This window comes from Euleptes europaea, chromosome 6, assembly GCF_029931775.1.
Source record: "Euleptes europaea isolate rEulEur1 chromosome 6, rEulEur1.hap1, whole genome shotgun sequence".
Classification (NCBI taxonomy): domain Eukaryota; kingdom Metazoa; phylum Chordata; class Lepidosauria; order Squamata; family Sphaerodactylidae; genus Euleptes; species Euleptes europaea.
The window spans coordinates 91980547-92041494 of NC_079317.1; the positions used below are offsets into that span (position 1 = coordinate 91980547).

At 43.1% G+C, this 60948-nt stretch overlaps 2 protein-coding genes across 3 annotated transcripts; both read right to left on the reverse strand.

The window, feature by feature from the left end:
* Nucleotides 1–3321: 3321 nt before the first annotated feature.
* On the reverse strand, nt 3322–20307 carry MRPL23 (mitochondrial ribosomal protein L23). The gene is made up of 4 exons (XM_056852147.1): nt 20189–20307; nt 16510–16592; nt 13386–13459; nt 3322–3486 (listed from the first exon to the last, which is right to left on the reverse strand). Exons 1-4 carry the CDS (start codon nt 20191–20193, stop codon nt 3322–3324), a joined length of 327 nt encoding a protein of 108 aa, XP_056708125.1. The 5' UTR covers nt 20194–20307.
* Nucleotides 20308–31072: 10765 nt separating this feature from the next.
* On the reverse strand, nt 31073–44750 carry TNNT3 (troponin T3, fast skeletal type). Of its 2 annotated transcripts, none has more exons than XM_056852145.1 (8): nt 44691–44750; nt 44342–44458; nt 43624–43701; nt 43293–43406; nt 41420–41529; nt 40142–40232; nt 36238–36278; nt 31073–31476 (listed from the first exon to the last, which is right to left on the reverse strand). In XM_056852145.1, exons 1-8 carry the CDS (start codon nt 44733–44735, stop codon nt 31428–31430), a joined length of 645 nt encoding a protein of 214 aa, XP_056708123.1. In that variant the 5' UTR covers nt 44736–44750; the 3' UTR covers nt 31073–31427. The 2 variants fall into 2 exon arrangements, with proteins under 2 accessions (XP_056708123.1, XP_056708122.1); XM_056852144.1 differs by lacking the exon at nt 36238–36278 and adding an exon at nt 38622–38662.
* Nucleotides 44751–60948: the final 16198 nt, after the last annotated feature.

A 60948-nucleotide genomic window follows, 5' to 3' on the forward strand; every position in this document is an offset into this window, starting at 1 on the left:
AGACAAATGTGGTTTTGGGGTGTAACAATGGGGCATATCATCTAAATCGCAAGATGTCATAGTCCCACTGTACACTGCATTGGTTAGGCTGCACCTGGAGTAGTGTGGACCGAATGGACCGAATGGAGCGGGTACAAAGGAGAACAGCAGCGATGGTCAGACACTTGGAGACCAAGCCTTACAAGGACTTGGGAATGTTCAGTCTGGAAAAGAGGAGGTTGAAGGGGGGACATGATTGCTCTCTTTAAGTACTAGAAAGGCTGTCATTTAGAGGAAGCCAGGAAACTGTTCCAGCATGGTGTGGTGGTTAAGAGTGGTGGTTTGGAGCAGTGGACTCTGATCCGGAGAACCGGGTTTGATTCCCCACAACTCCACATCAGCAGCAGAGGCTAATTTGGTGAACTGGATTTGTTTCCCCACTCCTACACCTGAAGCCTGCTGGATGACCTTGGGCAAGTTACAGTTCTATTAAGAGCTCTCTCAGCCTCACCTACCACACAGGGTGTCTGTTGTGGGGAGGGGAAGGGAAGGTGACTGTAAGCTGGTTTGATTCTCCCTTAAGTGGTAGAGAAAGTCGGCATATAAAAACCAACTCTTCTTCTGTTGGCAGCAAAGGATAGGACTCGCAATAATGGGTTTAAATTATAGGAGGAAAGGTACCGGATGGATATTAGGGGAAAAAAATTACTCTAAGAGTAGTTCAGCAGTGGCATTGGCTGCCCAGGGAAGAGGTGAGCTCTCCCTCATTGGAAGTCTTCAAGCAGCAGCTGGACAAACACCTTCCAGGGATGCTTTAGGCTGATCCTGCATTGAGCAGGGGGTGGGACTAGACAGCCTGTATGGACCCTTCCAGCTCTATGATTCTATGAACAGGGAAGGCTGAAGGCATGGGGGCTGCCAGGAAGAGGGGAAAATAAAAGGAAATACGGTGGGGAGGACGATACAGGGGAAAGTTAGGTGCCGTTTGCAAGTCCTTGTGGCTTCCCCACCACACAACTGGGCCTGGCTCAGTAGCCTGTATGATGCAACTGGGCCATGGTTTTCTCAGGTAGAACGCTACCAAGGAGGAAAGGAGGGAAAGCTAAAGTCAGGTGAACAGATAAATGTGGGTTGGCTGGTGTTTGGGAAGGTGGGGAAGAAAGCAGCGAAAGAGGAGAGGCTACAGGAGCTTTCAGTGAAGGGAAAGAGGAAATAGTGGGGAAGAGGGAATATGAGATGCCCCCTGCAAATCCTTGTGGGTCCCCTGTTTTAACTGATATAAAATGAAGCCAAAGTAGGCCACTACTTGCCTTGAATATGGTCAGAAGCTGATAGCAGAAGAATCTGTAGGCAATCATTTTTTCCTTTCCTAAAAGCCTTGATCAAAGGAGTCAGTAAAGACGAAATGTGGGTGGGGTTATGACGTATTAGAGCTTGTGCAAACTAGACATATATCAGGATTCTCATATGCAAACTGAATTTGTTGAAACCAGCTTGGACAGATGAAGAACAATGAATTGCTTGCTAATTTTGGTGTCAACACAAACATTTTGAAGGGAGAAGGTATTTATTGTAAGAATGATTAAAGATGACTTCAGTTGGGAGTCTTTAGTTCTGCAAACTTGGTTATCTGTAGACATGAACACATGAAGCTGCCTTATACTGAATCAGACCCTTGGTCCATCAAAGTCAGTATTGTCTACTCAGACCGGCAGCGGCTCTCCAGGGTCTCAGGTAGAGGTCTTTCACATCACCTCCTTGCCTGATCCCTTTAACTGGAGATGCCAGGGATTGAACCAGGGACCTTCTGCATGCCAAACAGATGCTCTACCACTGAGCCATGACCCCTCCCCAAGCAAGCTTGTCTCACTGTTTATCTCCCATGTAGCCTGACTGTGGCTATATAACCACTGTGGCTATCCCATCCTCCACAGGCTAGTGTAGGCTGTGAATACAACTCACAGGAGTCACCAATGCTTAAATCAATTACATTGCTTGAGTCAACCCTGGCACCAGCCATTTGGTTGGTGGTTAGGATGCAGCTCTGGGGCTGAAGACACTGGAAGATATTAATTTGAAGAAGAGTTGGTTTTTATATGCCGACTTTCTCTGCCTCTTAAGGAAGACTCAAACCGGCTTACAATCACCTTCTCTTCCCTTCCCCTCCCCACAACAGGCACCTTGTGAGGAAGGTGGAGCTGAGAGAGTATGACTAGCCCAAGGTCACCCAACTGGCGTCATGTGTAGGAGTGGGGAAACAAATATAGTTCACCAGATTAGCATCCACCACTCATGTGAAGGAATGGGGAATCAAACCCAGTTCTCCAGATCAGACTCCACCACTCTGAACCACCGCTCTTAACCACTATACCACGCTGCCTTGACCAGTCCATTTTCCTCTTGTTTTGCTACATACTAAACAGAATTTGCAAAACTACCTATGTTTATTGAAACACCCTGGTGGATTGAGTAGCTGGATAGGCCTCCGGAATAACCAGCCACAGACCACTACATCTGATCTAGGATTTCCTCAACAGCACTGAAGCTAAGCTTCCGCAAAGATGGCTGCTTATGTTGTGCTGCCTTGATTGAAAACTGACAAATGTTCAAGAGTAAAATGGAAATCAGGCCCAAGTATAAACAAGGGGGAGCGGGAGACTCTCCAAACAAGATTCATGGCAAAGACCAACACTCCAGAGGTACTCATCTTCACTTCCAGGGAAAAAAAAGGGAAATAAGATATAAATTCTTGAGAATCTCTCCAGATAAACTCAAACGAACTGCACTGAAAGAGGCTTGGCAAAGCAATCACGTTTATTGAATCTAGTCTGATTGGATTAGGTACATGTTGAAACTTTAGAACCTCTCCTTCACGGTGTCAGAATGCATTTGTGCAGCAGCATCCTCAGAACATACCTCCATTCTGTCCTGTCCTGGGGAAAGTGTAATTCCAAAAGAAGCAAAACGCCCAAACTGTTATTCTGCCTGCTAGCTTTGACAGGTCACTGTGACTCATATAGGCCTTTGAAGCATTACAGGTGCTGGCTAGCTCAGCCCCCTTATAGATGCTACTTCCAAATCCTCCAATGAATGACATTCCAATAAGCTACTTACATCAGGAAGAGGCGACTGGCTCATGTGATACATCTTTCCATACTAAAAAAAAAACAAGCCGGAAAGTTCTTTTCCCTTCCGTTCTTTTAAACAATCTCTTGCAGGAAAATGGTACCAGCAAGATATTTACAACAGCTTTTTCTTCTTTAAGTTCACGCACAAAACGAAACCAGTGCGGGTGGCAGTTCCGCCAAGTTACCCAAATGAAAAAAGAGCAGGTCGAGTTCATCAAAGTCCAAACCAGCTTGGAACTCCTGATCGCCTGGGGTCCTCTTTCTGCTTCTGTGCCTCATCCTCCATGAATTTCTTCTGGATATCCTCAAGAGAGCCCGGCTCGATGGGTTTGGGTCTCTCAGGAAACAAATCTGGAAACTGAAAAGTTTGTCCCGCACCCTAAAGACACAAAACAGATGTCCGGTTACATATTTTATCAGTAGCTGCAGCACTCTTTAGACAAGCCATGGTAAGGTTCAACTGGTCAACAGTCAACCTCTAACAGACTGCCAAGCACTGTCTGAACCTAACTTCTCATATGTTATGAACTACACAGAAGGCAGGCACACGCGGACAATTCTACCACTAAAATATGACAGAATACTTTGGTGTGCAAGGAATACATGGTTCAACAGGCAAATCCACAGTTATCTGGTAAACCTGATCATGCCCCCAAGTACTCTGATAATTTCACATAGAGAAAACATATTTACAAAAAAATATATTTCTCTATTGCAGCAGGTATGAGTGCACATATTCATCAGATAGTCCTTGATGGCCTCATAAGGTTTAAAGGTAAAAGGTAAAGGTTCCCTGTGCAAGCACCGGGTCATTCCTGACCCATGGGGTGATGTCACATCCCGACATTTACTAGGCAGACTATGTTTACGGGGTGGTTTGCCAGTGCCTTCCCCAGTCATCTTCCCTTTACCCCCAGCAAGCTGGGTACTCATTTTCCCAACCTCGGAAGGATGGAAGGCTGGGTCAACCTTGAGCCGGCTACCTGCGACTGACTTCCATTGGGATCAAACTCAGGTCGTGAGCAGAGCTTGGACTGCAATACTGCAGCTTCCCACTCTGCGCCACGGGGCTCCTATATCTGATAATGTTTAGCCCGCTCTTTTTTCTTAGCCGAACTCACAGAGTCAAGGAAAACTTTAAGAGTACTGGACTTCAGATTAACTATGTGCAGCGGTGTAAGACTGCTGTAAGACAGTACTTTATTTATTTATTGGACATAGCCCGCCCTACTCGGCAGATGCCGGGCTCAGGGCAGCTCACAAAATAATAGATATACAATAAAATGTCATATCCATGTAAAAGCAATTAGTTAAAACGGCCCTCTAAGATAATAAAATATAACATCAGATATTCCGATGGTGCTTGGCTTGCAATATCAGGCCACAGTAGGACCTGTGGTAGCTCAAATAAAATGCAGTGACCGCAAATGGAATGGAAACTTTCCAGGCCAGGTGGAGTCGGATAGGGAGGCCAGCATTAATAAAGAAACCACAGCGAGCCTCAACCATAAGCCTAGCAGAATAGTTCTAATTTGCAGGCCCCACGGAACTCCATAAGGTCCCACAGGGCCCTGGTCTCATATACTTGAACATGTAGTCCCTGTGTCTCCCCCTGCTATACATCATTTAGTAGTTTCATGAAGGATAAGAGAAATGACACAGTGGCTTGCAAGGATAGAAGGGGGCCAGAGACAAACTAGAGACTCTGGGGTGTGAGAGGGGGTAGCGGCTGGAAAATGTATATGCACATTTTCAACACTCTATAATTAATTCTCTTCTCCTACTTAAAACAGTTGTTAAAAAGAAGAGTTGGTTTTTATACCCCGATTTTCTCTACCTTTTTTAAAGGAGACTCAGACCGGCTTGCAATCGCCGTCCCTTCCTCTCCCCACAACAGACACCTTGTGAGGTAGGTGGGGCTGAGAGAGTTCCGGGAGAACTGTGACCAGCCCAAGATCACCCAGCAGGTTTCATGTGTAGGAGCGGGGAAACAAATCTAGTTCATCGGATTAAAACCCACCACTCATGTGGAGGAGAGGGGAACCAAACCCAGTTTCCAGATTAGAGCCCGCCGCTCTTAACCACTATGCCACGCTGGAGATCTACCTTTGAAGAGCGTCACCGAACGCCCACCTCTGTGATCCCTTCAACTCTGTACTTGCTAGGTTTAGTTCCCGCAACGGTTAAAATAAACAGAGTGCTCAATGAGTCGCCAACAATGGGTATCCAGTGCCTCACTGTCTGCTGCATAACCGAACGAGGAAACGATTCACTGGGCAAAATTGTATCATGCAAGCCCACGTGATCTACGAAATTCATGTCATTCCTGAAATGCAGCATTAAATTTACATCGATCATTTTCCATAATGAAGGAAGTCCGTGCCAGCGCAGACCACCGCCACAGACTCAACGTCTCCCATTCGGTAAACAACCATCCGTTGACCTTTTAGCTTTTACTTAACAGCAGAAACCTATTATTCTCGGACAGCATTCTATTCCGTTGACATTATCTTTTTTTTTATTTTTCCATATTGTTTGCAGCGCTGACAACCTCGTTAAAATCAACCCTGTCTGCCTTCCATGCGCTTCAAGTCGAATACAATAAAAACTATCAGACAATAACATGGCATAAGAAAGATGTTATAAAAATAATGTCTGGAGCTATTTTGAAACTGTTTTCCAAAATACCTTCACAGCTTCAGCCCACCCCTAAAGAACTGGGTGTAGAAAACAAAAGATATAAAACTCTGAAGACCCGAGCGTTTTTGCTGCCATCCAACAAATCAAATTTTGCTTTGCAACCTAACCTGCGTTTTGCTAATGACATAAATGCCTGAATCCTTGGCACAGGTCGCGGTCGACAGTGACGCCATGTGATTGCTCCAGAGCGCATTATTTATTTACTTGGAACATTTCAATGCTACTTTTTCAGAGTCGGGCTCAAGGGGTGATTACAATTAAAAACTACAGTATGAAAAAACAAACCATCGGATATAAGCAGCATAAAAACCATAAAACAGAGCAGACCATTAGGTAAGGCAAAACCCCTAATTAAAAGCCTGGATAAAAAGATGCGTAAAAATAAAGCGGCGTAGGCACCAGGTTAGTCTCATATGGGAGGGCATTCCAAAGGCAGAAAACTCCATGTCTCTAGTCACAGCTTGCCTCACCTCTGAAGGTAGGGGCACAGAGCGTCTGAGAGGTAGATCTTATCTGGAGGGCTGGATAGTATGGGAGGAGAAGGTCCTTCAGGTGCCCTGGCCCCAAGCCATCTAGGGCCTTAAAGGTAAGAAACAGCACTCTGAATTGTGTCTGGAAACAGATGAGTAGCCGGTGCAGATCTTTCAGCATAGGGACGATACAATCCTTGTAACCAACCCCTGACAGTAGGGTGACAATGACATTTTGATCCAACTTAAGTTTCCACACCATCTTCAAGGCAGCCCCACACAGAACATGTTGTAGCAATCTAACTTGGATGTGATCAGAGCTTGGATCCCTGCGGCCAGATAACGCATTTTGAGGAACGGCTGTAGCTGGTGAACCAACCAGAGCCAATAAGATGCATTACATGCCATAGAGGAGACCTGAGCCTCCTACTGTAGGCCAGGATCTAATAGCATCCCCAAGCTACAAACCTGTTCCTTCAAGGGGAAAACAACCTCCTCTCCCCACAACAGACACCCTGTGAGGTAGGGGGGGTCTGAGAGAGCTCTAAGACAGCTGTGACTAGCCCAAGGTGACCCAGCTGGCTTCATGTGGAGCAGTGGGGAAACCAACCCGGTTCACCAGATTAGCATCCGCCGGTCATGTGGAGGAGTAGGGAATCAAACCCGGTTCTCCAGATTAGAGTCCACTGCTCCACACCAACGCTCTTAACCACTACACCATGCTGGTTCTCAAGGTCAAGGTATGACCTGCTGTATACATAGGTGCCAGAATGTTCTGGGACAGCCCCACTGTTGTCATGTTAGCCATGAAGTCCTGAGCTGCTCCTGTTTGGGCAGCCTTGGCATGAGCAATGAAGTCCCCAAGGACAACAAACCTCAATGCCAAGTCCAAGATTGCCTCTGACAGCTCAGACAGGGATACTGTTGGCCAGTGGGGTGAGTGGTATACCAAGAGAATCTCTATTCTGTCCCAAGTCCCCAGCATCAGGTAAGTAAAAAAAGGTAAAGGTCCCCTGTGCAAGCACCGGGTTATTCCTGACCCATGGGGTGACGTCACATCCCGATGTTTCCTAGGCAGACTTTGTTTATGGGGTGGTTTGCCAGTTCCTTCCCTGGTCATCTGCCCTTTACCCCCAGCAAGCTGGGTCCTCATCTGACCGACCTCGGAAGGATGGAAGGCTGAGTCAACCTTGAGCCGGCTACCTGGAACCAACTTCCGTCGGGATCGAACTCAGGTCGTGAGCAGAGCTTTTGACTGCAGTACTGCAGTTTAACACTCTGTGCCACGGGGCTCCTTCAGCAACAGATACACACTCAAAATTGGGGCTCTGGCCACTGGCCTTGCATGGTATTGCAGTTTTAGCTTTTTAGAGAAGTACCCTCTCAGCTCTTTATGAGGGTGTTCCCGGTTCTCATTTCAAGGCTGGTCAAAAATCAAATATCGAGCAAAAGTCAATTTGGAACCTTTTAATATATTTTTTTTTAAATCACTGCAGACAAGTTGGCTCTTTCCACCTCTTGTTTTGCCGAGAAATGCTGATCTTGGCTGGCAGCCAGATAAGATTTGAAACGGCCAAGGCATTACATTGCACTTTCCGAACGGAGAGCCTTATAAATCCTCAACAACAATACTGTGCAGTAATTTTGCACCGGTCAAATTCTGAAGTGATGAAAGCTTTATGAAAAATAGTCACACTGCATGTTCGGTAGCTGCTCATCAAAAGTATGCATCTTCACCATTTTGTAACTTTTAACTATACCCAAAGGGATAATTAGACATAAAGAGCTATAAGAGGATCTTGTACTTCTAGGCATTGAAGGTTGTGGAGGCTTTTTATGCAATGCAAGCCAGATCTGAATGACTGCCATATTTAGAACTCTTTGTTTTGTTTTTTAAAGGTTCACAAATGAAAGCTGTCTCTAAGTAATAGACACAGGCATTGCTACTAATTTCAGTTAGGGTATTCGGACTCACGCCCTGACCTGGATGGCCCAGGCTAGCCTGATCCCGTCAGATCTCAGAAGCTAAGCAGGGTCAGCCCTGGTTAGTATTTGGATGGGAGACCACCAAGGAATACCAGGGTTGCTGTGCACAGGAAGGCACTGGCAAACCACCTCTGTTAGTCTCTTGCCATGAAAACCCCAAAAGGGGTCACCATAAGTCGCTGCAACTTGACAGCACTTTACACACACACACACACACATTAGGACTCACACCCTACATAACATGCTCTTGACCAGGCAAGTTCAGGTTTAATGTGGTCTCATAGACTTGCAATTAGGGGAGGGACTGTGGCTCAGTGGTAGAGCATCCGCTTGGCACACAGAAGGTCCCAGGTTCAATCCCCGGCATCTCTAGTTAAAGGGACCAGGCAAGTAGGTGATGTGAAAGACCCTTGCCTGAGGCCTGGAAAGCGGCTGCTGGTCTGAGAAGACAATACTGACATTGATGGACCAAGGGTCTGATTCAGTAGAAGGCAGCTTCATGTGTTTACTTTTCGAGAGGAGGGCAGCTGTGTTCCATGCCAACAAAACCTTCCAAAGGCCTGGTATCACTTTACTATAATCTAGCTTCAAAGTTATGAAAGATGAGTACTAGGTCTGAACGGGCGGGGGGGAGAGTCTAAGCCTTCTCACTAAGTGAAGCTGTTGCCTGGTATTCTTGTCCACTGCATCTGGAAGTTCAAACTGAGACAAAAAGAGATCATCAACCACCACCCCTGCCCTGAGGTACTGACAACTATAAAAAAAAAACCTCTGTTATCAACCGAGCGGAGTCGTTGGATACAACCCATTGTTACTGTGCTAAACTTTCTTCACTGATGACCCACAGAGCAGCACTTAGCGTCCTGGTTGAAGTTGAGATCTGTCCTCTCACTTGTTTAACAATGCAAGATAAAGATTCTGTGCAGGAATCGTGTGTTAAACTCTCACTCTAAATATGCTGAACGTGCAAACAAAGGAAAGCCCTTTTGTTTATTCGAAAAGCGGAGAAGTTGACTGCTGTCCTCCAGAATTGGGGCTAGATGGGCTAGTTGGAATGCCAACAGTTAAAAAGGAAGACTTGAGCTGCTACTACATAGTCTCAGTCCAGCAATGATAAAAGTCAGTTCAGTTTAGCAACCTAGCGAATTCATTTGAGTGGCCATCCTGTATCTTAGCCTTATTTATGATTATCGAGGTCAAGGTCATGCACAAGGAGCGGCCAACTCTTTAAAAGCCCCCAAAGCACTGCCATGGCCTGTAGCACTTACTTTTTCAGAACGATGAACGGATGTCACGTTACAGATGTGAAAAATTAGCATTAAAAAGATTACTCTGGGTTGTTCTCAAATACTGCTGAAGTTGAAACAATACTTCAGAGAGTGCTAACACAGCTGGATCTGCTTTTCATTTTAAGCCTGCTTACAGAAAGTCCAATTAAAATACAAATAAGAGGCCAGACACTGCCATCGATGCTTACGTCTACCGACTGCAAGAGTATACGCGTCGCATAAAAACAGGTTTGTTTTCCGGGTTGCACGTAAGGAACACCGCACAGGTACAATTACCTCAATGTGGACAAAGATTTATATGCTTCTCCCAGGGGCTCAAGTGCATGCCAGGAACCAGCTCAGAGAAAGAGAAATCAATGGTTCACGTGACCAAATACAGTACAGCAATTTGCTCAGCCATGACTACCTCCAACAGAGGAGGCAAGCTGCAAAATCAGGAAGCACATAAATCTCCAGGAAGCATAGAGAACAAGCACGGTACAGCGATTAGAGTGTCTAACTAGGATCTGGGAGACCCTGGTTCGAATCCCCCCACTCCGCCATAGAAACTCGCTGGGTGACCTGGGGCTAGTGACAGACTTGCAGCCTAGCCTACCTCTCAGGGTTGTTGTGAGGATAAAATGAAGAAGAGGAGTAGGGGTCTTCTGGGCATGGAATAGGGGTCACTGGGGGTGTTGGGGGGGGAGGTAGTTGCGAATTTCCTGCATTGTGCAGGGGGTTGGACTAGATGACCCTGGTGGTCCCTTTCAACTCTATGATTCTATGAAGGAGAGGAGAATGATGTAACCCACTTTTGGGTCCCCACTGGGCAGAAAGGCAGGGTATAAATGAATCAATTAAAAAAAATAGATTCCACACACAGCAGGCATGTTGAATACTGCCTGGAATTCACAGAATATACATGCCAGAAGAAAGATGTGTAGGGGCAGGAGAGCTACGAGATGTGAGGAATTACCCCCACCCATCGCATGATACTAGCCACTGAGTAATCTTGCCGTCTGCCCACCCCGTTCAAGAGATCTGGCAACAGCCCAAGTGGTAAGTGCATCTGCGGCTCCTTCAGAGGGGACCGCTGACAAGTGAAAATTTCCAGGGCAGAGAGCAGAGGGGGTTCTGAAAGCACCAGAGTTACTTTCCTGCGGATAAATAACTCAGTTCTAGCTTGTGAGGCATAAAGGGCAGGCGGTAGTTCTGTACGGTAAGTAATTTTACAATATGTTTTCTCTCTCGGGGGGGGGGGAAGAGAGAGCACACTGAGAACAGCCTGAAACTATGGAAGGTGATATTGACCACAACTGAGGTCACTGCAAAGGGAGACAAATACCACCTGCACTGAAAACCTCATCTGCCAAGTCTGGGCTGGAGAGAAGAAAGGTATGCAGGGGGGGAAGACAATATGGTCCTTATGCATACAAGTCAGCTCTCTATTCTCACCCACAAAGCTCTGTTATACGATGTCTAACATCAGCCTTTTCATCTTCCAGCACTGGAATACAATGATTAATGTGTGTATATTAGATTGCATAAGTTGGCCTGGAAAATGGAAGCTGATGACTTCCAGAGTAGGGAAATGTCACTCCTACTTTCAAGTCAAAACAATTTCTCTCGGATAGGTAAAGGAAGCCAGCGAGTGAAGAAAACAGTACAAGAAAGAATAATGCTGCCACCTACTGACTCTTCAAGGGGGCTACCACAAACGCCGTCCAAAGCAAGAGTTCCCTCACAGTATTACTTGGAAGGGACAAACATATTTGTTGGAGCCTTAGGTTTGTTTTCAAAGGGTGAATCAGAGGCTGGACCGAGGTAAAAGCAAGGGGAAATTGAGATAATATCAAAGCTGGCCTCCCTGCCCACCACTATTTCGGCTTTTTGACTTCTATTCCATTTGAGTGATTCCTTGGTGGGGCCCTGACTGATTTCCCCCGGCTCACTATGGCTCCAGTTTGTTATTAATGTGTGCCAACTTGTTTTAACAGGTCTTATTGATTTCAGTTTTATTGATTTTAATCTACATCGTATCGAATTTTTACGCTGTGACGTTGGATTTTCTCCAATGGCTGTTAGCCGCTCTGAGCCCGGCTTTGGCCGGGAAGAGAGCGAGGTAGAAATCTAATAAAATAAACATCTGCCTAATTCAGCGGCACCTGGTTGGCCACTGTGTGAACAGACTGCTGGACTTGATGGGCCTTCGTCTGATCCAGCATGGCTTGTCTCATGTTCCTATGTTCAGGAGTTCTTTCTTGTCTATTTCACACTGGAATAACTATGCGGTACCAAAAAGACCCTGCATCCGTAGCCCCTTCTCACTTAACCAAAACTATATCTTATTATAAAATAGACATTTCCATTCTTTGAATGGTTCTTGTCCATAACAGGTCTACACTATTAATATCATTATTTTTTTGGTAAGCGGTTAGCTTCACTAAAATATACATCTCTTTTATTTTTGACAGCCAATCATGAATCTTAGGGGAGGTTTTCTGGTTCCACTGCCTAGCAAAGACCATTCTAGCTGCAGTTAACATATGTAATGCTACTATCCGTTGGTCTCTCGGTATTTCGGGAAGATAGTTCAACAATAAGGTTTCTGGCTTAAATGGAATTTGTTTCCTCAACCCAATTGGCATAATTTTTACAACCTGTTCCCAAAAGATTGCCCTTTTGCAACACCACCACATATGAAAAAAAAATCTGCATTGTCTTCATTACAGAACCAACATCTGCTGGTACCTGTCTTATAGATCTTTGCCATCCTTAAAGGTGGTAGACAATCACTTCTGAAACCAGCACAGTACCCCTTGTTATGCAAAACAAGTTCAAGCGGCATTTTTCTTCCCACATCATTCATGAGCATAATTTTATGTAATGCTGAATTACAGATAATTCAGCTAGATAAAATAATAGGAACATCACAAGATTAGCAACTGATTCATTTTTAAGCAGAAGCAGTGTTTTTAATAATGTAGTTATTGATCCAAAGGCTTCCAGGTTTAGAGCAACCAAACGTTATGTGTTGCTTATTACAATAAAACTGTTAAGAAGCCACCAAGAAACAAAGCAGAGAAGAACAAACCAGTTAAGAATGGGCGAAAACGCATGGACGCTTTAGCCTCCTTTATTCCGTTTCAGCCAGGATTCAGCCAGGATCAAACGCATGCGTTTTGCCGAACGTGCGTTCAATCCTGGCTGAATCCTGGCTGAAACAGGTAATAAAGGAGGTTAAAGAGACCATGCGTTTTCGCCCAATGAGTAAGAAAATTTCCCAGTTTTAATAAATAAAATAAATCAGTATGTCAGTTATTTCTATTTTAGACACTGACTGCCACTACTTTACTTCCACGTATCATTGTTTTGTACAGATTTAGTGCCCAAATGTTAACTTTTTACTGTACCTGAATATAGGTCTTTTTTTATTATTATTGCTGGTTTTATGGGGATTGAACTACAGTTCTTTTTAAAAAGGGTACAAATCTTGAGAACAAATGATTACATAGTTCCAGAACACTTCCCGGTGAGCCCTTATACTATGGAATGAATATGCTAATACGGAGAAGGCAGATAGGCATCTCCCCACATAAAACCACACACTCAAAGAAGTACTGGCAGCTGGCTGATCGCTTTAGCACATACTGTAACTGAAAATGCTTGTGTCCTGTTATCTCAGTGGCAGCAAAACACCACACGAAAATGGCTCTACAAATCTACATGGTGGCTTCCCCACGATACCATGTGGCAAGGAAGCCCCATTCCTGGCAAAATGACTATCACTAGTTAAATAAATATCCACTGCAATACCCTTCCATTCCCAGCTTCAAACAAATACACGTACTCACCAACTGTACATATGCAACCTTGAAATCGGGCTTCTTGATACGTCTGTTTTTGTGGTCCCTCTGCTTCATGGAACCTGTGAAGAAAACAATGTTTTCCTATGAGCAAATGATTTCCTCTTTTCAGTATATCATCTTTCATAGATATGTAGACTTACACATGATTTTTCTATTAGTTTTCATGTGGGGGAAGTTAGTTTTGCCATTACAGAAGAAATATTTGCATGTTACGTAGACATGGTCCTACAATTACAACCCCCCCCCCAATTGGATGTACGGCCAACACCTTTCTCTTGGAGTAAGGATAATTACAACTGGTGTGTTAATCACGTTTTAATTTTACTCCTGTTTTCCTACATTCAACTGCGTATTTGATTGCACCAACCAGTTATATCAATGCAGGTATAAACATTCTGTAAATTACTTGTACATACAAGAATTGTACTATAAAGATAAAACTTTTACTTATAGTTAGTTTACTGAACACACAGAAACATGCTGTTCTGGATGACTCTGGTCAGGCCTGATTCAGATGAACAGCACATTCCTGAGGAGGGGGGAGTAGTTCGGCAACGGCCAGGGAAGGCACAGCTCTATCACCTCCTGAGAGGTTTTCCATAAATAAAATTAAAAACCCCACTTTAAAAATCCCCATGAGAACTCCTCCATTGAGTTTCACGGGGCTACGCCAGCTATTTTGCAAGCATACCTCGACACCTGCACATTCCCGGGCAAAAGGGCTTTAGACAGCTCCGCCCCAGGAAATCCCCGGGATCACCCCCCTGGATCCTGGCGCGAGCACTCATGCCAGAAAAGCACTGCTGGGGAGGCAGCACATGCGCACGAGGTTTGCGCTGCTGCATCGCTCCCCAGAGCCAGCGTAAGTCACCTTTAAAAAAAATCAATAAAGGGAATAGAAGGAAAGAAAGGGAAACAAGTAGGGTATTTTTACATGTTACATCCATGCCCGTCGTATAATTCTGTGACACCCCAAACTATCATCTTGTAATACTGCATGGTATCAAAATTATTCAGATATACTATTGCTAATGTCTTGACTTCTAGCTGTACTCTTCAACTATGCTTAATTGTTATGAACATCTAAATTAAAATTCTTTTTTTATGTTATCACCGGGGAGGCAGCACCGGCGCACGAGGCTTGCACTGCTGCGTTGCTCCCCGCAGCCGGTGTAAGTCACCTTGTGCCAGAGTCCATGGCACTTGAATAGCACAAGTGGCACGGGCGCCAGCGGTGGGATCATGCTGGCTCCTGAGCGTCTCCACCCCTCCTTCAAGATTGCACGGATAGGCATGTACTTAAGAAACCCTAGGCATCTAGTTAGCTTTCCTATACCAGATCATATAACTCCTAGCCAGAGGTATAGCTCAGTAGCGCTACAGGTGTCTTCTGCGTATAACACATAAGTAAATACTATTACAGTCTCTGCTTCCATTCTAAGCTTCTTATTAAAGTACAACTATTGTGTTCTTAACATAGACTAAATCCACAAAGCATTATACCATCCATCATTGTTACATAGATAATTAAGGGAGAGCAATTACTTGAGTCCATCAAAATTTCTTACCCCAAAAGTAAGCATGTCACAGGCAAGGAGCCCCTTCTGAGAAGAAGGTAGCTCTCAATCAATGCAACTTCCCACATTTATAGGATTTTAAAATCTTCTCCTAACAATAGATATTTCTCACTTGCACATTCCTGGCTAACTGCTTTTATAACTTCAAACCCCATGTGAAGTTATCTATTCTTAAAATAACTTCTTAGAATATATAAAAATGTTAGTTCATTCTTGCTACTTTTTTATCTTAACAAATTCTACTTAAAAATTATGATTACAAGTGGCTCATACATATGAATATCCTTTGCCCCTCAACCAATGCTCCCATCCTTTAATCGTATCTTCACTTCTGTGAAGGTGGACATTCTTGTCATTCTCAAACACTTCTGCATCTGACCCTCAACAGATTGGATCTATCGATAATGAGTTAGATGGCTTCTCATCTACAGGCCATATAATTGTTGCCACTCTGCCTTTTTCTTACTGCTCTTCAAGGCTATTGTATTCTGGGTCTCTAATGTCTCTTCTTTGCATGCTCCCCTGAGAGTCTAGGTTTGTTCTGTTTATGTGTGCCACAACATCCTCTCTGTTCTTTTTTGTCAAGTCCAGCAACTATTTCCTTATATTTCTGACCATATCCGTAACAATGCGCGAACCCATCCTTAGCAAATTGTATTTAAATTTTATTTAACAGACCGTCTGTTCGGTTGATACTGATATGCATCCTTTGAATGTAATGTCAGCCCGTTGCAGAAGGGAATATTAAGGCTGCATTCCTCGGACGTGTGCTTGTACAAGTCTAAACATACTTTAGTAACAATCTAATTTCATAGGCACAAAGTCCATTTGGCATACATTTTAAATTACATAGCCGGGCTGATTCAAAATTCTAATCATTCTATTTGTTTAATTTATGTGTATGTTTGCGTAATAAGTTGTGACTAGACCACTGAAGAAGGGCTGGGGGCCAAGTCGCGTTTGAAATGTGGTTTTAGATCATCAACCCTGTATTTGCTGCCATATATATATATATACACACACACATATATATATATATATATATATACATACATAGATGTGTGTGTGTATGTATGTATGTGTGTGTATATATATATATATATATATATATATATATATACACACACACACACACACACACACACACACACACACACACACACACACGCTAATCAGCTGGCCGGCGGGAGCGCGATTCAGGCGGCTCCGAAGGAGAAACCGCCCAATTACCGTATTGACCCGTGTATAAGCCGAGTTGGGATTTTTCAGCCTTTTTGGGGGGCTGAAAAACTCGGCTTATACACGAGTATATACGGTACATACATATATATATATGCATGTGCACTTTGTAATAAATATATCTCATTGTTTAATTGGATTTTATTTCACCCAACCATTTGGGTACCTAACTTTTTCGAGGTTGGGTCATTTCCCCCTCTGTTCTGTACAGATACAACTCCTTCCATTTTGTACCAAGCAACTGCCTCTCGAAAGGTATTCTGATTAGAAAGCATCTCAGAATTCAGACTCACCCTGCTGTATCCTAGTTCTTACAGTAGCCACTGGCACTTTGTAGATGCTTTCAAGGTAATCTTTTAATTCCAGTCGAGTCATCCTGTGCCACACATTTAGAAAGAAGATCAGACTCAGAAAAAAAATACTGTCAACACTTCAACTCCCCCCCCCCAAACAAAACAAAAAAAAAAGATTCAACAGGTATATTCTAATAAACATTTCGCAGGAAATACATTTTCATTTGGTCAGAACTATTTTACAAATATAATAAAGGCCCCTGATAGAGATATACATTTTCTGGAAATTTGGACGCCCGAGAAAAAAAGGCCTTTAAATGATTTTGGAGGGATGGGGGGGGGGGAATGGTTGAAATACCTATAACCACAATTTGGCTCCTGGTAGTTTTACAGCTTTTTTGCGAAAGCAGCAAAGCACCGCCAATTTCTCATCTTGCCCTGATGGGGTTTGCCTCAAAGGCGCTAAGGGCAATTTGCTCAGCAACAAATTGGAAGACAGGACCAGTCGGATTATGTGTATGTTTACTCAGTAAGTCCCACATCCTGTGGGGGCTTACTGCTGTATAACGGTGCACAGGTTTGCAGCTTTGAATATCTGTCACTATCCAGGACTCACAAAGATGACTCCTGAAAGCTACTGCTGAAACAAATGTTGTCAGTCTTTAAGATGCCATGGGACATCTGTTTTGCTTTGAAAGTTATGTATCAGCCCTGGGACAGATTCATGTGGCATCGCAGCCTCCCATCCCTGTCATCTTTTGCCTAGTCACAAGAACAGAAAGGTAAGGTTCTTCCCTTTTAACTAAGTTTAACTGTCCCTTTATAAGACTTGCTACCTTGATACAAGCATACCAACTAGGATCTTGATTTCCTAAATATTCGTGAAACTGACCCTCTGCTAAGTCCAATAAACTGGCGAAATGGTGGACTGTTTTTAAGCAATTGCGTCAGCATGCTTGCCAAAGTCTTTAACATTCAGGAAATGTTTTGTTGTTGTTCCCCGCTTGTTTTTAAAATAAATGCTTATTATTTAGAAGCTGACTCTGTCCTTCATTATGCTAATCATATGATGGTAAAACTAGCAGCTTCCAAAGCCCTTTCGCCCCAGGAACGCCATTTTGCAGGCGTCAAGTTACATCTGCAAAATAGCTGGCGTAGCCCCATGAAACTCAATGGGAGAGTTTCACAGGGTTATTGTTTTTTTAGTTCATTTTTTAATTTTTATTTACGGCCCGGGAAGCCTCCCAGAATCCTCTCCCCAGCCGTCAACTAACTACCCCCCTTTAGGATTGGGCTGCTTGGAATTAAGGAGAAGAGTTGGTTTTTATATGCCGACAGAAAAATGAATTTTTCTTCCATCAGAAAAATGAAAACAAAAAAATGTCTTGGGGAAAAAAGTGGGACCGTCCCTCTTTCCTTCAATTCTTTTCTGGTGCTTCACATTTCTGTTTATTACTACCACAAACCTAATCCTAAACTTTTCACATTCCCATATTTCAATTAAAATATGTTATTTATTTATTTATTTTCATAACATATAAATAATACGGGGCAAGCTAAATTCTGCCCAAATTCTCATAATTTCATTATTGCTTTGAAAAGATCCATTTAATTGAGTACTGGAACCAGTATAGAAAGCAACTGGTTAAGAAATGGATTGACTTCATACACATCCACTTCTGTCATACAATAAAACATGCCGATGTGAAAGGCTTTGTACTTCTACTGCAGGCTGTCAAGGAATCCTACAATAAAATCACTGTTGAAAATGCTAGGTGCCGCGAACAAACGTCTATGTGCCATGGCGACATCAGATTTGTCAAGCCATGCTGTACATTAAAGTGCCTCAGCAGAATTATCTTTGGCCTTAGATGCGACCACTGTGCTCGGAGGCTCTGCTACTGACAAGAACTCCAGGTCTTTTGTAGTCTCTGCTCCTCCCCCCCTTGGGTTTCCTTCTAGCTTTTTTATCCTGCAGCAAGACTGATGCTTGTTTCCCTATAGCAGACTCTCTGTGCCACAGTCCTTTTTAAAGGAAAGGTGAAAAGGTTGGTCACAGGAGGCCAGGTAAAGGAGGCAGGGGAGTCAGATTACCATTGGCTTCTAGATCACTGTTACCAGCGGAAGGTAAGCAGCAACTCACAAGCAAAGGCGGCCCTGTATTTTCCTCTCATGAATACACTAAAAATGTACCCTAGATCTGAGTATTGTGTGTCTATGCAGAAATTATCATCTCATGCTGTAGTCTGTTCTACTTAAACACCTCCATAGTGTATGATTCTTAGAACTCACTTGAAGTTGTAAAAGGTAAAGGTCCCCTGTACGAGCACCGGGTCATTCTTGACCCATGGGGTGATGTCACATCCCGACATTTTCTAGGCAGACTTTGTTTATAGGGTGGTTTGCCAGTGCCTTCCCCAGTCATCTTCCCTTTACCCCCAGCAAGCTGGGTACTCATCTGACCGGCCTCGGAAGGATGGAAGGCTGAGTCAACCTTGAGCCGGCTACCTGAACCTGACTTCCATCAGGATCGAACTCAGGTCATGAGCAGAGCTTTGGACTGCAATACTGCAGCTTACCACTCTGTGCCACGGGGCTCCTCACTTGGAGTTAGCAGAATCTTATCTTAAATGCATTTCACTCATTCCCCCCAAAAAACTTTCAAAGCAGTCTCTTTTCCAATGTTCTCTAAAAGTTACGCCTTCACGGAATAGGGAATTTCCCTCCAGGTGTTTCAAGGTATTCGGATGTCCCATAGGAACCATTCCAATGACAACATGTAACAGGAATTCAATCAGCAATTACTGCACTGATCTCCAGACGTCTGCCAGGACTTGATTTCAGAATACACTATGATGTATTTTTTTGGGTTTTTGTTTTTCTCTACCACTGAAGGGAGACTCAAACCAGCTTACAATCACCCCTTCCCCTCCCCACAACAGACACCATGTGAGGTAGGTGAGGCTGAGAGCATGACTAGCCCAAGGTCACCCAGCTGGCTTCCTGTATAGGAGTGGGGAAACAAATCCAGTTCACCCAATTAGCCTCCGCTGCTCATGTGGAGCAGTGGGGAATCAAACCCGGTTCTCCAGATCACACTCCACCGCTCCAAACCACCCCTCTTAACCACTACACCATGCTGGCTCTCATTTGAAGCACAGCCTTCCACAGAAAAGTCACACTGATCAAAAAAGCATTGAAGGACATTCATTTTAAACATGCTGTTCTAATCCACCATTAGATGGGCACTCCAAGAACAGTACAAAAGCCCACAACTCTTTGTCGAAGGCTTTCACGGTCAGAGTTCATTGGTTCTTGTAGGTTATCCGGGCTGTGTGACCGTGGTCTTGGTATTTTCTTTTCTGACGTTTTGCCAGCAGCTGTGTCAGGCATCTTCAGAGGAGTAACACTGAAGGACAGTGTCTCAGTGTCAAGTGTGTAGGAAGAGTAATATATAGCCAGAAAGGGGTTGGGTTTGAGCTGAAAATACCAAGACCACGGTCACACAGCCCGGATAACCTACAAGAACCACCACCCTTTTTTTCACCATTCCCTAAGCCTTACACAATTTGAGATAAGGCCCAACTTGCTGGCCTGTTGTGATGGTCTATGGAATTGGATATTATCTTACAAATTTTAATCTGATAAATAGATAGTTCCTTCCACTGTCTGTACTTACTCCATGGGGATGCGGAATTGTACTGTGTCTTCTGGCTGAGGAATACCAGGCCTCACCAATGTCAAGAAATAATTGGTCCGGAAAACCCTTATTTGAGGATTACCGAGCTGGTATATGGGATAACTGTAGGCCAAGAAAATAAGTAATTATGAAAAACGTTTGAAATTTTTAATAAAAGCTATTTTACATTCATTTCTTTCTGGTATGAATAAATCATAATTGCCAGCATGTGATTTAAAAAGCATAAATATGACAAGAAACATTAGCAAAAAAAGTCAGCTGCTTCTTTTGCCAAAAAAATGTTCCTAGCTTTCCCAAATTGTGTGAGAAAATATCTATATAACCACATATTCTATCTGAAACAACACACTTCGTGGATAATTAGATGTTCTACTCTTGGCAGTGTGTCAGAATAATAAAGCAAAATGACAAAACAGAATTATTATTTGATCAAGTAGTGAGGTCATTTTGATGTGTGATTGACAGCTCCCAGGCTTCAACAGAAGCAAAATCGCAAGAATCTCCCTCCCCCTCCCTCATGAGTCCTAAATATGATCATTGCCCTCCAGGAGCCATGGAGCCTTAAGGGCAGTTTAGCACCAATTAAAGAAGAAAATTCTTAAACACTGAAGGAAGGACATTGACCTATTGAAACTTCCAATAAAATGCTTGAGGAAGCTATGAGGGTTGGGCACAGGGACCCTATTTCCTTGCTCTCTCCTTCCGCTGATTTGACTATATTATGGGGGCTCTGTCCATTGTTTAGCTTTTTAAAAAGTCTGCCAGGGGATTATTACGGATCAGAGGAAAAATGATTCATCCGATCAGAGGAAAAAATGATTCATCTGATCAAACCAAGGACTCGTTGAACTTTGAAGGTGGACAGCCCCTCAAAATGTGTAAGTACCCTATTATTAGAAAATGGGGGGAAGTGAAATGAGGGTTGGGAGATGTATGCCATAAAGTTCTCTCTCCCACCCCCAACCCCCCATTTGGGGAGGGGCCATGGCTCAGTGGCAGAGCATCTGCTTGGCGTGCAGAAGGTCCCAGGTTCAATCCCTGGCATCTCCAGTTAAAGGGACTAGGCAAGTAGGTGATGTGAAAGACCTCTACCTGAGACCCTGGAGAGCTGCTACCAGTCAGAGTAGACAATACTGACTTTGAGGAACCCAGGGTCTGATTCAGTATAAGGCAGCTTCATGTGTTCATTTCCACGCAGCATGGAGGAAAGGTGAAAAAGCCACTTTCGCCCCACTGCATCTTACCACTCGACCAACTTCTGGCCTAGATAAGCAGCTGAGCTCCAGAGCTCAGCCGGCCGGGATACGGTGCCAGACGCACCCCAGAGCTCAGCCCTACTGCATTATGAGCCTGGGCTGGTAATCATTCTTTCTCCGTGGTTCCTCCCCACTTGTAGATCTTGTGAAATTAAGAACAGAAAGCTGTCCGTGGTGATCAGAAAACCTTCTGAAATATATGCATTAAAAGGAGCTTCTTGGTTTATTCCATGGCTTAATGGGGGGGGGGGATCAGTGTGCGCATATTTGCTTTCTCTAACTCTTTTCCCCACCACCCCCTTTACTAGCATAAAAGCATAAGAAAGGCTATGCTGGATCAGATCAAGGCCCATCAAGTCCAGCAGTCTGTTCTCACAGCGGCCAACCAGATGCCTCTAGGAAGCCCAAAACAAGGTGACTGCAGCAGCATTATCCTGCCTGTGTTCCACAGCACCTAATACAATGGCCATTTATGTATGAGAGGTTTTGCTGCTCTCTAAATACACATTTTCCCCATCTGAATTCCGAAAATTCTGCATGGGGGCTTATTTTTAAGTTTTGAGAATTTGGATAGGGAAAATGTGCATTTAGAGAGAGGCAAATCCAAGGCAAAACCTCCCACGCATAAATAGCCAATGTGTGTGTTAAATGCTATCAAGTCCCTTCCGACTCATGGCAACCCTCTGAATCAAAGGCCATTTATGCATGGGGGGTTTTGCCTTGCATTTGCCGCTCTCTAGATGCACATTTCCACCCATCCAAATTCTTAAAACTCAAAAATAAGCCCCCATGCAGAGTTTTGAGAATTCAGGTGGGAAAAAATATTTACCTATAGAGAGGAAAATTCAAGGCAAAACCTTCCATGCATAAATGGCCTTAAAGTCCTGCAATACAATAGCACTGCACAAAATGCGACCAGAAGCCGCCTATTCTTTATGGTCATTTATGCATGGGAGGTTTTGCCTTGGGTTTGCCGCTCTTTAGATGCACATTAAAAAGTGTGTAAAGTGCCTTAAAGTCGCAGCCAACCTATGGTGACCCCTTTTTGGAGTTTTCATGGTAAGAGACTAACAGAGGTGGTTTGCCAGTGCCTTCCTCTGCACAGCAACCCTGGTATTCCTTGGTGGTCTCCCATCCAAATCCTAACCAGGGCTGACCCTGCTTAGCTTCTGAGATCTGACGAGATCAGGCTAGCCTGGGCCACCCAGGTCAGGGCAGATGCACATTCCCCCCATCCAAATTCTCAAAACACAAAAACAAGCCCCCATATAGAGTTTTGAAAATTTGGATGGGGGGAATGAGCATCTAGACAGCAGCAAATCCAAGGCAAAGCCTCCCAGGCATAAATGGCCAGCAATAAGCCCCCGTGCAGAGTTCTGAAAATCTGGATGGGGAAAATGAGCATCTAGACAGCAGCAAATGCAAGGCAAAACCTCCCAGGCATAAATGGCCAGCAATAAGCCCCTGTGCAGAGATTTGAAAATCTGGACGGGGAAAATGAGCTTCTAGACAGCAGCAAATGCAAGGCAAAACCTCCCAGGCATAAATGGGCAACAATAAGCCCCCGTGCAGAGTTTTGAACATCTGGACGGGGAAAATGAGCATCTAGACCGCAGCAAATGCAAGGCAAAACCTCCCAGGCATAAATGGGCAACAATAAGCCCCCGTGCGGAGTTTTGAAAATTTGGATGGGGGGAATGAGCATCTAGACAGCAGCAAATCAAAGGCAAAACCTCCCAGCCATAAATGGCCAACAATAAGCCCCCATGAAGAGTTTTGAAAATTTGGATGGGGGAAATGAGCATCTAGACAGCAGCAAATGCAAGACAAAACCTCCCAGGCATAAATGGGCAACAATACGCCCCCGTGCAGAGTTTTGAAAATTTGGATGGGGGGGGGGGGAATGTGCATCTAGAGAGCGGCCAATCCAAGGCAAAGCCTCCCAGGCACAAACGGCCGATGGGCCCCAGGCGAGCAATGGAAGCCCAATGCCACTCCGCTCTTGATAGACCGGAGCGAGATCCGGGGAGAGGGCGGCATGGCGCGTGGCTACTCACACCAAGCGCCGAGCCATGACTCCGCCCGCGCCTCGCCGCGAACCCGACACCCCTCGCCGAGGGCGAAGAGCCGCGCCGCCTCTACAGCCGCGGGTTGGAACGAGGCGTCGCGCCGGAAGTGCGGAGAGACACTTCCGGCTCCCCGCCGAACGCGCAGAGCGGCCGAAGCGGAGGCCGAGCGCCGAAGAGAAGGGGCGGGGGGAGGGACGCGGAGCGCGGAGTGGCGCTCGACAGGAAGCCGGAAGTGGAGGGGACGCGGTGGAGCCTCGCTTTCCTCCAGCGCTCTCTGTTTCAGGACGCCGGCGCCCTCTGCAGGGCAGGAGGACTTACAGTGCATTCCTAAAGAGAAGAGCCAGAGTCCAGTAGCACCTGTAAGACTAACAAAAATATTTTAAAGACTAACAAAAATATTTTTGTCCAGTAGCACCTGAAAGACTAACAAAAATATTTTTTTTTGCCTACTGGACAAAAAAATTTTTGTTAGTCTTTAAAATATTTTTTGTTAGTCTTTAAGGTGCTACTGGACAAAAATATTTTTGTTACTCTTTAAAATATTTTTGTTAGTCTTTAAGGTGCTACTGGACAAAAATATTTTTGTTAGTCTTTAAAATATTTTTGTTAGTCTTTAAGGTGCTACTAGACAAAAATATTTTTGTTACTCTTTAAAATATTTTTTGTTAGTCTTTAAGGTGCTACTGGACAAAAATATTTTTGTTAGTCTGTAAAATATTTTTTGTTAGTCTTTAAGGTGCTACTGGACAAAAACATTTTTGTTAGTCTTTAAAATGTTTTTGTTAGTCTTTAAGGTGCTACTGGACAAAAATATTTTTGTTAGTCTTTAAAATATTTTTTGTTAATCTTTAAGGTGCTACTGGACAAAAATATTTTTGTTAGTCTTTAAGGTGCTACTGGACAAAAATATTTTTGTTGGTCTTTAAGGTGCTACTGGACAAAAAGTATTTTTGTTGGTCTTTAAGGTGCTACTGGACTCTTGCCCTTTTCTACTACTGCAGACAGACTAACACGGCTACCCACTGTGAATTATCTTCCTAAAGAGTCACTCCAGTCTAAGCCCATAGAAATGCATGGGCTTTGACTGGAGTCCACTCTCCTTAGGAATGCATCGCAGGCGCCCACTTGGTACGTCCCCTGCCTGCGAAATAGTTGTCCCAAGCGCTCGTAAGAACATAAGAGCCTAAGGAAGGCCCTGCTGGATCAGACCAAGGCCCATCAAGTCCAGCAGTCTGTTCACACAGCGGCCAACCAGGTGCCTCTAGGAAGCCACAAACAAGACGACTGCAGCAGCACCATCCTGCCGGTGTTCCTTTTCATTTGCGGTTAGTAGGCTTTAATGCATTGTGCATGGCTAGTACTGGGCTTATACAATACAAATGGTAAGGCCAAAGAGCAAGCTAAAGAGTACAGGAAAATATTTGCAATATTGCACCAATTAAGCTATCTTAAAATGAATGGAAAATTTAGTGGTGGACTAAATGACCCAATGACAGGAGTATTTCAGGACAGCTATCTTCAGCCACTAACTTATGGTAGATATCTAAGACTTACATAAGTACATAAGACAAGCCATGCTGGATTAGACCAAGGCCCACCAAGTCCAGCAGTCTGCTCACACAGTGGCCAACCAGGTGCCTCTAGGAAGCCACTAACAAGACGACTGCGGCAGCACCATCCTGCCTGTGTTCCACCGCACCCAATATACTCGGCATGCTCCTCTGATCCTGGAGAGAATAGGTATGCATCATGACTAGTATCCATTTTAACTAGTGGCCACGAATACCCCCTCTCCTCCATGAACATGTCCACTCCCCTCCTAAAACCTTCCGAGTTGGCAGCCATCACCACATCCTTGGGCAGGGAGTTCCACAGTTTAACGATGTGTTGCGTGAAGAAATGCTTCCTTTCACCAGTTTTGAATCTCTCACCCTCCAGCTTCAGCCGATAACCCCGCTTTCTAGTATTATGAGGGAGAAAAGCTTCTCCTTGTCCACTCTCTCCAAACCATGCATCATTTTATAGACCTCTATCGTGTCTCTCCTCAGCCGCCTTCTTTCCAAGCTACACAGCTCTAAGCGTCTTAACCGCTCCCCATAGGACAGTTGCTCTAGTCCCCTAATCATTTTGGTTGCTCTTTTCTGCACCTTCTCAAGCTCTGTAATATCCTTTTTTAGGTGTGGTGACCAGAACTGTACACAGTATTCCAAGTGTGGTCTCACCATAGATTTGTACAAGGGTAGTATGATATCAGCAGTTTTATTCTCTATTCCTCGTCCAATTATGGCCAGCATGGAATTTGCCTTTTTTTTTTTTTTACAGCAGCCACTCACTGGGTTGACATCTTCGTTACCCCCCTTTTTCTTAGTACTAGGCGTGTAAGTAATTCCTGAGGGGCGGCCGTGTTAGTCTGTTGCTACTGTTGTGATTGAGTAATCACGTTCAGACATACACGCAAGCTACCTGTAGAAACTGCTTACAAACAGAACTCACAGAGGCCACTGCCCAGTGGCTCCCCCTTCTCTCTAGCACCAAGCACACACACACACAGAGAGAGAGAGAGAGACAGGACAAAGGCTGGAATGTTCCTTCTCACATAAGGAAGAACAGCCTCCCTCCCATTTATTCCCCCCTTTCTGATACTTTCGCTTCAGCCTGCTAAGGAACAATAGAGGTCTATTGACTAGATCCGTGTTGGCGAACCTATGGCACGCGTGCCGCAGCCGGCACGTCGAGCCCTCTCTGTGGGCGCGCGCGGAGCCGTCGCGTCTGCCTAGGGCTGTGCCGTGTTGCCGTGGTGAGGGCGCTGAGGGCGGTGCTCTTTCTCCCCATGCCCATGCTCTCCAGGCCTGCGCTGGCGCCATCCCTCTCCTTGCACCCGGGGCAAGCCCCTCCCTCTCAGCTGAGCTGCAGCCGAAGCTCAGCTGTTTGTCGGGGCGCTGGCCTCTCCCGCTCTGCCCCGCCTTTCTCCACCTCGGACGGCGGAGGCTTTGACCAAGCGCCTTGCTGCGGCACAGTTTCCGGCAGCGGCGTCTCTTGGGCTCCGCCGCCCATGCCGTGTTGCCACGGCGTCTGGCTCCTCCCTTCCCAGCCGTGACGCTGGGTCCTCCTGGGCTGCTGCGGTCGGTGGGGCATTCGGCTTTGTCCGTTTGGCTTGCCTGGGTGCAGAACAAAATCATGCCCCTCTTTTCGGACGGAACCCTCTGAACATAGACCAGGTTTTGCTTCATATATTTGCCTTAGGGTTGCCAGGTGTCCCCCCCCCCCCAATCATTTACCTCTTTTCCTGACGGTTCAGTTACAAATATAAAGTTTCACTTTGAAGAAGAAGAGTTGGTTTTTATATGCTGACTTTTCTCTCCCTGTGCCATTCCCGGCGGCTGCCCGCGCCCCTCCCCCGCCTGCTAAGATCTCCTTGCCCAATCTCCCCCCCATCTCCTTGCCCGATTCTGGCCCCCCCATGCATGCATGCATGCACACACACACACGTTCAGCCCGCAGCCTGCGTTTCTCTGTCTCTCTCTTCCCCCACTCCACCCTTTGCATCCCCCGCCTCCATTCATTCCGGGATTCAGGCGCTCGACCCCCTGCCCCTCCCCTCCCCCCACCGCCTTTCCTCTGCCTCGCTGCTCCCCTCCGCCATCCATTTTCCTCCTCTCCCCTTCCCTCCTCTCCACCCCCCTCCATCTGCCTGCCTCCGCGCTCCCCCCTCAAAGGAGAGAGGGGCTGGGGCTTTGGAGCTTCCCTTCTGAAGCTGACATGTGGGGGTGATCCTTGGTGGGCAACAAATTGAAGAGAACTGCGTGAGTCTAGTCCGTCAAGTTCCGTGTCAATTTCACAATGGAAGTAGATGCATGTAGCATTGCAAATAACATTGTTTTCAGCTACAATGAAGCGCACAAACGGCTTTCCCGGATATCAGGCCGTTTCATTCTCATGAATTTCATCAGTGTGCACTATAATATACTTGCAGTATCTTACACTTAATTGTGTGTCCGTTGGCTGCAGTGCAGTCAATATGCTATTGTATCGAAACTTATGTTGCTGTGTATTTTGTTAATAATGACATATCCTATACTGATTTTGTACAGCAATATTTAGGTATAGAGGTGTAATTTTTGTTTCAACCTGCAGGTACTAGCTGGAGTTCTGCTATTACAAGTGATCTCCAACCGATAGAGATCAGTTCACCTGGAGAAAATGGCCACTTTGGCAATTGGACTCTATGGCATTGAAGTCCCTCCCCTCCCCAAACCCCACCCTCCTCAGGCTCCGCCCCCAAAACCTCCCACCGGCGAAGGGAGACCTGGCAACCCTAACTGTACTCCAAGGTAATGTGACTTAAATATCTGTGATGTAGCCATCTTCCCACCAGCTCATTCTTCTTCAGTCAAGAGACACTGGCTGCAGAGGTTGGTTTCCTGTGGCAATCTCTCCAGCCCTGCAGAGAGCCATTACATTTGGACTACGTTGTGAAGCTCTTCTGCCTCTCAGCTATGCTGAGTGATATTGTGTGTTTGCCCTGTATGCTGTATGATTAATCAAGTTCAGAAAGATCATAGGCAGAGGCTGTGTTGTACTGTAAATACACACACAGTAAATACCGAACATTTGCAAACAGGCAGTCTCAGATCCTGCACCAAGAAACACCTTTATTTCCAAGGCAAAGAAGATAGCTTGAATCTGCTTATTGAAATGTCAACAACCTCCAGGATGCCTGCCCCTTTGACAAACTCTGAGGCTATGGCCACAGGCAGAGAAAGAAAAAGAGTAGGTTTTTATATCCCGCTTTTCTGTATCGTAAGGAGTCTCAAAGTGGCTTACAATCACCTTCCCTTCCCCTCCCCACAACAGGTGCCTTGTGAGGTAGGAGAGGCTGAGAGAGTTTTGAGAGAACTGTGACTGGCCCAAGGTCACCCAGCAGGCTTCGTGTGGAGGAGCAACCTTCATGTGAAGGTTCGATTCCCCAGATTAGAGTCTGCCACTCTTAACCACTACACCACGCTGGCCTCAAGTCAATCAGTGAGAAACTGTGTTTGGATTTGGTTCCATCTTCCCCCATCCTGAGTATATGATCTTCTTTTTCAGGGTGTTTCACTGGCAACCAAGATCAGGTTAATGCATGCCATTGTATTCCCTATTACTGTGTATGGGTGTGAAAGCTGGGCATTGAAGAAAGCTGATAGGAAGGAAATAGATTCCTTTGAAATGTGGTGTTGGAGGAGAGTGTTACGGATACTGTGGACTGCCAAAAAACAACAACAACAAATCAGTGGGTTATAGATCAAATCAAACCTGAACTGACCCTAGAAGCTAAAATGAATAAACTGAGGGTATCGTATTTTGGTCACATTATGAGAAGACAAGAGTCGCTAGAAAAGACAGTCATGCTAGGAAAAGTTGAAGGCAGCAGAAAAAGAAGAAGACCCAACAAGAGATGGATTGACTCAATAAAGGAAGCCACAGCCCTCAATTTGCAAGATCTGAGCAAGGCTGTCAAAGATAGGACATTTTGGAGGACACTGATTCATAGGGTTGCCATGAGTCGGAAGCGACTTGACAGCACTTAACACACAACACACACATATGATCTTACATTGTATTTAAACTGTATGTTTGTAATAGTATTCTCACATGTATTATATGCTCTGCAGTCACTTTTGTATGTGCTAAGGTGCACTGTATCTGTGTAATTTTCACAATACACTTATTTTTAATGTTACACCATCTAATACTTTTGTATTTTGTTTTGTTTGTCTTTGCAGAGGTTTCCCTTTTATCCTTTTCCTTGCTTCTGTTTCTGAGACTTTATTTGCATGTACAGCAGAATGAGATGGTAGTAAAGTGGCAGAATAGATTTTGGATTACAAGTGAGGGATTATGTGTGTGTTTTTAAAGCCCCACTGTGCATTTTATTTCAGGGTTTGGACTTAACAAACCCTTCACATTTCATTTTTCAGGTTTTTCTCTCTCCTGGCAGAAGGCAGGCAGGAAAGGGTCAGTTGCTCCCAAGCATCACCCAAGTACCAACTATCAAAGTTATGGAAATGCCAAAGGCCATCCTGGCCAGACACAATGGTGAACTCATACCTTAGCTAGAGGTCACCTAGAAGGTCACAGAGACTTGGGGGCGCAAGGGGTTTGATTGTTTTTTTCCTGCAGATTGCATAACATTTGGCCACCTTAAAGGTGGTTTCCTTAGAGACATCTGAAAGGAGAAGGGACATATAAAATTTGTCTGATCTACCTGGAAAATTGGATAGAGTTGGGGAGATGTATAAGGAATGAATGTCCTTATAAAATGTACAATACAACAGCACATGTGTAGCTGTTTCAGCCACTTTTGATTGGCAAGGACAAACACGGTGAGAACAGGGGATGTGAGTCTATCTCCCTACTAGAAGAGCTAAAGGTAAATCATTAAAGTGGGCCAAGGTAAAGGCTCTTTGATAATTAGGGAATTCTAAGGCATAACGGGGGAGGGAAGGCAGCATGGTATGGGCCAATCTTGTCAGATCTCAGAAGCTAAGCAAGGTCAGTACTTGGAAGGGAGACATTGAGACTGACTTAGAATCATAGAGTTGGAAGAGACCATGGCCAAGTCCAACCCCCTGCACAATGCAGGAAATTCACAACTACGGTAGCTCCCCCCTCCACACCCCTAGTGACCAGAAGATGGCCAAGATGCCCTCCCTCTCATCATCTGCCTAAGGTCACAGAATCAGCATTGCTGACAGATGGCCATCTAACCTCTTCTTAAAAACCTCCAGGGAAGGAGAGCTTACCACCTCCCGAGGAAGCCTGTTCCACTGAGGAACTGCTCTAACTGTTAGAAAATTCTTCCTAATGTCTAGACGGAAACTCTTTTGATTTAATTTCAACCCGTTGGTTCTGATACGACCTTCTTGAGCAACAAAAAACAACTCGGCACCCTCCTCTATACGACAGCCCTTCAAGTACTTGAACATGGTTATCATATCCCCTCTCAGTCTTCTCCTCTTCAGGCTAAACATACCCAGCTCCTTCAACCTTTCCTCATAGGACTTGGTCTCCAGACCCCTCACCATCTTTGTTGCCCTTCTCTGGACCCGTTCCAGCTTGTCTACATCTTTCTTAAATTGTGGTGCCCAAAACTGAACACAGTACTCTAGTTGAGGTCTAACCAGAGCAGAGTAAAGCGATACCATCACTTCACGTGATCTGGACACTATACTTCTGTTGATGCAGCCCAAGACTGCATTTGCCTTTTTAGTTACAGCATCACACTGCTGATTCATGTTCAGTGTTTGGTCTACTAAGACCCCAAGATCCTTTTCACACACACTACTGCTCAAACAAGTCTCCCCCCCCCCATTCTATAATTATGCATTTGATTTTTCCTACCTAAATGCAAAACTTTACTTCTGAGTAAATGCACTGTGATGTTTTAATATTGTGTGGTTTTCCCTAGGTGTTTGGACCAATTATAAGAAGGAAAATGGCTACTTTCTATCAGGTATTTGGACCAATTAAAAGAAGGAAAATGGCTAGTCGCAAGCTGTATGGCTGAATTATATTATCGGTCACACTTTATTTACAAAACCAAGAGACTCATACACTGCAATCTACAGGGCAGCGTAGGGCTGGTATCAGGAAAATGAAGGACACACACAGCAGATAGTCAGAGGTATCAGCAAGGAGTCATCTCCATTCCAGGTCAGCTGGCTCCCTTTCGATTCCGGAAGAGGTGGGAGCTCTTGAAAATAAGCAGTAAGCATCCAGGCTGATGTTGCAACTATGGTTTTGCTCAGGCAAGGGAACGGAATTCATGTTTAAAGAAGGAAAAGGAGGCCAGCAATGCTTAGCCATGCCGCCGCTGATGATTCTGCCTGCAGACAGATGTCTTTTGGATCTCTATTTCCAGCGCCCTCCAACTTTGCCCTTGGCGCCAGCCTTCTTGCTGCTGTAATATAGAAAGGAGGAAAATGTCAGTGTGGGCTGCTGCAGTCACAACTTTTCCAATCCTTGTCCTTTTTATTTTGCCTTTTTTGTGTGTGAGAGAAGCTCCACATTGTTGTTGACAGTCACCAGAACTTCTCTACATATGGCTTCGGATGAATCTTAATCCTAGGGGTCTTTTGCCACTGGTACTGAGTGACTCCTTTAGGTCAAGATGGGTCTTCGCTATAGGGGATAAACTAAATAGTTTGGGACTTGCTCCGTCAGCACTTTTGCAAATGGGTATGGACCAAGCTAGACTCACTATAAATGAAAGAGTCAAAGATACCGAGTGTCAAACAGATCTCTTGAGAACCCCTTCATTTATAGCACCTCAACAATCCAGGTATATTCTAGCACCAGCTCCATATTTATACTCCCTGCAAAGGAACACACATAGGAGGGCCTATACACTGCCCAGATGTGCAGCCCTACCATCTGCCATATTAGAAGGGAGATTTAAGAAGATCCCCAGGGTGGAGAGACTTTGCCCGTGTAACACAGGGGAGCTGGAAACCATTGAGCATGAATTTTTGAGATGTCCTCTCTACAAGTCAGCCCGTTTCAATATTATTGCCCCTTTGATTAGGGAAATGGGCTCTGGTGATGAGGGTGAATGGACCCAAAGGTTTCTGCTGGGAGACAGCTCACCAATCACCACCCAGGTTGCAGAATATTGTGTTACGTCGCCTTAATGTACATCCTTAATCTGTGGAATTGTAAAATTGAGTGATTCCTAATTTTGTTGGCCTTGGTTGTAAACATCTACTCTGTATGGTCAGTTTCTGTTTTACCTGTTTTATCTGGCATACTAGCCGCAAATAAAATTTATTTATTATGTATTTACAGTCACCAGAACAGGCAAAATTGTGTCCCTTCAACCGGGTGCATCATCATTAGAACCAATAAACCATAGTTCAAATAAATCTTTTTTTCAGAGTCAGTTGCAGCTTTCATTTAAGCAAGTGGCCAACTGACAGGTGTGGGTCAAATCTGGCCCCTGAAGTAAAAGTATCTCACTCCAAGAGACCCTAAACATATGTGGCTGTCTCCACGTTGTTAAAAAAAATTGCCCACAGTTTCATTTAGATATAAAATAAATAGTTGTAAGAATTAAATGTTCCATGCTTTGATTTTATCTCTCTCTTTTTATGTAGGTTCCTGGCTATTTCCAAGTATATGCACTCCACAACTGGAAAGCACTTGTGGTTAGGTAGTGCCAGTTTTATTATACAACCTGATATAATTATTGTGCAACAAAACAGGCCACTATGTAAAGAACTGAGTGACCCTCAAGAATCCAGAACTCACCCATCCTTAATTTTAACCACAAAGAGCAACAATGTACAGAAATTGGTCTAAATGCTCAAACATTATGTTTGGTTCATATCTAATGGACCCATGGTTTTTCACAAAGCACTTTCCCTCAGAACCGCAAATATACATTTAATCTTCACTGGTCTCGATCATCCAGTTTCCTAAGGATGAGGGAAACAGTTCCCCATATGGTCCTGCTGAGAAGGTTCAAATAATTTCCAAATCATTCATTTTGCATGCATGAAGCAGCACTCAGAATGTGCATATGGACACTTACCATTCTGCTGAGAACTAGGTGCACAGGTGAGTTCCAGGTGAGTAAGTTAGTCTGGGGTTAGACTTTGAACTGTGGCAGTAAGAGGTTCCTCCTGCAATGCCTGTGCATTGCTCACGCCCAACCTTTCCATTTCAAGCACCCCCTGATAAAACTTATTCTTGAAGCGACTGAACTATTTGCACACAGTTGAACCCTGGGTGGTACTACAAGTAGCCCAGTAAGCTAACCTGGAGTAACCTGTTTTTTTTTTACGGTTTGGGGTTCAGAATGTATGCTCCTTAGGAAGCGTCCAGAGAAATACAAACTCATCCAACCTCCAAGCGAGGTGTTCATATACAACAGCAATAAGAAATATCTGTAATGCTTACATGATTGCCAGTGGATTTGTTCAGCAGTATGGGAGGATCTGCCATAGTGACATTCTCACACACATACACACACAAAACACACGGAGCGCATACTTTACCTGTTGGTTAACTCATAAGGATACTCTAGTCTGAAAACAAACCTTGTACATGAGAGACAAGTGCTTGTCATCTGTTTTTGTTTTTTCCAGATAACAGACTCCTAGCACCCCAGTCCTAGATATCGGTGCTGCCATATTTGCATGCAGTCAGGACCGGTGCTACAATTAGGTGAAAGAGGCGGTCGCCTAGGGCGCAGAACTGGTCCGAGGGGCAGAGTTTCTAAACAAATTAGTTTCTTGGAAAAAATGCAACTGACAATTTATATTTTTGTTAATTTTAAGATAAGCGCCACAACAGCGCTATGGAACAGAATTAATTATAACATCTTATAAAACATTTTGTGCTTTTGTTTTTTCTACAAGACAACTGTTTTCAAAATTGGTTAGCAGTGCGGGGCACAAGTAGTTAGCCTTGCCTAGGGCTCAAAAATGACTGGCGCCAGCCCTGCATGCAGTGCCCACATAGCAAACACTTTTTACTGTGACAGTGCAATGATGCAGGAGACAAAGAAGCACCGAGTGCTTCTTTGCTGGCAAAGCAAGGATTAGGACCATTTCCCACCCAGGAGAGCTTTCCTGTGGATTGGAACCCCCAGTGTCACAGCAGGAGCCAGTGCAGCCCAGCAGCAGGGCTTCCGGGTGGCAGCTTTACCCACATTTCCCCAGCTCCTCTCCCCACGGTGGGCACCCCCCTACACAATGAGATGGGGTTCCAGAGGTGCAGCAAAACACTGCAGCAAAGCAGGTTTCTGAAAGATTGCAGAACAACCAGCCGATACATGGAATCGCTGCAATGCTGTGGGGAAGCAAGGGGTAGGGGGACACTTCCCAACCAGGGCCGGCGCTACCATTAGGCGAACTAGGCGGTCGCCTAGGGCGCAGAGCTCAGAGGGGCACAGAACTGGCCTGAGGGGCACAGTTTAAAACAGATTAGTTTCTTGGGGGGGGGGATGAAACTGACAATTTATATATATTTTTAATTTTAAGATAAGTACCACAACCGTGCTATGGAATATAATTAATTATAACGTCTTATCAAAAGTTTTGTGCTTTTATTTTTCAACAAGACATCTGTTTTGATGACACATATATGCCATCTCTGCCCAAGCAGAGTTCAAAAAATGTGTAACTTGGATAAAAATGCTAGTAAATGTTGGTATTGTGATTCAGCTGGTGCAGATTTTCTACACATGTGGTGGAGCTGCAGTAGAGCCCAAACATATTGGAGGAAAGTGATTTAAATCATATCCAACGGACTTGAAATTGTTATTCCAGTAAAACCAGAAACAATTTTATTAAATTATTTTCCAGCCAAACCAAAGGATATTCAAGTTATGTTTCTCCATATGTTAACAGCTGCTAAAACAAATTTTGTGAGAAACTGGAAAAGCAATAAATTCCCTGATTTAAATCATTGGCTCAACAGGGTTAAAGAAACCTATGCTTTAATTAAGCTGACATACTATAATAACGATAAAAATACCAACGAACTTGATGCTCGCTGGAATTCAACAATTTTAAGGATGGAGAAAGCATTCTAATGTGTAAATTGTAGAGAGGGAGTGATGTAATAATAGTGTATTATTTGATTTAGTGACAAATAGAGTATTATTTGATTTAGTGCTATGGGTATTTTAGTTATATTAGCGCTGTTTTGGTTTTTAAAATAATAACAATAATAATTTGTATCACCAGTATTTGATTTTTTTAAAGTAATGTTATATCTAGGGTTTTTTTCCTTTCTCTTTTATTGTAAGATTAAATGTTTCTAATAAATTTTTAAAAAAGACATCTGTTTTTGAAAACTGGTTAACAATGGGGGGACACAAGTAGTTAGCCTTGCCTAGGGCGCAAAAATGACTGGCACCGGCTGTTATGTACCGGCCCTGTTCCCAACAGCATTAAACCTGAGGCAAATCACCCACGTGGAAACAGCAAGGTGGCATAATATTCTATTGCAAGGGAAAGCCAGCGTATAATTTGTCCTTGCTTTTCAGGGTATAACTCAATGATCCCTATTCTTGAACCTCTGTATGACTCAATATCGGCTTGTGCAGGAAGAACAAGACAGCTGCATAAGTCCTCCAAGCTTCCTTTCTTCTCACACCTGCCCTCCGCCCGCACGTGCTTCTTATCTGACTACTCTGGCCTTTGTCTCTGATGTATAGAGGTTTCTCAATGACCACATGCAACAACGAAGACACGGAACAAAACAAGCAGGAAAGAATTTGAATTGGAGGGGATGGGAGTGAAATAAAAGGTCACGTAGCCAGCTGAAAAGAACCCATTGGCCCTGAACACATGGGCAACATGTGACAGTGGCAAACCTGGGTATTAGTGTTATTACATCCTGTTCCTTAGAATCTCAAAAACCGCCGAAAGGAGATCCTTGCGTTCGAAAACACAAGCCAGGGCAAAGAGCAGTATGGCTACAGGGTAGCCTTTCAGAGATTGTTGGAAGAGGAGCAGGTTCTTTCACATTATAGTCATGGATTCACTTCAGGTTCACCGATGTTTTCTAAAAGGAAGGGGGTGGCGTGGAATTTGCCCTGCCTTTTACCTCTTCCCAGGAAGAAAACATGCAGATAACAAGGCTGAAGTGGCTGCTACCATCACTGGAGCAGACTTTCCAGACTAGAGGCTGAGAAGGGGTTCTCGGTACTCACTGTTTCTGGGCCTGATCGATCCGGTTCCTGAGGGTGGTAATCTGCAAACAACATACATGACTACAGTTTTTAAAGTGATCTAGTTTCCCATGATGGAGGGAAGGTTTTTACCTTGTAGGAGTGCTGCTTCCTGCAGCTGAGATACGATTATAAAGTTGTCCTTAGGGGGGAAAGGTTAGAGACAAACACATTGCTAACTGGTAGGAAATTACCAGCAAATTTGGAGTTTTTGTGAACCACACAGTGGAAGAAATTCAGGGAAATGCTATCTACCACCTTCTCTTGATCATTTTCATGGGGACTATTTATATTAGAGGCATCCAATCAAACCGTGGACTGAATCAAGATTGAGAAATGTAAACTGACCTTTGTGAAAACTTCTGGAGATCTTCAGAGACTGAAAGGTAGTTTACTGCATTATGATTTTAAATTGGATCTATTAAAGTTCTGTTCCTGGAATAAGTTGACTATGCCCATTTCTTCAAAATCTAATGGTCCCCCCACTCCTAATCTTTGCTGGAGATTTACCAGCCAGTTAGCAAACATTGATTTGGAAGACGGAGATTGAGCTGTATTGATGAAAGCTAGAAATATAAAGGCTCCGAAGCTAGATAAACACTTGAATTTGCTTAGCAGAAATTAGTCCAGGGTTCCTTCTGTAGCCATATTGGAAGCATGAGGCTACATCAGCCTCTACTCTGTGGAACTCAAACATCTCAAACAAAGAGGATTTGGAGCAACCCTGCAATCCGCCAGCAATGTGCTTGCTTGAAATACACAGTACCATTGGCACCATTTCAACCTTGTCCGCCATCTTGAATTTGCAGGACCAAGCTTCTTCAATGGCAAACAAAACAAAAGAGACTCTGATACTGGAGGTAACGGGACAACATGAACAAGAAAGCTTAGCCGTCTGGTATACTTACTTGTGGATATTTGAAATGTGCCTTGTAGAAGTGAGTACTGCCAAGTTTAACTTTGCTAATCAGTTTAAACTCAATGACTGGGACTTACCTTCATTGCTAAACCTGCAGCAAGTTGCAAGCAACAGGCATGGCACTCCTACTCCTGAGTTTCAAAGGCAGAGAAGAATGTGGCAAGCACTGAAGAACATCACTGCTTTTATGTTTGTTTTCTTAGTAATTTTTTAAAAAACAACTTCTTATGAATTTTGCCCAGCTGCCTCATTTCACTAGCACAATATACTTGCATGGCCTTCATGTCAACAGCAATTTACATTCCCTCCATAACTCTATACAGAAAACATAGGCATGTCGGAATTGCCTTGTCTTCGCCTTTTGGAAACATTTCTGTTTAAATGAATATTATTTTTCTGTGACAGTGCAACCACTAGCTCCATGAAGAAGTTTCCTGCGATAACGGTCTGTTGCATAGGCCCCAATCAATTGCTCTTATCTATGGATTATAGCTTCCATTCTGTGTCTCTCTATTTTGCTGCCACCATCCAATTAACCTATACCAGCGGTTCCCAAACTGTGCTCCATGGAGCACTTAGTGCTCCGCGAAACATCTCCAAAGTGCTCCATGAAGAGATTGAAAAGAAAAATACTACCATCATTTGGTTTAGTACAGGGGTGGGGAACATCAGGCCTGGGGGCCGTTTAAGGTCATTTGGTCTGGCCCTTTGTGGCAGATCTCTAGCTCAGAAGGATCTAAAATTTGGTGATCCATACCCTCCCGCGGACAGGAATAGCCTCTATTCAAGGCGGATGTGAGTTTGTTTTGCCGAGAAAAGGAACATTTTTCCCCCCTTGCAGAAGAGTCGTTAGCTATGGAGCTGCTAGGACTGCCCAAGAAACTGTGTTAACCCTTTCCCACCCAGGCAATAGAGAAACGTATTGGTCAGCTAATTTTAAAGTTGATAATTTTGTATGGCCCGAGAATGATGTTATAAATTTCCAAATGGCCTTTGGTGGAAAAAAGGTTCCCCACCCCTGGTTTAGTATATTGGTACTAGGTGAAAATTAGTGCTCCATGACTAATTTCACTGACCTATACTAATGATTCCCAATGTGATGCCCATGGATTTCCTAGGGCCCATTTTGTGGTGGTGCTCACTTCCCCTTCTCAAAATTCTAACAGTACCCACAGTCACTACACGACAGGAGATCCCTGACTACAAGATGCCTGTATAACCGGTCTAGAAACGCAGCAGGTATACTCTTCAGTGAGTGCCTCCGCCTGCTCTGAATGTATGGAAGATAGGAAGGGCACACATTCTTACTCTTTGTGTCAGGAACTGAGTGCCAGCTTGCTGTACAGCTGCTTGAACCTGGAGAACCTGGAGTCTCAACATGCAAGAGGCTCATGCATGTAAACAGCCTTTGCTACTTTTGTCATGTGGGTGAAGCCTTTGTACTTACAACTTGGATATTGCCTCCACCCTGCAACGTAGGGATAAAATCTAAGAGAGATCAAGATAATTATATTGGCTTTGGGGTACTTCTCAAATCCAGATGTTTAGAATATGTTTTCAGATAAACAACCCCAAACGTTTTAAAGTAGTCAAAGCTCTAACCTATCTTGACTCATGAGCAAATTTCAAACAATTATCTGAACAAAATATTGTCGAAGGCTTTCACGGTCAGAGTTCATTGGTTCTTGTGGGTTATCCCACAAGATGCCTGCCACAGCTGCTGGCGAAACGACAGTAAAGAAAACACCAAGACCACGGTTACACAGCCCGGATAACCCACAAGAACCAATTATCTGAACATTAACATATTAGAAAAAGAAGAAGAGTTGGTTTTTATACCTTTCTTTTCTCTACCAAAAGGAGTCTCAAAGCAGCTTACAATCACCTTCCCCCACCCCCTCACAATAGGCACCTTGTGAGGTAGGTGAGGCTGATAGAGTTCTGAGAGAACTGTGACTAGCCGAAGGTAACCCAGCAGGCTGCATGTGGAGGAGTGGGGAATCAAACCCGGTTCTGCAGATTAGGGTCTACCGTTCATGGGGAGGAGCGGGGAATCAAACCCAGTTCTCCAGATTAGAGTCTGCTGCTCTTAACCACTATACCATGCTGGCTCTCAGGCAAATACTTTAAGATAGAGTTCATTTCCATTTGATCCATTACATCCCTTTAAGGTGCAGAGGCCATGTGTGGTGGGATAATGGAATTGGGCACATCCATCCCTCCACCACCATCCCTACTTTTCTCCACCCCCAGGTGCAGCTCACCTTACATGCATTGTGTGTAATATGTAGCACCTATGCACATTCATTCCTGTGTGCATAGACCCAAAACTGTGTGATTGGTTTGCAAGTTTTGGACAGTATGGAAAGTATGCAGACAGGCTGCTCTCTTATCCTATGGTAGAAGAGCAGGGGCCATGTTCACTGTTGGAAGATAAATGTCAAATACATTTCCCCTGAGATCAACTACACCATCTTTATCATAGCAGATAACACTTGGGATTAGGAAGACAGCCAATAGATGATGCTACCCTCTGTCTATATGAGTATAGCCAGAGGAGAGAGTATGGAGGCAGGGGAAATCACAATAGAATTCAGCACTGGATCCCTAGTTATTTCAGTCCTGTGCTGATCTTTCCATAGTGGTTCTTGGCTCCCTCTCTTGAATTCTGCGCTGGAAAATAAAATCATGAAATGAGACATCTTGTGAGTGAAGGCATATTACAACGAGACAGGCAAATAAATAGCTCTGAATGTTTGTTTTCTCCCATCAGGAACATCATGAGGAAATACATTTTCATCTCTTGCTGGAAAGAACTGGACATTTAAATCCTACTGATAAGTAGACCATACGGTAATAGGGTTTTTATGGTCCTGAGAACATTCCTTCCACGAGAGGACAAAAAGCCATTTCACCTGGGGATTGCTGGTAAAAAGAATTGTAACTAAGATCTATTTTTCTACTCACATCATATTTTTGTCGCTTCATCTTCTCTAAAAATTCATACTTCTCAGTTTCCAGGCTATATAACCAATCCCACAGTTCCTTGGCCTTTTCCCTGTGTATTGGAGAAGAAGAAGAAAGATGCAGGAATAACTGAAATTCCATACATCACCCATTCTGTAGACATCATAGCACTTGTAGCCATATTGCTAAGGCTGCATATACGGTACTGAAGGTTTCCACACATACTCAAAATACCTTTGAGACCATCTAGAAGAGGTTGTTAACTACCAGTTCATATAAACTAAGGTATACTGGGAAGGGGCCGTGGCTCAGTGGTAGAGCCTCTGCTTGGCATGCAGAAGGTCCCAGCTTCAATCCCTGGTATCTCCAGTTAAAGGGACTAGGCAAGTAGGTGATGTGAAAGACCTCTACCTGAGACCTTGGAGAGCCGCTGCCAGTCTGAGTAGGCAATACTGACCTCGATGGACCAAGGGTCTGATTCAGTATAAGGCAGCTTCATGTGTTCATGTGTTTAAGACAATGATAGGGGGCTGTTTAAGAAGCACTGTGAATACTGACAATTAGGTTTTTATAAAAATAGGAGTTCTGCAATACTTATGGCTTCCCTTTCCCAACCTTCTCACCTATTTTGCTTTGTACCTAAAAAACATTTAGGTCATATTCACAAGTGACAGATTCCCCCCACACACACACGCACACACATCTGTAATTCAAAATCTCATTTTCACCTTTTACAAAGCAATTTTACAGAAATTGGAGGGGAAAATGTAGGGAAATTGAAAACCTAATGCTTATGCTGTGGAACAAATACCTAGCCATCGGCATAGTGAAACATCATTAATCACTGAATGGTAGTCAAAATCTGTCTCTCATAGGTGAGCTTGAATGCAACACAAAAATTCACACAAAAGTAGACACTTTTATGTTCCACTGGAAATCCAGGGCCACGACCCAGAGGAAGGCAATGGCAAACCACCTCTGAATATCTCTTACTGTAAAAACCCCATGAGGTCACCATAACTCAGATGTGACTCCAGGCCAAAAACAAAAAAAGATCCTTCATCTCTGCATCTTAGCCAAAAGCAGATGATCTTACAAGAATAAGATCTTACAAGAAATTCTCCCACAAACTGCTTCAGCTGGAAAAAAGAACTCAAGGCAGGAAGAACGAACTGCTTTTTCTGGGATTAGTGCTCAGTTCTGGCATACATGATTTCCCCCCTCTCATCTTACCTGAAGCAAACATCTGATTTAAAAATGGGGGAAATGGCATTTTACCTCAGTTTGTCTTCATTAAGGTGGTCGATGTTTAGGGGTTTGCGCCTATCTGCCAGCACTTTCTTCTTCATTTCCCTAGCAGTTTGTTTCTTTCCTCTCTTCTGATCAGCCTGTTAAAGAAACGGTATTTTCAGAATATCACAAGATACACCTCTGTGTAAATTAATTGAAGAAAACATTGCGGTCCCTTGGAAGAGAGAGCTAAAACTTGGCATGTCCCAGATCAACAGTTTTCATCTCATGAGGGAAGCTTTCACTAGCAGAGAAACAAGCAACAGGTAAGGAAAGTACATGTTCTTTCCTTCTTCTTTTTAACTTCCGTTTTCGTTTGTATCGAATATAAATCTAATTAAGAAATTACAACCTGTTCTCTAGCTACATGTACAAAATTATTTTTTAAATTATTCTGACAACTAAAAAATCAGACTTTTCTCTATCCTACCTAACATTCCTATTCTTCTACTCTTCAAACCCCCAAATCATCAATTTGTTCTTTTCCGTATTATGCGAAAAGTCCATAAAGGGTGTCCAATTTTCCACAAACTTAGATAAGTTATTTTCTCTGATCAAAGCAGTCAGTTTGGCCATTTCTGCTCATTCTAACATCTTAACAAGCCAGTCTTCTATTGTAGGTATATATGGATGTTTCCATTTTTGCGCATATAATATTCTTGCTGCTGAAATCATATATAAGAGCAAACATCTATATTTTTTTCCAACTGACAAAAGATACATTTCTGGTTTCGTTTATATATTAACCGTCAAAATCTTCTGTATTATAGAGTGTAATTGTGACCAATTTTTTTTGACTTTCCTGTTGTATTTCTTGATGGCCAACTCACTCACATGTTCCCCTTTGTACCTCAGCATAGGAAAGACTGTGCCTGAACTTTAAAAAAAATGGTTATTACTGAAGCATTATTGAAGCAAGATTTTTGGGAACTGTATCAAAGGTGTTTTGCTTCCATAGGGTCTCTCACAACGGGATTGCTTGACCCTTCTCCTTCTTTCCCTGAACTTTTTCTTCCCAAGTACAGTAGACGCTTCCAGATCAATAAGGGTATAAAGCTACACACTTGATGTTAGCAAAAAAAATGGTTAGTCAACGACTTATAGACATCGAATTGCAGAATGAGAGGGCCCTTCTTCCAAGACCATACAGACTACTAAAGAGTTGGGAGGTATTCTCTTCGGCTCCTTATCTGACCTCCGTTGCTTTTCCGATGGGCTTTTTCAAGAGCTCGTTTTAACGCCTTTCTGTCGGCCTTGCTGACGAGGAGATTCCAGCATTTACCTCTGGAGTCTAGGTCGTGCCCTTGTAACTCTGATGTTGAGACAATTACCCATATTTCATTGTATTGTGAATTTTATCAGGATGTCAGAAATAGGCTGATTTTGCCCTGTAATCCTGGCTCTGTATTGATCAATTGTAACAACATTTATCTGCTGGTCAAATGATCATAAATAAACTGAACTGAACTGAACACTTTATGTCAATGGGCGTAGAAGGATGTAATTCTGTTTATGGGTTTTTGTCACTTGGGGAGGGTAGAATATTTGCTTTCTTAAATGTTCGCTATAGCACAACTGTCATAGCACATTATAAGAGAATATGTGAGAATATGCTGGGAAAATATGGGAAATTGTCAACAAACTTGCTGATGCCTATGAAGAAGAAAAACAAAGCCCCAAGAACTATTCCTTGAAACTAAAATTTCTTCCTTGGCTTTTTTCTTGAGAGCTGATTTCTATATAGTAATATGTTTCATAAACTTTTCGGGAAATGTAACTAAGGGAATTTTCGGATGAACAGCAATGCTTTAGTTCACTTTCCCTGTTCATGTTTCCTCATCCCATGTGTATATTTATTTACTTTAGCCAAATAGCTGCTGTAGGTAGCACCCATGGAGGAAAGAGCCTTCTTCTTCTTCATGTCATCTTCAATCCTTCTCTTGGCATCTTCTTCCTCCCTTCTTGCCTTCTCCTCCTGTGAAATGGACAAGAGAAATTGCCCAGCATTAGATGTGGGAATAACCTGTGTGGAATAAAAAAAATCTCCAACCAGAAAGGGTTTTTTTTTGGGGGGGGGGAGACTGTGGAGTGGGGAAAAAGTATTAGAAAAATGGCCTAAAGCATTCTGCATAGCTTAACAATGCAACCTGCTCTTACATGGAAATGAAGTGACAAAATGTGGACAGACTTACAGCAACCCTGGCCTGACGCTCTTTTTCCTTCTCAGCGCGGATTCTTTGCTGATCAGCCCTTTCAGTTCTACGCTTCTCCTGTCCATTGAACATGAAGGGGGGAAAAAAAGCAGTGAGCTGAGGCTGTATACTTGCTGATAGGCATTATTTAAGCACTTTTGTCCTATCTGATCATCTGATTGAAGAAATTACTATTGAGATTGCATAGTCCAATCCTCTAATTGGTTCATGAGTCTGAACCAATGACCAATTTTTCTTGAAGTGAGCTATCTTACCAGGTCTGGCCTGATTATTTGTGACATCTTGCAAGTGGCAGGAAGATGCCACTTTTACCCTGTATCAGATGTGGAGTAATAACAGTTTGGGGTATTTGTTCAAGAACACTTGCAATTAATCTGGTGGATGGTTAAAACATCATCTTTCTCTGAAGACAAATGAAACTACAAAATGCATTTCTACTCAGCTGGGTTGATTTCTTTAGAGCTAGTTCAAGGATCAACCTCACCCACCCCCCAATGATCCAAAATAGCAACGGCTGAAACAGTGTTGCATGGTATCCATTGAACATTATGACAATGAAGATGTGACCACTCTTAAAGATTCTATTTTCATCCTCTTTTTGTCAAAGAGAAGGGATAATGCATTTAGATTTAGTTCTGAAACTACATGTTATCCTTCTGGAGAAGACAGTTGTGGAGACCATATTACTGAGACTCACGATTCTCTCTTTGAGGCTCATCAGCTCCTCCTCTTCTTTCTTCCGTGCTTCAAAGTGACTATCAATCAAGGCTTGAAGCTCAATTAAGTCTTTGTTCTGCCTCTTCTTTTGGATGTCCTGGAGAAAGAGGAGAAAGATGTTATGGTGGTTGTAACAACAAACAATGATAATCTATTGGCTATATAGATCCTTTTATATCACCATTTATTAAAAGTCCCAAACACTTATTTCCTTGTGTGGCCCTTGATGAGGGAATGTGTGGATATTTTAACTGTCTTGGCTGAAATATTTTGAAAGTTTAGAGAGATCCAGTGATTCTATATAATTGATAAGAGCCAATGATACTTACATCAAAGTCTACTTTCTCCCCCTCTGGGATTTTAGGTGCCGTCATCCTACACAAGTGATAGAAAGATAAAGAAAGACATAAAAGCTCCCGTGGTAAATGTTCTCACAACTGAGAATGATAATGCTGTTCACAAGAAAGCATACTTAAGCCAAATTGATTTAACACCCATTAGGAAAAATATATTATGACTGCTTTGATCTAGGATGCCAAACTCAAATAGGTTGAAAAACCAAATTCTCCTCCCATCAGATGGTTAAATGTGACAGCCATGTGTTTTTTTCACTGAAACATCAAATTTATCTTGGACATTAAATGGGGAAAAAATAAAAATTGTGCTGCAGTTCTGACAAAACATCTCTTGAAGATTTATAAGATGAATGCAACAGCAAAGAGTTGGATCATCTGCTCTACGGGGCATGCTCTACAGGCCATGGTATTCCCAGCACAGAAGATGGATTCTTTTAGGTTTGGGGTATTGGGAAGGGTACTGAGGGATGCCATGGTGATCTCTCAAATAGAGTTGTGAGGTGCCCGCTGGTGGCGGGCAAACCCCCAGCAATTTACCCCTCTGCCCACCAAGCACCTGAGGGTCGGCGGGCAAACATGCACGTGCGCGTGCATACCGTGCACGTCACTTCCGGTTTAGAACCAAAAGTTCCGCCTCGTGAGGGTCCTTATACCTTTTCGTTGGAGTGGTAAAGGGACGCTTTACCACTCAAACTAAGAGGTATAAGGCCCCTTGTGAGGCGGCACTTCCGGTTCTAAACCGGAAGTGACATGCGCGCATTCCCGACATCATGGCATTAGCCTCCCGCCGGAGGAGAGGGGGGACCTGGCAGCCCTACCCTAAAAGCCTGAGTGGGTCGTAAGACTTTATGCTGTGCACTTCTACCTTGTAAAGATAAGCTGGTCTACTGTGACATAATCCTCACAAGCAACTGATAAATCCTCACTTCATTTGCTATTAAACTTCATGCCTCAATAAACCAGACAGGCTCAAAGTTGTCATTGGCCTGGCCTGTTGTTCAGAAATGAACATAACGCCACCTGAGTCTGTATTAATATACGTGGCTCATTGATCCTCTAGCCCTTCTACTCACTCCCTGGCATGCTAACATGGTGTTGAGACTATCGTTCATAATGGTTTGGATCCACCGCTGAGGAAAAGGATTTCTTCCAGTAAAGCACAACTTTCTCACGTCCTCCCTCCTGCTGAAGTGCCAAATGACTTCTGAAATGCTGCTCTGGGAGACAAGGGACTACCAGGAACAGCATGAGGGAGGAATCAGAGATGTGAAGCAGGAGAATCAGTAAAAAGCACTCCCCTTCCATTAGAAGAAAACCTCTAATGGCTAGTAGCCTATGCTATCATGTACATAATGTATAGTTGTACTTAGTGCTAATCCCTTTCTGACTCCCTCTGTATCATGAAACCTCTTTTTTATTCAGCTCTCTGTATCAGCCTTCGTAGTGTTTTCCATACCTCCCTACATTCCTGCAACATCCTCTCTCCATCACCTTGTCCCTTCCCCCCACCAGATCCCTTCTCAAAGGCTGTTTTTGCACAAGTTCTGTCCAGCCCCCCCCCCCCGCAAAAAAAGTGCTTTGTTTTGTTTTAATTCTTTCCACCACCATCCATCTTTGTGGCTTATTAAGTCTGGCATCTTTGCTCACATTCACCAATCCATATCCTATGGAGCATGAATGGAGACACTTCTGCATATTTAAGTGCCTAGTACACTGTTGCCACTGTAAGAGTGGCTACGGATATTCTGAACGTATACTTCCAACTGGACGTGTGATGATTCTACATTCAGTTTGCTGCATTTCTCTGTCAACTCTAATGCTTCATACCCACCATCAAGGGCATGACAGAAGTGCAGCCAGCCAAATGTGGAAATTGCTTTGCACCTGGGTGTGGGGTTTTTTTGGGGGGAGGGGGTGCTGTCAAGTTGCAGGGTTTTCAAGACCAGAGGTGGTTTGCCATTACCTGCCTCTGAGTAGAGACCCAGGTATTCTTTGGTGGTCTCCCTTCCAAATACTGACCAGGGCCAACCCTGCTTAGCTTCTGTGATCTGACAAGGTTGGGCTAGCCTTGGCTATCCAGGTCAGGGCCACATCTGGTTGGCAATGCTTATTTATTACGTTTGATGCAAGCCCTTGAAAGAATGGTTAAATTTGAAAAATAAGAATCATGAAAACAACGGGGATTTTACTTACGGTGGTGGTCTGGGCTTCCTTTCTACAGGTGGGAATGCAGGAAGAAGCAGAAGGGAAGAAAAGAAAGAAAATGTTTGTTTTTTTAAAAAAATAAGGAAATAAATCTCAATCTGGTTTGCTAAAACGAACAATAGATGTTAAGTCCATTTGGTTATACCGCCTGAGACATCAAAATGGTACAGACCAGTTTTACTTAGAAGTTATTACCAGTATTACTTAGAAGTTAAACATGACAGAAACATGACAGAGCTTTCATGTATATTTTCAACATAGCACCTGGGTGGCAGCAATATCCCATTAGTTCTAATTCTCATGTCTTGGGTGTTTTTATAACCAAATGCTATGTATGGATTCAAAGGACTCTTTCATTCAATGTTTTTTCTTCTCTGCTTGGGGAGGGGGGAATGCTGTAGAAAAACTTCAGTAATAAAAATTTCACCACCTATTGGACAGAGTGATTTCAGTAAGGCTTTTGATAAGGTTCCACATAATATTTTTGTTGACAAATTGGGAAAATGTGATATAGATCCTATTAATGTTAGGTGGATGTGTAACTGGTTGACAGATCGCACCCAAAGAGTGCTTGTGAATGGTTCCTCATCCACTTGGAGAGGAGTGACTAGTGGAGTACTTCAGGGATCTGTCCTGGGCCCTGTGTTGTTCAATATCTTTATAAATGATTTGGATGAAGGAATAGAGGGGATGCTTATTAAATTTGCAGATGATACTAAATTGGGAGGGGTAGCAAATACGGTAGAAGACAGAGCTAGAATACAGGATGATCTTGACAGGCTGGAGAATTGGGTTAAAACTAATAAAATGCATTCAACAGAGATAAATGTAAAGTTCTACATTTAGGTAGGAAAAATCAAATGCATAATTATAGGATGGGGGAGACTTGTCATAGCAGTAGTGTGTGCAAAAAGGATCTTGGGGTCTTAGTAGACCGAACACTGAACATGAGTCAGCAGTGTGATGCTGTAGCTAAAAAGGCAAATGTGATCTTGGGCTCTATCAACAGTAGTATAGTGTCCAGATCACGTGAAGTGATGGTATTGCTTTACTCTGCTCTGGTTAGACCTCACCTAGAGTAATGTGTTCATTTTTTGGCACCACAATTTAAGAAGGATGTAGACAAGCTAGAAAGTATCCATAGAAGGGCAACAAAGATGGTGAGGGGTCTGGAGACCAAGTGCTATGAGGAAAGGTTGCAGGAGCTGGGTATGTTTAGCCTGAAGAGGAGAAGACTGAGAGGTGATATGATAACCATGTTCAAGTACTTGAAGGGCTGTCATATAGAGGATGATGCCAAGTTGTTTTCTGTTGCCCCAGAAGGTCGGACCAGAACCAACGGGTTGAAATTAAATCAAAAGAGTTTCTGTCTAGAAATTTTCTAACAGAGTTGTTCCTCAGTGGAACAGGCTTCCTCGGGAGGTGGTAAGTGCTCCTTTCCTGGAGGTTTTTCAGCAGAGGCTAGATGGCCATCTGTCAGCAATGCTGATTCTATGACCTTAGGCAGATCATGAGAGGGCATCTTGGCCATCTTCTGGGCATGGAGTAAGGGTCACTGTGGGTGTGGGGGGGAGGTAGTTGTGAATTTCCTGCATTGTGCAGGGGGTTGGACTAGATGACCCTGGTGGTCCCTTCAAACTCTATGATTCTATGTTATATTCTATGTTTTATGAATGTTGTGCACACAATTCCATTTTAGGCCCTGTTTAACATCCTGCCTCTGAATTCACAAGGCAAGTCATTAACTTGAAGAAAAGGTTGGAAAATTATGCCACTTTTCCCAGGCAAGGGCCATTAGTTTTTGCAGCGGTGATATTAAAGCAAAATAATGTTCTGGGCAAGATTTCATTTCTCCCCATCCTCCTCCTCAAAGAAAATTTTCAAATACAAAGCCTTAAAATAAAAAGATGTGTAGCTTCATGCCCCCTTTTATTGTTCTTTTAAACATATCGCCTTGTGACGAATTTTAGAGAACTCAATATGTTGCTCTCTGTTTTATGATATTTTTTGGTTGGTCCTAAAACAAGGTCTTACGTGGGTTTTGCTTTTCAGGGTTATGGCCCTGAATAAGAGTTGCCTATAAAAGTTCTAACAAAAATAAGACCCTTAGAAATTACTACACTCCAGTCCAATCCTAACTAGAGTTACTCCAGTCTAAGCCATTCATTTCAATGGGCTTAGACTGGAGTAACTCTGCACAGGATTACACTGTTAGTGTGATTAGTTCAACAGAAGAATTATGCTAACTGAGATCAGCACAGGGCTATCTAAAAGTATGCCACATATCAAAGTATTGAGGGAGAGGAGAAAGGCAGCAAAATACTGCCAAAATACAAGGGTTATGGATGGGTTGATAAGTGATGTTAATTACGTATATTGGCTCTAAGGAACTCGGCTGTTTAGTGCTAGGTGGCAACAATTCACATTCTTGCTTTCTCTTGATTTTCTCTCTTTATCCAATGACCTCCCATGGTCCTTTTCTGTTTCCTTCCATTTTACCAGTCTGTTAGCGTAATTTCTTTGAATTTTATATGTTGTTTTTGTTGTTGTTTTTTGCTTCAAGTCTCCCATAACTACACTTCTTTAGAATGATCTAAATCAGGGGTTTTCCTTGAGATTCTAGTAAAAAAAAAGTGTAGCATCACTCACTGTCTCTGGAACCCATTTAGTGATTTGTGTTGCTACATTAATCTGAATAAGAGTTTATTCTCTCTGAATATGAATGTATTGCATTATTCCATTAATATATTGTGAGAAGAAATTTTGTGGAACTTTATTTTTCTCACCCATTAATCCATGAGCTTTTGCACCAAATGACTGTGGTCTTCTATGTGTGGCTGTTTCACTCGCTGTCACCCCTCTGATGACTTTGGGTCTTTGTGTTGATTATGCATGTCATTTCCATCTGTCAGAGGTTGCCTTGCTCCCCCCCTGTGTTTCCCCACGTTTTGCCCGCATTTTCAAATTTGAGATAAAACAGGTCTCTGAAAATGCGGGCAAAATGCGGGGAAAGGCAGGGGGAGAGTGAGGCGACCTCTGATGGTCAGAAACGGCATGCATAATCAACACAAAACCCAAAGTTGCTGGAGGGGTGATGGCAAGCTTAAATGCCATGCATAAAAGACCTGTGAGAAATACAGGGGATGAAAACACAAATCACACCAAACATCATTTCATGGATATTTTTCAGACAGAGACACACAATATTCCCTTCCCCTCAGTCCTTTACATCTAGGAATAAATTATTCCTATATACCAGAAACTTCAGATTGGTACAATATCAGTTAAGTCCTAAGCAGAGTTAGACTGGTCTAAGCCCATTGACTTCAATGGACTCAGAAGAGCGTACCTCTGTTTAGGATTGCACAGGAAATCACTATAGAGATCATTTCTTTTAAAAGTAGTTTTTGTTATGAGATTTACTGCTTATTTCACACTTGGTTCTACAATTTAACAGGTTCCATTGGACATGATAAATATATTAGAAGTTCAGGTATCAATTTATTTTAATTTTGTGCGTGTGTGTGTGTGAAGGGATAATTTTATGAATTTAATGTTACCACAGAAAGAGGGAATACAAAGTTAGTTTTATGATCTTGGAATAAAAAGCTGTAATTATGTCCTCTCAAGATTTTGTTATGGATTTTTTTCATTAAAAGATATTCAAATGCATAACACAAGATGTAGTTTATGTAGAGGGAAAAGTCCAAACTAAGGACTTATTTAAGATATTTCCATCACTAAGGAACTAAGAAAAAACTAGGATCACTACGGCAAAATTATTTCTTGTGATGCACCTTACTGTATCTCATATTCCCTTGTTCTAGGTCTCATATAACAATTCTGTAAAATATAATCCCACAATGATAGTGCCAGAAGAAGGAATCCTCCAGTGCTTTGCCTAAAATACGAAAAAAGGCTGGAAGTAAGGATAAGTTTTAAAAACGAAAAATTGTTGGCGATCTCATGTACAACAATCTTGAGCCTCCCTTTAGAATCTGAAATGTAGAGAAGTTCAAAACTCATCAGTCAGAAAAGCTGATGTTCTACCCAATAGTAGTTTCCACTGGAAAATCTCAGATCTCTACTAAGGTGGAAGACATTAATGATCTTGCTCTTTTATATCTTCAAGGTACTACTTCAGATATTTGAACTGGTATGTTGCGAAGGAAGGTCTGGTAGTATGAAAACCCGTCTGGCTCAAGCAAAGAGAAGGAGCGGTAGGCTATTCACAACAATGAGGTGGCACAAAAAGGCTGTTCATTTGCAAATGTGACTATTTGGTCCAGTTTCCTGGTTTTGCATTGGGTAAGAATTAGAAGTGTTTGTGTGTTAGAACGGATGAGTTCTCCAAATGACGCCAAAAATCACAATATTCTCCTTCTTCTCCAGCTGCAGATGGAAATCAAAGGAAAGGGGGGGGGAATCCAGACAACACACTACCATTATTTGTCAACCATTCAACCCAGTGTCCTACTTCTCTTCTTGTCTCTCCACCTTCCCCTCTTCTAGTAATGATGACCATCCATTTCAGTGTTGTCAAAACAAAGAGGAATCACAGGGGGAAATGGCTTGAAATGAGTGATAACAGAGTCTAACAAATGGAAGTCTCCACGGGCTCGTTCACACGGTACATTTCTCCCTCCCCCTTAAGCAGTCTTATCTTTCATTTGGCACGTGTACTGCACAAGTGTGGACAACTGTAATGTGTAACACGTATTTAGACTGTGAGCCTCTTGGGGCTCTATCTGTTTGTCTTATGTTGCTCTATAAAGTTACCATGTGCATTAATGAAACGGGGAGATGTAAGCGACTCAAGCGATGTAAGCGAATATTGGCTGGTCACTAAGATACTGGGTGTCTGAAGACCCTAGATAGTTATTAGCTTTAACCGGTGAACATATTAAAGTAGTGAACACTTGAGGCTGCTTTGTTCTGTCAGCCCATTGGTCTTTCAAGATCAGTACAGTCTACTCTGACTGGCAGTGGCTATCCAGAGTCTCAGGCACAAGTTAACTTGATCCTGTTAACTGGATATACCAGGAAATTAACTTGAAACTTTCTCCATGCCAAAGCAGGTATTCTCCTACTCCAACCACACATATCCCCTGGTGGTTGACAATCTTGATCTGGATTGCTGAACTTGTCGCACCACCAGGTTGAGCACAGGTTGAATGGATGGAGAGCCACCAGGAAATTTTGTAAATTTCTGCTCTGTGAACTAGAGAGAGACTGCCAGGGGATATCATGCGATTGGCATATTTGTGTTTTTAGAAAAGCAGAAGGGATTCTGGGACCAATGTGCCTGGTAAAGGTGCAGGGCTGTATATTATCAGTCAGTGTAAATCAGAATAGCTTGACTGATATAACTATCTATTTAAGCAAGTAACAATATTATTTAAAACATTATATGACAGGAAGCAGAATGAAAATGCTCAAATAATGTTAAGTTGCGATTACGTTAAAATCTGTTTAAGGCTGGACATGGCCAGTATGATTTGTTCTTTTTACTTTATTCCTATGAATAGGCTATCATGTCAAATAACCAGCTGATTTTGCCCTCAGTTTCGAAAACTGTTTGCCACATGGCCTGAAGGGAAAGGGTATTGCTTAGAAAATACAGGACCAAATACAAGGCCTTCTAGGTATAACAGAGGTAGATGCATGGGTCTTTGCGCTGTTTTTGCATTGCAGTCGTATACAGAATTATGCCACTCTAAGCCAATTGAAATTAATGGCTTTATACTAGAGTAACTCTGCATAGGAGCCCCGTGGTGCAGAGTGGTAAGCTGCAGTACTGCAGCCCAAGCTCTGCTCACGACCTGAGTTCAATCCCAACGGAAGTCAGTTTCAGGTAGCCGGCTCGAGGTTGACTCAGCCTTCCATCCTTCTGAGGTTGGTAAAATGAGTACCCCGCTTGCTGGAGGAAAAGTGTAGACAACTGGGGAAGGCAATTGCAAAACCACCCTTAAACATAGGGCAAAAATGCATTGTCGCTTTAGCCTCCTTTGTTCCCTGTTTCAGCCAGGATTCAGCCAGGATCGGACGCATGCTCAGAGAAACGCATGTGTTCGATCCTGGCTGAATCCTGGTTGAAACAGCGAATAAAGGAGGCTAAAGCGACCATGCGTTTTCGCCCATAGACTGCCTAGTAAATGTTGTGATATGACGTCACCCCATGGTTCATTAATGACCTGGTACTTTGTCATTAACCCTGCATAAGGTTGCACTGTAAGTTCCCTAGGACACATATGAGTATATCCAAATAAGCATCTAGAGTTCAACTTAGTAGAAGCCTTCACACTCGCTTCTGTGCCCTCTTTCCTTCTTTTCCCTTTCCTCGTCATAATCCTTTTGGTCCTCTAAATTTGTACTGCTAACACAAGGCCTAAATAAACATATTCTCTGGAAATAATGATGTCTTTTAAAACATCCAACAATCATATAAAAGCAACCAAAAGTAGAAACTCACATTCTAAAGTCACAATCAAATGTTTTGAACATTATTTCCACTGCTGCAGAAAAGAAAGGAAGGAAAAGGTTCTGTGGGGACACAGCACATACCTTCTTCATGGGTTTCTTCCAGAAGTGCCATAGTGGAAGCAAACAGTAATGGCAGGAAAGAATAAAGGAAAAAAGAATATGTATGTAAACATTTTGAGCCTACTGGGGTAGACAAGGAATGAGTGAAGGAAAAATAGAGACGCTGATTTTAAAGAAAAGAACAAGAATACTGCAGCATAGGCCCCTGAAGAAACTGTAAGGATGTGAAAAAAATAGCATCAGGTTAAGGTAGCTGTGAGTGTGAAGCATTCAAAGGAAACAAGCTGTTAAGGGATAGTTTATTAATAGGAATTGTTTATCTTGTTTCTTCTCTTCCAACATCTGATTCATGCACTCATGTATTCTCTGCACATACGTCAGAGCTAATATGAGAATTTTGGATGTCGTGACACATACCTGGTTCAGGAGCTTCATCAGGTGAGAAGTATCATGGAACAAGATGTAGTGGACGGCAAGAGAATGAAAACAAGATGTAGCGGACAGCAGGAGAATGGAAACAAGAGGGACATGTTAATAACAAGGTCTTGAACACTTCTTTGTGAGTCTGGAAAGTGGGAGGAGAGGAAAGGGGGTAGTAGGAAATATCAATAATCAGAAGGAAAGAAAATTAATAGCATTTAAAGGGACACGTAAAGGGAGCCAAATGGTGGTGACCGGCTTTTCATGTAGATGAATGATGTACATATGGCGTATCACCTTGGCAAAAACCAAGAGGAATGATTATTTATTTATTTATTTGTGCGATTTATAGCCTGCCCTCCCTGGCCGAAGCCAGGCTCAGAGCAGGTATCATCATATCAAATACATCAATAATAAAATTAATCAAAAATCTAAATTTAAAACAATGAGATTCCAATTAAACTTAAAAACTGCAGATGGCACCTAAATACCACTCATATTGCCGGCTAGAGGCGGCAGGTACCCCTCAGTTAACACAAAATAGTATAAAAGGGGAATAGGGAGGCCAGCAAGATGACATTCGCAGCTGTCCTCAACCATAGGCCTGGCGGAATAGCTCTGTCTTGCAGGCCCTGTGGAACTCTTTAAGGTCTATTATGATTTAAACAGAGATCCTGAAAAAATTAAATAGGATTTGATTCATCTGGAGTACAGTAATAATAGAGGCAATGCTCAGGAAATGACCATCTCCAAGGAACCAAGCACTATATAAATGAGCGCTTCTCTTTCTCGTTTCTTTTTCCTTGGGTGGCTGGAGTCATGAGTTCATTTTATGAGCAGTGTGCAATATGACATGTAAAGCTACATGTATTTATGATGCTTTTCGTGGGGTAGGTTTTCATGCTTTACATAAAGAGGAGTAGAAATGCTCACAGATCTGCATGGTTAATTTCAGGGTATTGACTGCTCTAATTTTAATATTTTAGTACACAGGCATGCAAGAAAATCAGTAAAAAAAATGCCGTGGTTATGCATCAGATTTCAATTTATTCTGATAACAAGAATAAACATGATTTGTTATATTGCAGTATTCTTTTCACATCGGTGGATCAAATTTCACCTCAGATTCGTTAATCATATTGGCCAGAAAGACTTGATCCTGAATCTATATGTGACTGAATAGAATGAGAGTATAACTGCAGGTAGTGTTTTTTAAAAAATTAATTAATTAACATGTTTTTCACTGGGCTGGATTTTCATCCATGAATCTAGTAACTTTTCCATAAAACATGAGTGAAGTTATTATCATTTAACATATTGAAACCACCTATCAGGATCTCCTTAGTCCAGATCTTCCCCGATTCTGCAAAACTCCTCAACTAGCTGCCTACTTAAGAAAATGCTATGCCTTTCCCTCCTCTTCAGACACTTCTCTACTGTATATGTTTTACTCCACCCCCAATTCTTAGGCATAAAAGATGTTAAATCAAAAAATTTTCAAATCAAGATTATAGGACTATAATAAAAAACCAAGCAAGAGTTAAGAGTTATTTATTGTTATCTCCTGTTTTCCTTGCTCCACCTTTGAATTCCTGTGCACGCATTACCCCTTAAGAAAATCAGCGGAATTCAGAAGTCATGTCACATACCTGGTTCATGAACTTCATAAGGTGGGAAGAATCAATAGGGGAAAAGGAAGACAAGACAATTAAAGAAATAAGGATTGTTACAACTTTGAACTTTTTCAAGTCAAGGTTGAAAGCCAAGGTTGCAATAGATAATTTATAAATAGGTTAAGAGGGAATGTGAATTAATAATCAGTTTAAAATAAAAAGAGGGCGACAAAAATGACTGAGAAAAGAGAGCATGCATATATAAAGCAACAAAAGATGAGGAACATGCAAACAAATATTGTATGTTTTGTATAATATTATACTGCCACCTGTTATGTGTGTGTGTGTAAAGTGCCTTCAAGTCGCAACCAACTTATGGCGACCTCTTATGGGGTTTTCAAGGCAAGAGACTAACAGAAGTGGTTTGCCAGTGCCTTCCTCTGCACAGCAACCCTGGTATTCCTTGGTGGTGTCCCATCCAAATCCTAACCAGGGCTGACCCTGCTTAGCTTCTGAGATCTGACAAGATCAGGCTAGCCTGGGCCATCCAGGTCAGGGCGTCACATCTTATACTTTATAGTTATTCATGCTTTTCTGAATTACATGGAGCTCAGGTTCACTGCCCATATTACCCATCCAACATGGACACTACACTCCTACACCAGGTAAGTAATATCTTAAAGCTAAATCTTCTTCTTATAGAGATAAGAAAGCATAATTATGACAATTTAGTGAAAATTGACAGCACTTTCCACCACCAACAATATATAGCTAGTTTACCTCGAGACCTAAACATAGGGCAGACAATGTTTACATAAATAAAATTCTTCTATATCTTTCCACAAAGATATAGATACACAAACTGGAATATCCTTGCTGTTTAATCCAAATGCCAATACGTTTTCAACTGGCATCAGTTGGTTTGGAATTACACATCTTCAGCAATAGAATTTGTATGAGTCGGGGCTGAGAATACGACGGAGACCAGCTCCCCCCAAACAACCTATTGATGACTATACTATATTCTTAACATCCCTTTCTTCACTCATGTGAACAAGGGGTATATCCATGTAAAAGAGGGGTATATAGCTTTTAGAGTATGGCCCAAAAGAAAAGCATGAAGGTTATATAATTGGAAGAGCCAGAATGGAGTAGTGGTTAAAGCGGGAGACTCTAATCTGGAGAACCAGGTTTGATTCCCCACTCCTCCACATAAAGCCTGCTGGGTGACCTTGGGCCAGTCACAGTTCTCTCAGAACTCTCTCAGCCCATGTGGAGGCAGGCAATGGCAAATCACTTCCAAATGCTGGATATGCTGTGTTTGACAGAATATTGTCCACAGCAAATTCTCAGCTTGGTTACATCCATGAGGTCACTGAAGTAAATGGATAAATTCTAGTTGACACATAGTGAACATCTGATGTAATATCAGAGAAAGCTTTACTGTGTTCATGCCTGATAACCATTACCCTCTGATAACCCCCCCCCCCAAAAAAAAATAAAGCAAAAATGTTACCACAGTGAAAGCAAACCTATGTGTTAAGGTAATGTGTTGCTCTCCTGTTCTTTTCCATCACTTTTGCATTGCTGCACACACTCATACGAGATGGGAAAAGAAAACTTCAGAAGTCAAGTCACATACCTGGTTCATGAACTTCACCAGGTGGGAAGTATCATAGAACAAGATTGAGGCAATAGAAGACAAGGATGTTAAAGGCAAAAAGGCAAGAACTTTACAACAACATGAATGAAATTCAAGTCAGCACTGAGAAAGAAGTCAGCTCATTACAGGAAAGTCAACTAACGCATTTAAATAAAGAGAGTGGAGTGATGAAATGTGTGCAGGCAAATACAGAGATGGATGCAGAGCATGCAAATGCAGAGAAGAAAATGTAAAGCTTTCTAACGGCCCATTCCTGAGAATCGGGCCCAAAGTCGATAGGAGGCGGCATTACCTCGCAGTTGTCATAAATGTGTGTAATCACACAATTACACGCATTCACGCCAGCAGCAAGGCCAGTCCCGCCAGCAGCCAAGAGCGGTGGGACTGCGCCTTCCCCTTCCGCCGGTGCGGCCTCTCCGTGGTGCCGGCAGCGGTGTGGTGCCGGCACAGGGGGGTGAGCTAAGGGCTGGCCAGGGGGAGGAGCCGGCGCTTAGTCGGCTTCCTACCCACTTTTGGCCACTTGCGCCAGCTGCCGGAACAGCGTTGCTGCGCCTGCTATTTAGCAGACGCAGCCTCGCTGTTTTCAATGGGGCAAAAGCCCCAGTTAAACAAAAAAAAGCCGCAAAATGGCTTTTTTTGTTTTGTTTAACGGCATCGGGAAAATGGCTTAGGAAGAGGCGCCGCTGCGCTTCTTCCCCACCGTCCCCATACGCCTCAGCTCAGGAATGGGTTGTATATGTGCATATCATTTGTAAGCCACAAAGTGCTTTGGTTGCAAAGCTTTTGCATTCTTCCTTGGGCACGTCTGTATATTTTAGGACTGGGGAACTCACTGAATAACATCCAGTCCCCACAATTCATATATGCCAGGGATACAATTCACCTGCTACCTGCTCTTACAAATTACCCAAAGTACCACACAAGTTGGTACAAGAGTGTCCCTAGGGGGAAAGCTGCCTCTCCAAGGATTTTTATCCAATCTTTTGGGTGAATGCTGCTACCCACCTCCCTCATATGAAAGGACAGCTAATATGCTCCTATGCCACCTAGATGAGCCCTTGAATTTCAGCAAACGTAGTTGTACCATATTTCTAATAACTGGCAGATAGTAGATGAGGTCTCTCTTCCTCACTAGTCAATATCAGTTCTCATTTGTGGCTCCACTTCCAACTCTAACTTCCACTGAACTTCTACTTTTCATGCGTCTTTGTGAGTTTACCTCACATCTGTGCCTGATGTGTGGTAAAGTCCTCCTTCATAGTTGTCAGGCTGATGTAGACTATACCTTCTCCAGGGTGAGAGAGTAATTTGGTCATTTTTATACAGGTTCGCATTCATGTACTCAAAATATGGGTTGTACTTTGCAGAAAGCTCATGCAGGCTCTCATAGCAATGTTTCTGAGTTCCAAAATAGAGACCAAAAGAAGGAGGAGGGGTTCAAACAGCTTTAATCTAAGGAGCAACTCCAAAAGGTTCATGCAAGCACTCCCAACTAACTGAACTGCCTATGTAAACATGTGACCTTAAGAAATTCTTCAAATTAACAGCTAATCCTAAATAAATAAATTTTATTTGCAGCTAGTATGCCAGATAAAACAGGTAAAAACAGCTAATCCTAAATACCATGTCACTCATATCTTCGTATCTTGTCATTCTGACAATATTTTTCATCCATGAATACATGTGGAAATTGTCACATTGAAAAGAAGAACAAGCCGTGGACTTTTCCTTCCAATGTGATGTTTTCAATTTACATTCTCCCACAGGGATTTCTCTAAAATTACATTGGAATTGGCCCTCATATAAACTAATGGAAAGAGCGGCCTGGTCAAAGGCAAGGTCATAGAAGGGAAGACTGGGTGACATAAAACCATATCCATTGAGTTCTGATTGTCAGGTATCTTATTCATAACCCGTGAGTAATTCCGCAGAAGTCAGTAAAAAATGAACGGAGTGTGAATGGCTTAAGGCCTGTAGTCTTATAGGGTTAATGGCTGCAGTCTTCTACATTGCAAATATTTTATCTGCTTCTCATTTGTATTCAGTGACTAATGACAGTGACAGGGGCCACGCTTTCCCTTTCACAACCTTAAGAGATGCAGTGCGCCATTAACGCTTCCAATTGAGTGATCAGAACTGAAAGGCCTTGACAGACACATACCTTCTTCTTGAACTTCTTCAGGCAGGAAGCATAGCCAAAGGGATGGGGGGAGAAGGGAACATCAAAGAAAAAAATTAAAGGAATACCAAGGCTGAAACCTCAAACTGTGTGAGGTGAGTAAGGTCGCAAGAAGAAAATTAGGAAGAACGGGATTACAATAAATCTGATAAAATTAATAACATACACATGGAATGGAAACGATACAATGAGAATTGACCATAAATGTTAGGGTGAGCACGACCAGGTAAAAAGCATGCATGTTCATTAACAGAGCTGGGTAAAATTTCCTAACATCCCATGCTTTGTTAGAATTAGGGGGTTGGATCCCATTAATGGATCTCTTCCATTAAGGGCAGCCCTTTCCCTCGGCACAAGTTGCCCACTGCTGATGCAGGAGTCTCTTTCATCAATGAAAGGTTCTTTGTGACAGAGGACAGCAGTACTGTTAGTGGAACAGATCCACGGGATCTAATTCAATATATTTAGACCAGCTCTGACATTTCAAGAGAAACAGACCCTATTGCAGAATGTTTTGTTTAGAATTTAGAAATTTAGAATATTTAGAAATATCAATGTTTACAAAATTGGAATGAGTTCTTTTATTTAACATTAATATTTCATGTTGTTCCTTTTAAAACAAGACCAGTCTTTTAACACACCAATTTATAGCAAATAAAAGGGGATTGGAGCAGGGGGGATGCACAAGGGATTTATAACAGAGATAGCAGCAGCAGCAACTCAGTTTTGGCAGTGGAAATGTTTTTTTTTTCCATGTTAGTGCCATTGGATCAAGTCTTTTGCGTTAATATTTCATTTTCTCTTGTTCCTTTTCTTCTGCCACCTCAGGATTCCTTTATGCAAACACACTCTTCTGAAAAGGAAGAGAGAGAAATCCAAAGACATCACGTACCTTCTTCTGCTTCTTCTGGTGGGGAACATCATGGGACAAGAAGCAAAGACAAACAAGACAATAACATTGAAATACTTGTTAGAACCTTCAAAGCTTTGTGAACTAAGGCTGGGAGGAAGAAGTGGTTAAAAAGAATATTTGAAACAGGAATCAGCCACCATAGAAGAGGACACATTCGGGTCGGACAAACGTGAAATCAGGACACAAAACGAAACACACTCGGAGGACACAGAGCATGCCAATTTAAAAGGCAAAGAAAAACACCTAGCCTAGTTATTGGGATTATTGTTTTCCACCCAACAGAAAGGAAAGAATAAAGTTAGATACAAAGCAAAGAAAGGAAATGAATATTTATTTACTGGGATAAGTTGCCTGTATTAGGTTAGCACCCTTGGCTATCTCTTTGTAAGTTTGACAAGTGGCTGAAGATGGAGTTTGAAAAGTGTCTCCACTCACAACCACCCTCGCAAAGCACTGGATTTTTCTTGACTGCTTTTCATTGACAACTAGGGTTGCCAGGTCCCTCTTCGCCACTGGCGGGAGGTTTTTGGGGCAGAGCCTAAGGAGGGTGGGGTTTGTGGAGGGGAGGGACTTCAATGCCATAGTCCAATTGCCAAAGCAGCCATTTTCTCCAGGTGAACTGATCTCTATCGGCTGGAGATCAGTTGTAATAGCAGGAGATCTCCAGCTAGTACTTGGAGGTTGGCAACCCTTGC

What these genes read in the sequence shown, in the direction of transcription:
- MRPL23 (XM_056852147.1), bottom strand. An exon ending in AAGAACTAGGATACAGCAGG is followed by an intron (nt 13,460 to 16,509) that starts GTGAGTCTGAAT and finishes TTTTCTTCACAG; the next exon opens with GTTCCATGAAGCAGAGGGAC. An exon ending in AGGTTGCATATGTACAGTTG is followed by an intron (nt 3,487 to 13,385) that starts GTGAGTACGTGT and finishes TTGTGTCTTTAG; the next exon opens with GGTGCGGGACAAACTTTTCA.
- TNNT3 (XM_056852145.1), bottom strand. Translation starts at nt 44,735, where the DNA reads ATGACGGCACCTAAAATCCCAGAGGGGGAGAAAGTAGACTTTGAT. An exon ending in TGAGCCTCAAAGAGAGAATC is followed by an intron (nt 43,702 to 44,341) that starts GTGAGTCTCAGT and finishes TTCAATGGACAG; the next exon opens with GAGAAGCGTAGAACTGAAAG. An exon ending in CTTAATGAAGACAAACTGAG is followed by an intron (nt 40,233 to 41,419) that starts GTAAAATGCCAT and finishes TCCAATACACAG; the next exon opens with GGAAAAGGCCAAGGAACTGT.